The sequence below is a fragment of the Phascolarctos cinereus genome, unplaced genomic scaffold (genome assembly GCF_003287225.1).
Source record: "Phascolarctos cinereus isolate Bilbo 61053 unplaced genomic scaffold, phaCin_HiC Scaffold_2;HRSCAF=192, whole genome shotgun sequence".
NCBI classification, from domain to species: Eukaryota; Metazoa; Chordata; class Mammalia; order Diprotodontia; family Phascolarctidae; genus Phascolarctos; species Phascolarctos cinereus.
The window spans coordinates 393,395,504-393,467,592 of NW_027555625.1; the positions used below are offsets into that span (position 1 = coordinate 393,395,504).

At 39.9% G+C, this 72,089-nt stretch overlaps 1 long non-coding RNA gene across 1 annotated transcript; it reads right to left on the minus strand.

Annotated features, from left to right (window-relative positions):
- Positions 1–7,264: 7,264 nt before the first annotated feature.
- On the minus strand, positions 7,265–43,931 carry LOC110212404 (uncharacterized). Its single transcript, XR_002325656.2, has 3 exons — positions 43,667–43,931; positions 30,704–30,847; positions 7,265–8,591 (listed from the first exon to the last, which is right to left on the minus strand). It is a non-coding gene; the product is annotated as an uncharacterized LOC110212404 (long non-coding RNA).
- Positions 43,932–72,089: the final 28,158 nt, after the last annotated feature.

Below are 72,089 nucleotides of genomic sequence, written 5' to 3' on the forward strand. Positions count from 1 at the left end.
ACCCAACAACAGGTGAGCTATCGGAGCCCTGCAGCCTCCAATTGTGAAGAAATCCTGAAGCCCAGGTGGTAGAGCAGGCAAACACCAACACCTGGACCTCCCAGTGCCTCAGTGAGGGCAGGGGGAACTGGTGGAAACCAGCTCAGAAAACCACCAGGTGCTTCAGCACTTAACTGCAAAGGAATCTCCCAGTGCATTAGCAGAAACAAGGGAGACAACACTGCAGGGGACCCCAGGCAGATAAACACCCTGCAGCACCCATCTAAAAGGAGCTGAAGAAAGCTGAAGAAAGGAACAGCAGGCAACCTAGAACTGCCTCATTCCAGCCCAACACGAGGTAAGCTGCCAGAAACCTACAGCTTCCAATTGCCAACAGGAGAGGCCCCAGCACGCAAAGCCAGGGACCAATACCTAGGCTCCCAACACAAGAAGCTTGGGTCAGTACCCTCTGTTCCCGAGCAGGAGAGCTCAATCTCTTTAAAGGCCAGGGAACAAAGAAACAGCATAAGTAAAAAGAAACATACCATAGATTCATATTATGAAAAGAGTGAAGATCAAGACAGAAATTCTGAAGAGAACACATTGTCAACAAACCCACATCTGCAACAACAAAAGGGAATATGAACTGCTCTGAAGCCCAAAAAGCTTCTTAGAAGAGCTCAAGAAGGATTTTAATAGTCAAATGAGAGAGATCGAAGAGTCCTTCAGAAATACAATTGGCCAATGGAAAAAAAAATACACTGAAGAAAACAAGCCCCTAAAAAACACAATTGGCCAATTGGAGAAGGAAGGACAAAAACTAGCAGAAGAGCACACTGAAGAAAATATAAAACAATCAAGCCTGAATGTTGCAAAAGCATAAAGAACAAACTTGGTCCCAAAAAAGTGCTATGAGAAGACACCTCCCCCTACTCCTTTGCAAAGGAAGAGGAGGGGGTATAACATCATACTCTTCAATGTATGAGTAGAGTTTGCCTAATTATTTTTCTTCTTTCTTTAAAAATATTCTTTGTTTTAAGGGATGGCTTTATAGGAGGCATAAAAGAGAAATGGAAAAATCTAGGCAATGTAAAAATAAAATATATCAATAACAATCTATTCTTTTAAAAATAAATTAAAAAAAATAATTCAGCTTCCTGGAGTGAAAGAAGCTGTGGTCTTCAAGGTTACCTGAGAATGAGAAGACCTGGGGCAAAAAATGGTCTCCTTATGGACTTCTTTGAATCTTAAGATTTCTTACAACAGTTCTTACAAGCAGGAAAGTGAAAATGTAGAGGAGAGACCCTGGGCTTGGGGATGGCATGCAGGAACAAGCTGTCTTCAAGGTTAGTAGCCCCATGCTCTCCTCAAGCTGTGTTAGGCAAGAGTCACATTTATTCTAGTCTGGAGTCTCATAGCAAAGATCATGGACAACAGGTCCCAGTGGGTATTGGGCCCCTGATCTCTGACCAACAGCACTATTGGACCTTTCAAAAGAAAGCACAATTGGAAGGAAGGAATCATGGGGCAGAAGGTAAATGAGGGCAAGTGGGTAGGGTCATTCTTAGCTTCTGAATACCATTTGACTGCCACTGTTCAGTAGCAGCTTTTACCTTCAATAAACCAACAAGCATATGTTAAGTTCTAAAAGTCACAGCACTTATTGAACACTCACTAGGTCAACAAGAGAACCCAATGAGAAATCAAGCCTGGAGGCTGCATTTCCTCCCCTGTAGCAGGAGGTATTGGAAGAGGGTGGACATAAGAAGAGTTGAAGAGGAAGATGGCAGTGTCTTCTCCTCAACACATAACTGTACTGACCAGGGTCAACATCTGCAGTTCCTTTCCCCAAACCAAAGCCTCCAAACAAGACCACAAGATGAAAGCTAAAGCAAAAAGCAAGAAGTATAGGACTGTGCTTTGGTTTGTTTTAGTTTTAGAGTCATTGAGTGCCCAGTTAGGGAGCTGGAGTGCTGAGAGAAAAATAGACATAAAGAACTTGAGGTCCTTCTCCTAACTCCCAGCCTTACTTTAAACAATGGATACCAGCTTCTAATCATGTCCGTTTATTCTGTTACAACACACATCTGACTAATCAGTCTAATCTTATTTCTCATAAACACCTGTGGTTGACCCTGTCCTTATAGCCCTATGTGTCCCGCTGTTTGTAGCCCAAGGGTATAGGACAGCTCTGAGAGACACCTGGAAGAGAGAAATCTTTCCTATTGCAGGACTGAGATTCCAACTCCTCTAGCCCATAATCAGAAATATTTCTCTTTCTAACTGGCGTCATAATCACCAGCCATTCACATGTTTCATAACTATACTTCCAAGAGCAGAATTACTATAACTTTGGGGTCTTTTAAAATCTGTCTTGTCAGGCACAAACCTAATGTAGCAACCGGTAGAGTTGCCTACTATGCCTCAGATACTGTTCTAGGCACCAGTGACACAAAAACGAAAACAAAACAGTCACTGTCCTTAAGGAGCTTATATTTTATAGAGGGAGATAGTATGCGTGCACATAAACATCTGTACAGAGACAAAAATAAAGACAAAATAAAGGAGGCAATTAGTAGCAGGCACTACTATCTGGGGGAGTGGAAAGAACTTATATAAGAGGCATCACCTAAACCGTGGTTGGAAAAAAGTTAGGGATTCTAAGAGACAGAAAAGGGAGAACATTCTAGGCAGCCTAAGCAGGGTCACAGAGATGTTTCACTTAATGTCATATATGGGGAATAGTAAGTACCTCAGTTTGGCTGCAACATCGTGTCTAAAGGGAGACAGTGTCTGTTAAGCCTGGAATGATTCTAAATGCTAAACAGAGGAGTTTATATTCAATACTAGAAGTAAGAGAGAGCCACCGGAGAAGAGCAGTGATGTGGTTAGACTTGCGTTTTATGAATATAACTTTGGAAACTGAGGGGAGAATGGATTGGAAGATAGACAGTCTTGAGGTATCAAGACTGATTAAGTCTCGAAAGTCAGCTTGGGAGACTGACAACCAATATAGCTGCTTGAACAAAGGAGGTAGCTCAGCTCCCACACACCTACTCCAAAAATAAAAACCTAAAAAAAGCACCAGACCAAATGAAGATCAAGGAAAATATTGTAACTTACATTAAGTGACTTCATCCACTCCATAACTGTACCAAAAGTCAACTAAAAACCCAAGGCCAATAGGAAAGGAAAATCTCCAAAAAGTCTAGCCCCAATATAGGCAAATAAGAAAGAAGTCTTCTGGTGTGACCAGAGACCTATCAGAGACTCTGGTAGACTGAAAGACTGTACCTGGAGACAATAAGAGGTCAGGACTCCCGCAATAAGTCATTATGCTTGTCAGAAACCTGTATTCTGGACCATGGCCAAAAACAAACAAAAGGAGGCAGTGGCAACCAGCTCAGATGAGATAGGGCATGGACTAAGACACCCTAGTTCCAGAAGCTCTGAGGTTTTAGCATTCTATTCTGAGAAACCATAAAGAGCCCTGAAGCTCCTGTCCTCTGAACCTTGAGGATCAAGGTGGGTCCTATGTGACCCACTGTGCCCAGCCAAGCCTAGGGCAGTTTGCAAGAAGCTTTCCTAACTGGTGAAGAGAAGGCTACTTTCTTCACAAAGCTCTTGTCAAAGTCCCTCTCCTCACACACCCAACATTTTATCAGCATTCTCTCCACTAGTTAGGATACTCTCCCGTAAAATATCCCAGCCTTGGCTGAGAACAATAGTTATAACTAAAACTTACAAGCACTAGTAAGTATAGACACCCTAAAGGTGGACGTGAAAGTAGGAATCCCGATGATTCATGTCAAGACCAGACAGATCCAGCCACCTCAACCAAAAGCACAACAGGGAATGAGACCCGGCCCGAGCACAAAGCCCCAATTCATAAACTAAAGTTGAAGACATGAGTAAACAGAAGAAGATACCAACCGTATGAAGAATTATTATAGATCTAAAAATTCCCTAAAATATAAACTCTAACAGGAAACTAATGTCACAACAACTGCAAGCAGAAACTCACAGAAAAAAATGGATTTTCCACAAAGATTTGATACATGAATGTATAGAATTCATAGAAATTAATGAGTATATAGGAAAAAAGGGAGCAAGAAATTTTATGAAATACCTCTGGAGAAGGAAATTGGAAGGAGAATAAATTGTTTAGAATGAAAAGTAGTACATCTTACCATAAAACAGACTCTCTGAAAATCAGAATAGACCAACAAGAAATTAATTATTTCACAAGACAAAAAAAGAAATATTAGGAAAAGATTGGAAAAAAAAATAGAAATATGAGGTATCTGTTATCTAAAACGACTGACTTGGAAAATAGGTCAAGGAGAGATAATTTAAGAATATAAGACTTCCCATATGAAAAAGTGCTCTAGATCACTATTGATTAGAGAAATGCAAATTAAAACAACTCTGAGGTACCACCTCACACCTATCAGATTGGCTAATATGACAGAAAAGGAGAATGATAAATGTTGAAGATGTGGGAAAATTGGAACATTAATGCATTGTTAGTGGAGTTGTGAACTGATCCAACCATTCTGGAGTGCAATTTGGAACTATGAACAAAGGGTAATCAAATTATGCATACCCTTCGATCCAACAATGCCACTACTAGGTCTGTATCCCAAAGAAATCATAAAAGGGGGGAAAGGTACCAACCACAAAAATATTTATAACAGTTCTTTTTGTGGTGGCAAAGAATTGGAAATTGTGGGGACGCCCATCAACTGGGGAATAGCTGAACAAGTTGTCATATATGAATGTAATGGAATACAATCATTCTATAAGAAATGTTGAGCAGGCAGATTTTAGAAAAACCTGGAAAGACTTACATGAACTGATGCCGAGTGAAGTGAGCAGAACCAGGAGAATATCGTGCACAGTGCCAGCAACATTGTGAAGTGATCAGCTATGATATACTTAGCTCTCCTCAGTATAGTGATCTAAGACAATTCCAAAAGTCTCATGATGGAAAATGCTATCCACATTCAGAGAAAAAACCATGGAGTCTGAATGTGGATTGGAGCATAATATTCTCATTTTTTGTTTTTTTGTCTTTTTTCTTTCTCATGGTTTTCCCCTTTTGTTCTGATTCATCTTTTATAACATGACTAATGTGGAAATATGTTTAACATGACTGTACATGTATAACCTATATCAGATTACTTACTGTTTGGGGGAGTGGGGAAGGAAGGGAGGGAGGGAGAAAAATTTGGAATTCAAAATCTTACAAAAACGAATGTTGAAAACTATCTTTACATGTAATTGGGGAAAATAATAAAATACTATTAAGTATAAAAAAGAGAGAGAATATGACTTTCTGAAAACTATTATTTTTTAAATCCTGAATATAATATTCAAAGGAATCATAAATGGAAATGGCCCAGATCTATTAGAACTAGAGGGCAAAATGAATAAAGAAAGTGTTCGCAGTTCACCTCCTAAAAGAAAACCCAAAAGCAAATTCCCAGGGTTGTCATATTCAAAATTCAGAGCTTCCAGGGCCAAAAAAAAATTATTATAAGTAGCCCTAAAGAAAAAGTTCATGTACCAAGGAATCATGGCTGCCTGGATCACACAAGAGTTGGTAGCTTCTACAACAAACAAGAGAAGATCTTGGAATACAGTATTCCAAAAGTTAAAAGATATAGGCTTACAACCAAAAGTAACTTACCTTGCAAAACGGAGTGTATTCTACAGGAGAAAAAAAAATGATCCTTAATAGAATAGAGGACTTTCAAGCATTCAGGATAAAAAGATTAGAGCTTGAGGGTATTGAAGGAATTAGGACATGAGAATGAGTGCCTGCATTGAGTGGTATCAGGTTTTATGTTTATTATAATAATAGTTAGCATTTATATAGCACTTCAAGGTTAGCAAAGTGCTTCAAAAATATTATCTCATTTTATTCACACAACAACCCTGAGAGGTAGATGCCATTATGCTCCCCATTTTGTAGATAAGGAAACTGGGACAGAAAGAGGTGATGTGACTTGCCCAGGGTTACACAGCTGGTCTGCATCTGAAGCTAGATTTGAACTCAGATCTTCCTGTCTCCAGGTTTAGAACTTTATCTACTACACCACCTAGTTGCTACATTAATAAAACATCACTTTATCAAACTCCTTCTTTGAAACAAATATTGTCCTGATATGCAAAGTAGGAAAAGAAAAATCAGAGAAATGAAACTATAGAACAATACTGATTAAAAATTAAATAATATTTTATCAAAGTTTCTACAGAAATATATTCAGAAGTATTCACTATGATCAGGTTGGATTTATGCCAGGAATGCAAGAATGGTTTGGAATTTATCAATCAAAAAGCTTTTATTAAGCACTTACTATATGCAATGCAATGTGCTACATTTGAGATACAAAGAAAAGCAAAAACATTATTAAAACTCTAAGCATGATAAATTATATTAAAAACAAAATTATAAAGATCACACAAGTATATCAATAAATGCAGAAAATACTTTCAATGAAATATAATGCTCAATTCCAATTGAAAAAATTGTAATAGAAGGACTTCTCTTTAATATTGGCAAAAGCATATATCTGAAACTATTATTTGTAATGGAGAAAAACTCTAAAACATTTCCCGACAAAATCAGAGATAAGTCAAAAATGTCCATTGTCTCCATTATCATTCGCTATAATGCTAAAAAGTTTAGACACAGACAAGACAAAAAAATTGAGAGAATAGATATAGGCAAAGAGAAGGTAAAAATTAACATTAATTCAGATGATTGTTTTTCAACCAGACTTCAGATTTCATTGGAATTGGGAACTCTTGGAGAGAAAATTTCTACTAATGTAGATTGGCAACGGTTCTGCATTATACTGTTAAAGAGCTGGCTAGGGCATTGAGAAATTAAGTGATTTGCCGAGGGTCAAAAAGCCAGAGCTGGGACTTGACCCTAGATTTTCCTGTTTGTGAGGCCAGCCCTCTATCCTTTATACCCCACTGCCTCCCTTGCAGGTAACATGATGAATTATTTAAAGAATCCCAGAGATTCAATTAAACAATTAACTTAAACAACTTCAGAATATTAGTCACATTCAAAATAAAACCATAAAAATTATTAGCTTACCTTTGCATTACTAATAAAGCAGGAGATAGAAAAAGAAATTCTACTTATAATAGCTATGAAATTCATATAATATCTGGGATTTAAGCTATCAAGTTATGCTTGAAATCCATATAAATCTAACTACAAATATTTTTACGGAAATAAAGAAGACTTACTTTATTTTTCTTGAGTTTTTTTGTCTGTGTTTACTTTTACAACATGACTATTATGGATATGTTTTGCATGACTACACATGTATAACCTATATTGAATTGTTTGCCTTCTCAATGGGGAGGGGGTGGAGAGGGAGGAAGGGAGAGAATTTGGAACTCAAAGTTTTTAAAACAAATGTTAAAATTGTTTTTACATGCAACTGGGAAAAAATAAAATACTAAATGAATACAAAAAAATTAAATAAAAAGAAAAATAAAGAAGACAAATAATTGGAATATATTTGCTATTCAGAATTATGCAGAATTAATATAAAAAATGATAATATTACCTAAATTAATTTGCAGTTTTAGTATTATCCTAATCATACTATTAAGGAATTACTTAATAGAGTTAAGCAAAATAATCACATTCATCTGGAGGAACAAAAGGTCAAGAATTTTAAGGGAAATAATGTAAAAAAACAGGCAGAAAGGGTGTCTAATGTTAACAGATTTCAAATTATACTATAAAGCAAGAATTAATGAATGTATTTGGTACTAATTTTAAAAATTAAGTTGATTTTGAAGACAAATTAGGAACACAAAACCCAGAACTAATTTCACGTAGCAGCCCAGCATCTGGAAAACCTAGGAACATAAACTTCTTAGGGGAAGGAATTGTTATTTGATAAGAATTGCTGAGAAAACTGGAAAGAGTTTGACAGAGATTAGGATTAGACTAATATCACACACCACATGCCAAAATTAGCTCCAAGAGGATGAGCAAACAATATAAAAGGCCCTATCATTTATTTTTAAAGTAGAAGAGAACAGAAGGAGGTACGTTTCAAATCTAGGGTTTGAAAAGCCGTAACTAAACAAAAGACAGAGATAAGAAAAGACAATTTTGATTATATTAAATTTAAAAGCTTTTGTGCAGACAAAATCAATGTTAACAAAATGAGAAGAGAACATTCTCTTTGGGGGAGAAAACTTTGCACAAAATATCTCTCATAGAGGTATGATATCCAAGATAAAAATGAACTGATATAAATGTTTATGACCAAGAGTCATCAGTCAGTGGTCAAAGGATAGGAGCAAACAATTTTCAAGAGAAGAAATGCAAAGTATCAATACCTGTACAGGGAAAAAAAAACTTCTCTAAAACACTAATAAAAAAACTTCAAATGTCACACTGCTGAATGTAAAAGTCATCAGATGTTATTTCACAGGTCATCTCTTGACCACAATATCAAATAATCATGAAGACAATGGGTTTTTTTTTCTTCCCCAATCTGTGCTTGTTATGGAGAGGTCGGATGTCAGTTATTGATTGGACTGGATAGCTTCTGAGAGTCTGTGATTCTCTGAAATAAAAATTAAAACAATTCTGATGTTTTACCTCACACTCAGAAAATTGTTAGAGATGAAAGAAGATGAAAATAGCCCAAGTTAGACGGACCCTGAGAAGACAGGCATATTCGTGCACACTGCTGTAGCACTGTGAATTGGTCCAGCCATTCTGAACAACAATTTTGAACTATTCTAGAAAAATTACTAAGCTATTCTTATCCTTTGATGTAGCCATAAAACTACTGGGCAGATTGTTTTTCAATCATTTTTCAGTCTTGTCTGACTCTCCATGACCCCATTTGGGATTTTCGTGGCAAAGATACTAGAGTTTGCCATTTCCTTCTCCAGCTCATTTTACAAATGAGGAAACAAAGGCAGACAGGGGTTAAGTGACTCACCCAGGGTTACACAGTTAGTAAGTGTCTGAGGCCAGATTTGAAATCAGGAAGATGAATCTTCCTGGCTCCAGGCCTGCTACTCTATCCTCACTGGGCAGATAAACCAAAGAAATCATAACACTTAAAAGTAAAGGCCCCATATGTATCAAAAGATGTGTAGGAGCACGTTTATGGTAGCAAAGTATTAGAAACAAAGTGGGTGTTCATCAATGAAAGAATAGCCAGATAAATTATGGTATATGACTACAGTGGAATATTATTGTGTTGCAATAAAAGACAGGAGAAATTCAGAGAAACTTGGGAAAATTTGTATGAGCTTATGGGAAGCAAAATAAGCAGAACTAGGAGAACAATATACAAAGACCACAATAATATATATATATATATATATATATATATATACACACATATACATACATATATATTCATATACATATATATTTTAAACCACTAAAAGACACTAGAACTCTAGTTAGCACAATAACCAATTGACTCTAGAAGACTTATAATGAAATATACCACTTTCCTCTTCGTAAAATAACAGTGGACTACAAGTACAGAAAGATACATTGTTAAATACGGTCAGTGGGTCAATTTGTTTTTCATAACTATCTTTCTTTGTTACAAAGGAGGGTTTTATTTTAAGGTAGGGATTGTGAGGAAATCACAGTAATACAAAAGAAAATATTAATAAAACATTAAAAAAATAAGATGCATATGTACAAAAATATTTATAGCAGCTCTTTTCTGGTGGTGAAGAATTGGAAATTGAGTGGGGCAGCTGGAGTCAGGAGGACCTGAGTTCAAAGCCAGCCTCAGACACAATACTCACTAGCTGTGTGACCCTGGGCAAGTCACTTAACCCTGATTGCCTCGCCAAAAAAAAAAAAATTGAAAATTTAAGGTATGCCCATGAATCAAGATTATAATGATCCAAGACAACTCTGAAGGACTTATGATAAAAAATGCTATCTAACCCCACAGAAAAGAACTGGTGATGTCTGAATACAGATTGAAGCATACTTTTGAGGTATTTTTTTGGTTCATGTTTTCTTTCATAATATGACTAATATGGAAATGTCTTGCATGACTACACATGTATAACTGATATCGAATTGATTGCCTACTCAATGGGGGTGGGAAGAGATGGGGAGGGAAGGGGGAAGAGAATTTGGAACTCAAAGTTTTAAAAATGTTAAAAATTGTTTTTACATGTAACTGGGGAAAAATAAAACACTAAACTTTAAAAATAAAAGGCTGAGAAAACTGAAAAAATAACATGAGAAACATCATAAAATACTTTGATAACATCTAGGTAAAGCACATCTTCAGAAGTCCCCCGATCTACCAGTCTAGTAGTTCTGTCAAAAAAATGAAATGTTTCATCTGTCATGACCTGTTCTTGATGAGGCCATGATAGCTCTGTTCGGGATAGCGGGTTTCTTTCCTAGGTGTCCACAAACCATACTCAAATCGTGTCATTTTTTGTTATGAGATATTTCACAGCTTCTCCTATTTTCTGTCTTTTAACTTTTTGTTATTGTTGCTGTTGTTGTTGTTATTTCTTAATGTCTCATGGAAGCCTTAGCTTCCATTTGGCCCATTCTAATTTTCAAAAAGTTATTTTTTGAATAAAGTTTTATGTCTTTTTTATCAAGCTATTAATCCTTTTTCATATTCTTCTTCCATAGCTCTCATTTGATTTTTAAGATTGTTTTAAAACTTCTTTCTTTACTCTTCTAGGAATTCTTGTTGTTCTGGTGTCCAATCTGCATTTTTATTTAAGGCTTTGCTTGTAGATGTTTTCAAGTAATTGTCTTCTTCTGTTTGTTATGAGCTTCCCTGTCACCACAGTAGCTCTTTATGGTCAGGTTATTTTGTTTGTTTATTTGCTCCTTCTTCCAAACTATTTCTTGACTTTAGGCTTTATGTTATTGCCGGATTAAGTGACATTCTGGGAGGTAGGAGTGAGGGGGAATATCTCAATCTAGTTTCTGTCCTTTTATGTCCTTCTGCTGCTTCCCTGCTTTGATCTAGGGGGGCTTCAGTGCCCCCTGATTGGTGTGATCTGAGATGTCTGTTCACTGCCCTGCTGGTCTGAGTTTTGCAAGTTCTCAACCCAGGTTTGGGTCTATTAGCTTGTACGTAATTGAGTTTCAGTAGACTGTTGCTAGATTTAGTTACTGTTAGCCCACTGAGAGGCTCTGATGTTTCTGAATGAAACTGCTGGCTCCTTTGGCGTTGGTCTCCTTTCCTAGTTATTCCACTGAAGGCTTAGACGCTGGGCTAAAGATTAGAATTGAATCTCTCCTGCTCTGCTCCTGGCCTCAGAGCCTTTTAGCTATGTTTCCAGAACTTGTTTCTTACTCACTACTCAGATTGGACCTATGTTCCTGTTCTCTCAAAACTGCTCTTCTTCATCCTGGATCCATGCCATGAAACTAGATAGTGGGAGACAGAGCTGACAGATAGCACTAGTTCCTGCACCCAACACTACTTCAGGAATATTCTGGGATCTCTTTCTGCCCAGGCACTTCCTGTCTTGGTGTTCTGTCTCTGGACACCAGAACGCTCCCAGCTGCAAATGCCACCACTTCCTCATCCGTTCCTGGCCAGACCCCACCCCAATATCTGTATATTTCTCTTTCTTCCTAAGCTCCCCTGGACTGGAAAAATTATTCACATTTATTTTTCTGATCATTACTCAGTCTAGTACATTTTCAGGACTCATAAAGGAGGTATATTGGGTCAAGCAGGCAAAAATTTCTTCTTTCTCCACCATCTTGACTCTACCTTGATATTCTTCAATTCTGCTTTCTCTGTTATCATTTATCATTGTTTCATCTACCCCCAAACAGTGGTCCTATCCATTCATTGATTCTCATTTTCCCCTCCAATACAGTTTTTTTAAGCAACTTTTTAAACGCTAACAGATCTCTTCATCAGCCCTGACTCATTCTGAGCTTTATTTTTTCAGGACTTTTTGCCAGGCTTTATGTTTATCATTCATTTCTCTTCTTGTTCTGATCTTGCTTTTTTTTTAAGTCTAAGTTTGTTGATAAGTTTCCTCAAAATCCACACTTATGCCTCCACCCCTTTCCTCTTCATTGTCATTGTTTCTCTTTGTGTCTTCAAAATTTCTTTCTTGAGAACTTCCCATTCTTCTAAGGCTGACTTTTACTACAGAATTTTAGTTCATAGCATTCTACCAATACATTTTCTGAACTCTTTGAAATCTGCTCTCGGAGTGTATTTCTGTTTGTCAAAATCTTTCCTACAGTGTGACATCCAGAACTTAACACAATATTCCAGATGTGGTCTAACACAGAGTACAGTAGGACCATCACCTTCCTTACTCTGGGCATTATGTTCCTTACTTAATTGACTGAATTAACTTTCTAGACAGCCATGCCACATGGGAGTTCGTAGTCCTTTAAAACCTTTGGATCTTTTTCATAAGATCTGTTGACCAGCCATGCTTTCTTCATCTTGAATTTGTGCAGTAGATTTTTTTTAATATAGGCATAGGATTTTATATCAAACCTTATTAAACGAATTTGAGTTGGCCCATTACTTGATCTAGACATTGCCCTTCAATGGATTAGTTTCCCAGTTTCTTACCATCTGTAAATTTGGGAATCATGGCATCTTTGACTTCATCTGAGTCACTGATAAAAATGTTGAACAGTACAGGAATAAGGATAGATTCAGGGAATGCTACACATCTCTCTAGGTTAAAATTGACCTGACTCTTTGGGTCCAATAATTTATCCAGTTCTGAATACACATAAACATAGTCAGCTAACCTACGTTTCTCCATCTCACGTCCACAAAGAGAACATGAGAACTTTTTTTTTCTTTTTTGGTGAGACTGTTAAGTGACTTGCCCAGGGTCACACAGCTAGTGAGTATCATGTGGTCTGAGGCTAGATTTGAACTCAGGTCCTCCTGACTCTAGGGCCAGTGCTCCATCCACTGGGCTACCCAGCTGCCCTCTGAGAACTTTTGTTACATGCTTTGCTGAAATTTAGGCATACTGTGTCTATAGCATTCTTTTTATCCACCATTTTAGTAATTATAGTGCAAAAGGAGATGGGGTTCATTGGTCAATAAGCATTTATTAAGTTCTTATCATGTGTCAGGCACTGTACCAAGTGCTGAGGATGCAAAAAAAGGTAAAAACACAGTCTCTGCTTCAAGGATCATGGCTAATACTGTGTCCTTGATTCTGTAAGAAGTAGCCTATAATTTGTTGAACACAATATCTTCCTTTAAAAAAAAAAAGAATATGTAGCCTTCTCCAGTCCTATAGCGCCACTTCTCCCCACTCCCAAAGTCTTTCAAAAATCACTAACAGTAGTTCTAGTATATATGTTATGTCATTTAGCATCTTGGGATACAGTTCCGTAAAAGAAGACAAAATAATAACTATAAAAATGGGAGTCTCCCAGACATGGAATGAGCTGCCTTGTGAGGTGATAAGTTCTCAATGTATTTGAGCAAAAATTGGTCAATAATTTGGTGTGTTTGCTGTAGAGGAACTTAAGCCATTGACAGGGGTAAATTCCCTGCCAACTCTAGAATTCTATGATTCTATTCCTTTTTAAGGCTATTTTTGATGGTCATTTTAATTTGGTTTTATGTAGACACAAATGTTAAAAGAGTTGGTGGGGCAAAAAAGCCCAAACTCTCTGGTGATGAATATTGTTGTTAAGGTAGGTCAAATTCATCGATGGCAAGAAGCATAACAGAGTTTGGGGGTAGATGAAACTATGATAAACGATATCAGAGAAAGCAGAATTTAATAGTATCAAGGTAGAATCAAGATGGTAGAATAAGAAGAAATTTTTGCCTATCTGTCCCATATACCTCCTTTATGAGTTTTGAAAATGTACTAGACTGAGTAATGATCAGAAAAGTAAAGAAAAAGTAAAGTGAATAATTTTTTCCAGTCCAGGGAAGCTTAGGAAGCAAGAGAAATATAGAGAAATGCCAAAAGAATCAATCACAAAATGTCCATTTGTAAATAACTGAGCATTAACTATATGGTCTACGTAAACAGTCAAGTCATGGTAAAATGCCGATGGCTCCTACTAGATTGTAAGCTCCTTCAGGATAGGGTACAAGACTTATTTAGCTTTCTAATTCTCTCAGAGCTCAGTGCTAATAGACATTCAGTAAATGTTTATTCAATGAATAGATAGATGAATTAATTGATGAACAAACCTTCCATGTCCTAGATGTAGCTCTCAGAAAAAGCCCTTGAAATAAGCATTATATTTTAGTATTGTCTGTCCTTGACTAAGTAAAGATGCCAACATGCCTGTGAATATCCCATAAGGATCCAGACGTAGTCTCCCTGGCAAGGCTACACATTCCTAACTCTCTTGTCCAAAACCAGAGTAAAGATTGGAACTTCTGAAGCTTTTGCTCCTGCCACACTAACAAGATGTCCATAGTTCTCCAGGTAGAAGGAATGAAAGAGTCTGGAGATGGACAGTGGTCAAAAAAAAGTCACGTTTTTTTGGATGTTAATTGCTACCACTGTGCAACTAAATGATATGTGAATGATTGAATTCAGCCAACTGGCTTTCTACAGAGGGAAATAAATGTGCCTTTTGACTCTAATCATAAGCCCACAAAGCCTATTTCTTGAGCCAAACACCTCACATGTCAAACATTATTACTCTTCAGGAATTTCTGCATGAGGTCTCAGTGGTGGGTTGTTTGGTGGGGAAGGGAAGGAGAAGGAAAAAACTGATGGCGAGAAGACTGCTGGGATGAGGATGTCTGGATAAAAGATGAAGAAAGGTAGGAAAATAGAATTTTTTTTTGGTAATTTGCAAAATCTTGGAGATTTGCTTAAACAGAGAGCAATACAATCAGGCACAGCTCCATTCTGAAAGCATTCTGATGCTTGAGGTAGGGAAAGGAACATAGATGGACGTGAAGGAAAGATATTTTGTACCCTTGTTAGAAGATTTGCAAAGTATTTCAGTGTGCTAGGAATAGGATGGTGATTACCTCCAGAAAATATCAGCTTGAAATTGGTGTTACCCTTTAGAGCATCTAGATGGTGCAGCGGCTAGAAAGCCTACAGTCAAGAAGTCCTGAGTTCCAATCTATCTCCAGGCACTTACTACCTGTGTGACCCTGGACAAGTCACTTAACCTCTTTCTACCTCATAGCACCTATCTCTGAAAGTTGTTGTGAAGATCAAATGAGATAATATTTGTAAAGAGCTTTGTACATAGTAGGTGTTTAATAAATGCTTATTCCTTTCTCCCTTCTTTGAAAGTTAGAAGGAAAGTAGGTGTGGGGTTAGGGACTTAAAAGGTTCAAATCAGTCCTTTAATACTTACTAACTATACAACCATGAGTTAAGTTTTTAACCTCCCTGAGTCTTAGGCAACTCTCTAAGACAACCTACTAAATTGTAGAAGAGTTGTGATCTGCCTCTGTAGAAGCAGTTCCAGTCAGTACAGATGAAATTACAAATCCCTCCTCTAAGTACTATCTCAGGGGCTTCAGGGTGCCAGCAATTCTGGGTCTAAACTGCTTCTTCTCTGGTTATTTAGGATAAGCTTGGCGTTTACAAAGGAGTTTTTCCACCTCTGGATTCTGATGACTCCACAAACTGCTCTTCCTTTTCATATCATTTTTAAGATCACTAGATTATCCTGGTGCAATTACAGGCCAGTAAATCATAGTTGCCTCTCAACCAAGCCCCAATCCAGGACATAATTATACGGGGAAGTTCTGGTAAAAACAACAAAATAAAAAATTACCAATGGAGAACTCACAATAGCTTGGCCACTCCCAAGGACTCTGGCACCAGACCATAGGCTGTTCTTTCAAGTCGTTATTTTCCACCTCTAATTGGAAAGAAAGTGGATCTAGAGGAAGCTTTTAAAAATGTGTCAACTCTGGGAGGTGCAGGGGTATTGTAGTATGTTTCATGACATTCACCTTTCTCTGAAGCGGATAGCTCAAGCTCTGATTTTTCCAACTTTCTTTCATAATTAGAATCTCAAACACAGAGAGGCACTCCAGCTTTGTCTGGACATTTCCAATCAAACCAACAAGTAAACAAGCATTTATTAAACACCTATGATGTGGCTGATACTGTACTAAGCTCTGGAGAGTCAATAATTTTGAAGGAAGTTTAATTGGTAAAAATCACTGGGAAGACCAAAAACTCCTAGAAACCATCTCAGTCATTAAAGCACTTGATTTCTTTGCCAAGTAGAGTTATGGAGCAGTTGTAAGCAATACTAATTTAGAATATTGACTTATTTGTAATATTTCAAGGAGGAATACAATCTGGAGGAGATAGAGTGGGTGATCAAACCAGCTCCAACCTGACCGATTTTAAACAAGACAAAAATTGGGAATCATATGAAAGAACACTTAACAGAGACTATCACCACTTTCAGAGGAAATTTAATTGATGAAAATCACTGGGAAGAGATTTTAGTTTAGAATATAGACTTACTTATAGCATCTTAAGGGGGAATGTAGTGGACGACTGTAAGCAGTATCACCACATAAAAGAGTGAGAAACAGTAGAAGGAAAACAAGTTTACAGAAACCTTAGTAGAGATCTAAGTCAGATCAGCCCAGAAATGTTTAATATCAAAAACACAGGCAGGACAATGAACAGATGAGCATTAGACAAAATCTATAAAGATGCTTATTACAAATTCCCTTCTCCTCAAATGACAGGCGAGTCACTACATATAGATTGCAACATCATAGTCCTGGATATAATATATGAAGAAGTAGAAATAGCTCTAAATAAGACAAAGATGTGGAATGCTGCTAGAATTAAATTAAATAGACATAGATAAGGACCATGCTGATGGTAACACAATTCTGAGAGTGTTGAAGGGGTTGAGTCTCAAGACAACTGAAAGAGGGAATGAAAAATCATGTACCTTAGTATTATTATTAAAACAATTAAATTAAAATAAAGGTTACTTAGAAATTATGAGTACGTACCTCTATAGGAATAATCTAGCTCAGGGCTGGGGAACCTGAGGCCACAGCCCTTTGACTGAATCCAAACTTCCCAGAACAAATCCCCTTAATAAAAGGATTTGTTCTGTAAAACTTGGCCTCAGTCAAAGAGCCAAACTTGAGGACCTAGAGGGCCACATGTGTCCTCGAGGTCACAGGTTCCCCACCCCTGATCTATACCATTGTCTAAGGCATTCTTGATAAAGACATAAGAAGCGAATAGCAAGACTTTTAGAAATTACATTCTCTAGCAAGTCATATCTTCCCAACAACACAAAATGATTGAAACATGTAAAGAATACAAGATCCTATGGCACTTACTGTTTATTGACTATTTCTAAAAGGCATTAGGTTTAATGAAAAAAATGGCATTTTACCCTCTCCAATAAAGTGTCTCCTTTGTAAATCTTAAAAATCATGAGTCCTTAAAAGATATAACAGAGATAAACTTCTTCAGTGACTTATATTATTACTACAAAATGAAGAATAAAACAGAGATATATGCTCACCAAAGATATTTGTCACTGCCACGGAAGATGTTCCAGAGGACTCATGATGAAACATGCTACCCACCTCCGAATGGAGAGGTGACGGACTCAGAGTGCAGATCGTTACACATGGCCAGGGTGGGGGAGGGGAGGGATAATGGGAGAATTTGCCTTGCTTGACGATACGACTTTCTAACAGGTTTTGTTTTTTCTTACTTTCTCAATGGCTGTGAAAAGGGGAATCAGGAGGAAGAGGATTCGGAACTGAAAATAAAATTTAAAAAAAAAAAGATATCCTGGATAGATTCTCTCTAGATAATGCTCCGATTGATATCGTGCTAACTGCATCAAGCACCATAACACTGCAAAGCCTCCTCAAAGAGATTCAAAATCACTCAAAAGAGTTCAGCCACAATGCCCAGCCAGGGGAGCACACGCTCAAGTTGATAAAGAATACTTCTCTCCAAATGATTCTGGGCAGCTGTATGGAAAACCCATAGAAGCACTTCATCAGAACACCTATTTTGAACACACAAGGCAGACGGACACTGATTCAGGCCCAGAACGGAAGAGGAGGAGAACAAGCTGGATTGCTTTGGGGAAAGTGCGTGATGCTGAACCCTGGTCACAGCTTCCGTTTCCACATTCTCACAAACCATCTGTTTAATAACCCATTCTAGAATGCTGCCATTGGTCAACACCAACAAGAACGCTGGCAAGGTAACAATAAGGGAATACTGGCTGGGAAAATCATTTTATCATCCTTTTTCAAAACTTTCTGAAGCTTCATCTAATAATCTTTTAAAAGCTAGGTTTTGGAATAAATATAGGTTTGCTCAATAAGAAAAGGAAAGACCACAACATTTTAGCCCTGGACAGAGACTTAAGAGATGTACATCTCTTTATTCCTTATCCCCCCACCCCCATCTCCATTTTAAGGGTCAGGAAATTTAGGCTTAGAAAGATTACTTGTTGAAGTTGCCCTCAGAAGTGACTTGCCCAAGGTCATACAGCAAGTTAGTGGCAGAGCCAGGGAGGGATAGAACCCAGGTCTCCTGACTCTCAGTCTCCTAATTTTCTCCCTATCCCATACCCATAGTGGCAACTTGGTTTTAAAAAGTGAGATAAAGAACTTGGGATCAATAAGGGAATTATTACAGGTGTGATTATTATTGTCATTATAATCTCATTAACATGATGATTTGAATCAACACCGTAACAGATTATAATAGCTGTACATACACACACACACACACACACACACACACACACACAATTTTAGGACTCAAATCTTTGGGCTAGTTCAGACAAAATTTTGAAATAGAATATACCCTTCTCATCCTCTTATTAATTTTTTAAAACATGCTTTTCCATTTCTTTTGGATACTTTCCCTGTAACATCTCTCCCCCTGCCCTTTCTATTGAGTAGTAAGTATAAATGAGAAAATGAAAGCTAACAGGTTAATGTCCCTAATTCTGCAGTGTCTAAATGGAACCCCAGAGCCCAATTCACTTCCATAATGTAACTTTAAAAATCAAATATGAAATATATACAGCAATAGCTAGCATTTATATAGTGCTATAAGGTTTGCAAAAGTACTACTTTGCCAATAGTATCTCATTTTATCCTCACAACAACCCTGGGATGTAGGTACTATTATTATGTCCATTTTATATATGACGAAACTGAGGTAAACAGAGGTTAAGTGAATCATCCAGGGTCACACAGGTGGTAAGTATCTGAGGCAGTATTTGAACTCACTTCCTCCTGATTCCAGGTCTAGAGCTCTATCCACTGAGCCACTTAGCTGTCTCCAGTATACAAAGTAATATACATTATAAATTTAGCAATATACACATATCTACACTATAAATATAAAAAGTAATTTCTGGAGAGAGGGCCCTAGAAACTGAAATCAGGAGGGGCCTCATTTAGAAAGTGAGACTTGCGCTGAACTTTATAGGAAATGCATGATTCTAAGAGACAGAAATGTGGAAGAAGGACTTTCCTGGTGAAGGGAACAGATTGTGCAGAGGCCCAGGGATGGAATGTCAAGTACAGGAAACAGCCAGTAAGGCAGTTTGATTGGAATATAGTGTGGAAAAAAGAGCAATGTGCAATGAGTCCAGAAAAGTAATCGGGGGTCAGATTGTAAAGGACATTAAAAGACAGAAGAATTTTTACTTGATCTCAGAGGCAGGAGGGAGCCACTGGAGTTTCTAGACCATGGGAGTGACAGTCAGACTGTTTTAGGAATATCAGTTTGGCAGTTGTGAGGAGGATGTGTTAGAGAGGGTGGAAAGACCTGAGGCAGAATGTCCAATTGGGAAGTTATTGCAATAGCCCAGGTAGGAATTGGTGAGTATCTGACCTGGGTAGACACCATGTTAATGGAGAGAACAGGTTGGATTTAACATACGGTGTGGAGGTTGAATCAACAAGACTTGGCAACTTATTGAACATGAGAAGTGAAAAAGAAAAGGGAAAAGTCAAAGATGAGTCTAATTTGTGAACTTTGATGCCTCGAAGCAGGACGAATTCCTCAAAAGACATTAAGAAAGAGAGGGTTAGTGAGGCAAAGATAACCAGTTCTGTTTTAGATGCATAGCATTTCAGGTACTTATTAGGCATATGTTTGGAGATGTCCAATAGGCAGTTTATGAGACAGATTGGGGCTAGACGTATAACTCTGGAAGTTATCTGCATAAAGGAGAGAGATGAACCTATGAGAGTTGATGAGATCACCACAAAAGAGAGTATAGAAAGAGAAAAGGACCCAAGACAGAACCCTGGAGGGTATCCATACATAGGGCATGGGACAAGTGTGGTAATACTGCAGAAGAGAATGAAGAATGGTTGTACAAGTAGGAAGAGAAAGCAATGTAAGGAGGAGGAGGAGGAGAACTTAGGGAGGAAAAAATGTCTAAGAGAAGGGTCAACAGTATCAAATGTTGCAGAAAGATCAAGAAGCATTAGGACTAAGGAAAGGCCATTATATTTTGCAATTAGTAGGTCACTGGTGACCTTGGAAAATATGGTTTCATTTGAGTGATGAGGTCAGAATTCAGATTGCAAGGGGTTAAGAAGTGAGTGTGAGATGAGAAAATGGAGACAACTAGTCTAGACAGCTTTTTCTAGACATTTGACTGTGAAATGGATGAGTGCTATAGGATGATGTGATCAAATGAAGAAGTTTTTTGTTTTAAGATAAAGGGGAATGTGTGTAAGCAGTTAGGAAGGAACCAGGAGATAAGGAGGCACTGATCAAAGGGACAAGCTCACCGAGCATGTAGAAGGAGGTCTAGGGCACAAGTAGAGGAGTTGGTGTTAACAAACAGAAGGGCCTCCTCTTCCTCGGAGACCAGAACAAAGGAGGAGAGCGTGAACTATCAGGTTGAGATGATTTGTAGTGTAGAGTTGGGGAAAAGAGAGAGTCCATCATGGATGGACTCAGTAAAGCATTTGTGAAGGTGCCTGGCAAAAAGTGAGTGGTAGGAGGATGGCACGGTTGGCTTAAGGAGAGAGGGGAAGAAATGTGAGAGCTGGGAAACACTTTAGAGAGCTGATCCAATCTTATTATTTTATTGATGTCAAAACTAAGACCCGGAGGGGAAAGTGACTTCCCCAAAGTTCCATAAATAGCTAGTGGCAGAGCTGAGTGATTCTCCACTTCAAGAGATGCTGTGATACATGTAATGCTTTTAGAATCATGGCTTCTCGGACGTTGTTGAGTGGGGTGGGAGGAATTCCTTGAGGACTGTGTTTATTCTAGGCCTTATATTCTTTCCAACTATATCGAATGCAATCTTTCTTTTATGCACGTGTTGGTGTGCAAGCAGACACACCCTTCACACTCTTCCCTTGCTCCATGAAATCATGATAATTTCCATTTACTCAAAGCCCATTTTGGTTTTGACTAATTGAATCCTATGCAGCTAGGTGCTGCAGTGAATAGAACACTGGGCTCGGAATCAGGTCAAATCTGGTCTCAGACACTTTTTTAAAAAATTTTAACATTTCTATTTAAAGTTTTGAGTTCCAAATTCTATCTTGAGATGCTAAGCAATCAGATATAGATTACACACATGTAATTATGTAAAACATTTCCATACTAGTCATTTTGTACGAGAAGACTCTAATAGGGGCAGCTAGGTGGTGCAGTGTATAGAGCACCGGCCCTGAAGTCATAACCCTAGGCAAGTCACTTAGCCTCAATTGCCTAAAAAAAAAAATAGACTCTAATAAAAGAAAAAATGAAAGAAAGTGAAAAATGGCATGTTTCAGTCTGTATTCAATCAATATCAGTTCTTTCTCTGGAGGCAGACAGAATGCTTCATCATTAGTGTTTGGGGATTGTCTTGAATCTATGCATCAGTTCATGTAAGACTTTCTAGGTTTTTCAGAAATCATCCTGTTTGTCATTTTTTATACCACAGTTATATTCCATTACAATTATAAACTACAGCTTGTTTAGCCATTCCCCAATTGATGGGCATCCCTTTGATTTACAATTCTTAGCCACCACAAAAAGATCTGCTACAAATATTTTTGTACAGATAGGTCTTTTTCCCTTTTTTTGGATGTCTTTGAGAGATAGACCAACAGCAGCATTGCTGGATCAAAGGGTATACACAGTTTACAACCCTTCGGGCATAGTTCCAAATTGCTCTCCAGAATGATTGAATCAGTTCACAATTCCACCAACAGTGCATCGGTGCCCCAGTGTTCCCATATCCCCTCCAACATGCAACATTTTCACTTTTTGTCATATTAGCCAATCTGATAGGTGTGCGGTCGTACCTCAGAGTTGTTTTAATTTGTATTCTTCTAGTCAATAATAATTTAGCACATTTTTCATATGACTAGAGATAGCTTTGACTTCTTTGTCTGAAAACTGACTGTTCATATCTTTGACCATTTATCAATTAGGGAATGATTTGTATTTTTATAAATTTGACTCAATTCTCTGTATATCTGAGAAATGATGGCCTCAGACACTTATCAGCTGTGTGACCCTGGGCAAGTTACTTAACCCTGTTTGCCTCAGTTCCTCATCTGTAAAATGAGCTGTAAGGAAATGGCAAACCATTCCAGTCTCTGCCAAAAAAATGCCAAAATGGGGTCATGGAGAGTTGGACATAACTGAAACAACTGAACAATTTGAATCCCATAATCCCAACACATACTCATACACATACACATACACATACACATACACATACACATACTCATACACATACACGTACACACACTCATACATATACACATATCCTTCCATGTTTTGCACATAGGGAAAAGTTCCCCGACAGAGGAAAAAACTACCTGTCAAGAAACCAAATGGTTAAAGACAGTGCTGCTTTATGAGTAGACCTTGAGGCCATGTTTGGTTGTTTTTATATCTCTCTGTGACCAAAGTACCAAGAGTTCCCTGATTGTCATATCTGGATCGAGCTTCCTCTGGAATTGGGCCTAAAGAGCACAGTATGGTTCTTTTTACAAGAACTCTCAATCTCTCATATAAACAAAAGGTGTTTCTCTGTTCTGGGTTGTCATCTCACAATCCTCTGCTTTCTCGACCCTTAAGAATCCTCAAAGCACACACAGGAAAAAATGTATCACATGAATATGCCCAGACCAATAAAAAAAAGGAAAATACAGAAACAAACCCTGTCTTTATTCATGTCCTAAGAAGCTTGTACCTGGAGCCCAACCCTTATCTCTGGCAATTTCTGCAAACCTTGGGCCTCCCTGGAAAGCTTTTCCAAGCTACTAATTTGGCGCCAGCCTCTGGAGACGATGATGCTTTATACACCTTAACTGATCTGCACTAAAGAACACGTTGCTTCTCTAAGGACAGCAATTCCTCCTCTTCCTAGATCAGTTCTCAGTCATCACCTCTCAAGGCAGAAAAAAATTGCCTTGCAGGGAGCCCAATTAATCCAATAGCTTCCGGGGTAAGGAGGGGACAGAGTTATAGAGAGGAATAGTAATATTTTAAAGTTGGAAGCATATCTTAGAAGAACTTAGTACAGCTCCTTTATTTCAGAGAGGACACAATTTGGACCCAGAACAAGACACTCTTCGTTGGTCACCATTCCCTTATATGTGTTATCTACCCTTAATAGAATGTGACTTCTTTTTTTTTGGGGGGGGACTCTCTTAATTTTTTTAAAATTTATTTATTTTTAGTTTTCAACATTTACTTCCACAAGATTTTGAGTTTGAAATTTTCATCTCGCCCCTCCCTCCACCACAAGATGGCATGCATTCTGAATATCCCTTCCCCTAGTCTGCCCTCCCTTCTTTTTATTTCAATCATTATTTTATTAATTTATTTTGATTTATCACCAATCACTTCCATATACTTTTTAGTTTAAAATTTTTCTCCCCCTCCCTCCCCACCACCCTCCCCAAGACGGCACACAATCTGATATAGACTATACATTTACATTCCTATTAAACATATTTTCACATTAGTGAAGTTGTAAGTAAAAAATAAAACCAATAGGAGGAACCATCAGAAAGATGATACAAAACTCAACAGAAGGTAAAAATAAGTGATAGTGATTCAACTTCCATAGTTCTTTCTTTGGATGTGGACAGCATTTTCTATCACGAGGCCTCTGGAGATGTCTTATATCCTTGTATTGCTGAGAAAGGTTAAGTTTATCAATATTAATCATCACATAGTGTGGTTGTTATCGTGTGCAATGTTCTCTTCGTTCTGCTCACTTCACTCAGCATCAGACCATACAAGTCTTTCCAGGTTTTTCTGAAGTCAGCCTATTCATTATTTCTTATAGCACAATAGTATTCCATTACATTCATATACCACAACTTGCTCAGCCATTCCCCAACTGATGTCTGCCCTCTCTTCTATCCCTGCCCGCCTTCTATTGTCCCCTTCCCCTTCTACTTTCCTGTAGGGTAAGGTAGATTTCTGTACCTCATTTCCTGTATTTCTTATTTCCCACTTGCATGTGAAAACATTTTTTTAAAATATGTGCTTCTAAAACTTTGTGTTCCAAATTTTTTCCCTTCCTCCCTCCCCAGCCACCCTCATTGAAAAAGCAAGCAATTCAATATAGGTTATACATGTGAAGTTATGCAAAACACTTCCATAGTTGTTATGTTGTGAAAAACTAACTCTATTTCCCTTAATTCCATCCCACCCCCACCCCATTTATTCTATTCTTTCTTTTGACCCTACCCCTCCTCAGAACTGTTTGCTTCTGATTACCCCCTTTCCCAATCTGCCCTCCTCTCTATCATTCCCTTGCTCTCTTGTCCCCTCCTCCCCCTATTTTCCAGTAGGGTAAGACAGATTTCCATACCCAATCGAGTGTGTATGTTATTCCTTCCTTAAGCCAAATCCTATGAGAATAAAATTGACTCATTCCCTCTCACATTCCCCTGTTTCCCCTCCACTGTAAGAGCCTTTTCTTTTCTGTTTTTTGTGAGATAATTTACCCCATTCTACCTCTCCCTCCTTCTCCCAGTAAAATCCTCTCTCACCCCTTAATTTTATTCTCCAGACATGACCTTTTCATCTTCAACTCACCCTGTGCCCTCTATCTATCTATCTATCTATCTATCTATCTATCTATCTATATCTATATACAAATATATATATACACATATATATAATTTTTTTCCTCCAACTACCCTAATACTGACAAATGTCTCATGAGTTATAAATATCATCTTTCCATGCAGAAATATAAACAGTTCAACCTTAATAAGTCTCTTATGATTTCTCTTTCTGTTTACCTCTTCATGTTCACTTGAGTCTTGTATTTGAAAGTCAAATTTTCTATTCAGCTCTGGTCTTTTCATCAAGAATGCTTGAAAGTCCTCTATTTCACTGAATGACCATTTTTTCCCCTGAAGGATTATACTCAGTTTTGCTGGGTAGGTGATTCTTGGTTGTAATCCTATCTCCTTTGCCCTCCAGAATATCATATTCCATGCCCTGTGGTCCTTTAATGTAGAAGCTGCTAAATCTTGTGTTATCCTGATTGTGTTTCCACAATACTTGAATTGTTTCTTTCTGGCAGCTTGTAATATTTTCTCCTTGACCTGGGAACTCTGGAATTTGGCTACAATATTCCTAGGAGTTTTCCTTTGGGGATCTCTTTCAGGAGGAGATCTGTGGATTCTTTCAATTTCTATTTTGCCCTCTGGTTCTAAAATATCAGGGCAGTTTTCCTTGATAATTTCTTGAAAGATGATGTCTAGGCTCTTTTTTTGATCATGGCTTTCAGATAGTCCAATAATTTTTAAATTCTCTCTCCTGGATCTATTTTCCAGGTCAGTTGTTTTTCCAATGAGATATTTCACATTGTTTTCTAATTTTTCATTCTTTTGGATTTGTTTTTACAGTGTCTTGATTTCTCATAAAGTCACTATCTTCCAATTGCTGTATTCTAATTTTTAAGGAAGTATTTTCTTCAGTAATCTTTTGACTTCCTTTTCCATTTGGCCAATTTTTCTTTTTAGGGCATTCTTCTCCTCATTGGCTTTTTGGACCTCTTTTGCCATTTGGGTTAGGCTATTTTTTAAGGTGTTATTTTCTTCAGTATTTTTTTGGGTCTCCTTTAGCAAGCTGTTGACTTGTTTTTCGTGATTTTCTTGCATCACTCTCATTTCTCCTCCCAGTTTTTCCTCTATTTCTCTTACTTGCTTCTCAAATCCCTTTTGAGCTCTTCCAAGGCCTGGGACTGATTCATATTTTTCTTGGAGGCTTTGGATGTAGGAGTTTTGACTTTGTTGTCTTCTTCTGGTTGTAGGTTTTGATCTTCTTGTTACCAGAAAAAGATTCTATGGTCTGACACTTCTTGTGAGATTTGCTCATGATCCCAGCCAATTAGTTGAGTTATAAACTCTTTATTAAGAATAGAGGTCTGCTTCCAATGTGGAGGCTTTGTACAGCTGTTTTCAGAAATACTTTTAGGGACCTGTAAATTTTCAGTTCTTCCAAGGTGGTATGATAAGGGGCGAGGTGTTTACTCCTTTGCTGACCTGGGCTCTGGACTATGAGTGACCACCAGCACTCTTTTCTGTCTTGGAACTGTGAGGAAGATTTTCTCTCCACAGCCACTACAAGCTCCACCACACCAGTGCTCCTCCTAACCCCAGGACTGCCCCTCAGAACTGTGACCCAGATCCAAGCATGGGCAAAACAAGACAATCCCCCTCTGATCAGCCACCACATTCCCCCTGAGTCTGTGGGCTGGAAGCTCAGGAGGCAGCCGCCACCTCGGGGCCGCACTTGCTAGGGAACTGAGGCTGAGATCTAGCTTCTCTCTCACTGCAGAAACAGACTTTTCCCACTGATCTTCTGAGTTGTCTTTGGCGTTCCTGGGTTGAGAAGTCTAAAACCGCCACAGCTGCCTGTGATTCAGGTTTGCTGTGGCCTGCGCACCCATGCCAAACTGCGCTCCTCTCACAGCCCAGTGTGATATACCTTTCTGATCAACCATCCAAGTTGTCTCGGGCTGGAAATTTGCTTCACTCTGTCTTTTTGTGGATTCTGCTGCTTTAGAATTTGTTTAGAGCCATTTTTAATAGGTATTTGGAGGGGTTTGGGGGAGAGCTCAAGCGAGTCACTGCTTTCACTCTGCCATCTTGGCTCCGCCCCCCTAGAATGTGACTTCTTAAAGGCAGGGACTGTCTAGCTTTTCGTTTTGTATTGCCCCACTTAGTATCGTGCCTGGGGCGTAGCTAACACTTAATAAGTGGATTTTTTTGTTTATCCTTTCAAGTGACTTGTCTAAAGTCTACCTACTCTAAATTCAGTGCTCTTTTAACTATACTGTGATAGGAGGCAGAATCAGCCTCCTTACACTGCCCTGCATGGGTTTGTTCCTGGCCTGTATGTAACTCCACTGACTATAGCCCACAGACAGCATCGCTGACCATCAGGTCAGATGGTACTATAAATTACATTGTAGAGTGAATACCAATATCACTTTCTAGGAGGACTTTCTTGACTGAAATTCTTCACAAGACAAATTGGGTGATAAGTAAGCCTGCAAGAAGCAAGGCACTTAGCAGTGCCTAGAACTAAGACAGGGACCTCAGGCCACAGAAATGTGAAGGGGGGCAGATGGGTTGAAATATTCCCAGCCATTTCATAGAACTGGTATGGACCTCAGACCATTACATCCAACTCTATCATTTGATAGATAAAAAAAACCTGAGGCTGAAAGAGATGAAGCGATTTCTCCAAGGTCAGTGATCAATAATAGACCCCAGATCCTCTAAAGCCTTGGCCAGTGCTCTTCCTGTCATACTACAATGCCTTGGCCACCTCATTTCCCTGCTTAGGGCTTATAAAGGATTCACCACGATCCATCATTCCTGTGCATAGTCCCAGGAACCTGCAGCATTCTAATGCTTCATGCTTATCTGGAAAAACAGAGGTAACCAATCCCCACAATTCCTCAGCCTCTTGATGGGTATATTTCAGATGCTTCTAGAAACTGTCCACTTTTTCTTATTGTCAGCCAACAGCACTCATAAGCATCCGCTCTTGGGGGATAAATATTTCAGGAGTATGACTAATAGCAGGAAGGAATTGTGACATGGTCTCTCATGATTCCTTATTAAGAAGATAGAACAGACACCCATGGAAATGAAAAGCAAAAATAAAGCACATTTAACTTTTGTAAGTGTTTTCATATCATAAGCATCAAACACTTGTCGAGAGCCTTTAAATCAATCAACAAGCATTCATTTTGTTCACTTTTTTAAAAACATTTTTATTGATATCTCACTTTTACAGCGTATTTGTTTTCCCCTGTATCCTTCCTTACCTCCCCTCCCCCCCAGAGAGCTATCCTTTATAACAGGAATTTTTTAAAAGGAAGAGAGGGGGTGAAGTCAGAAAAAACAGTCATCACATTGCAAAAGCATGACATTTATATGCAATGTTCTATCCCTCTAGACCCCAACTTCACAGCATTGTGTTCAACTCCATCATTTTTCAGTTGAAAAAACTGAAGCTGAAGGGGAGATGAAGTGATTTGTCCCAGGTCAGTGGCAAAATCAAGGATATATTCCTCCAGATCCCCTAATCTCTTGACCCGTGCTCTTTCCATGACACTACATAGCTATTTAGTGTTTGAGGCCAGACATGAACTCAGGTCTTCCTGAATCCTAAGTTCCAATCTGGTCTCAGACACTTACCAGCTGTGTGACCCTAGGCAAGTCACTTAACCCTGTTTGCTTCAGTTGCCCCAAATGAGCTGGAGAAGGAAATGACAAACCTCCCCAATATCTCTGCCCCCCAAAAAAATGGGGCCACAAAGAGTTGGACACAACTGAAAAACTATGCAACAACAGCAACAGCTTCCTGACTCCAGGCCCAGCATTCTATCCCCGTGCCGCCTAGCTGCCCTGGAAGAGTGGTAGTGCTTTCAAGAGGAATAGAAGCTTGGAAGAAGGAGGCGGGGCAGGAGTTAGGGAAAATACAATGAGTTCAATCTTGAACATGTTGAGTTTCAGGTTCCTATGGGACATGCAGTTAAAAATGTCCTCTAGGCAATTGGTGATGTAGAACTGAAGCTTAGGGGGGACCATGAGGCTAGATATATAGACCTGTGAGTCTTCTGCATAGAGATTATAATTAGGCAGTAGATGAGGTCACCAAGAGAAAGAATGTAGAGGAAGAAGAGAAGACCTAGGAAAAGTAATGTGGGGACAGATTACATGTAAGGAACAAATAAAAGAGAAGAATCAAAGATAATTCCAAAGATTCAGCAAACATTTGTCATGGTAGGGGTGGGGGTGGGGTAGTGTCTACTGGGTACCAGGCATTGTGCTAAATGCTTAACAGTTATGATTTCCTTTGAGTCTCACAACAATCCGGTCAGGTAGGTACTATTGCTATCCCCATTTTGCAGTTGAGGAAACTAAGGCAGACAAAGGGAAGTGACTTGCCCCACATCTCACAGCTATTAAGTATTTGAGGATGGATTAGAACTCATATCTTCCTGATTCCTGGTCCAGTGTTCTATCCACCTTACCACTGACCTGCCTCATAGATTAAGGTTAGAAATGGAAGGAACCTTAAAGGTCACCTAATCTAACTCTTTCATTGGCCAGAAATGCAAGCATATGTATTGAAAGCTCCTTTAGTGAGTAGAGAAAGTTTCTTTTTTTCCCATTTTAAAAGCTCTGGTGGGGTACTCAGGTAAAACGGTCTCATTGCATGATAAGATGTCATCTTAGGCATCAAAGAGAAATGGTAGAACCCCGGAGAAGTGAGGGATTGGGTAGCTGCCAGCCACGCAGTCATTTCCACTCATTTAAAGCATCAGAACCTCTAAGTCCAATCCCTGGACAAAGGGAGTTATATTGTGTGGCATTGTACAATGTGACCTCTAAACTACATAGCAGGCAGGTTGCCTCTCATATGATTTCTTGAATATAAGTAAGACTGAAACAGGCAGTTAAGGGTGGAAGAGAAGGGCTCTGCCCTCCTGTTAGCATTTGCTCTCCCATCATTAGGTTCTTGCAAAAGTTATTGGGAGTGACAGGGACTTGTGTTACATGAATCAATTGTAGGTCTGAAAGTAAGTACTTCATTGGTGCACCTGACTGCTTGCCATGTTTGAAACTGCTTCCCTCTGAAGACTATGAACTGTCACGTTTATGGGGTGTCCTTTATTCCCTGTCAAGAGAAGGCTTTACACAAGTGTCTGGATGTACTTCTCATAACTCTGACCTGAAGCCTGCAGTGAATCAGCCTCAGAGCTCTCTTGCTTTGCTCTCTCTCTCTCTGTCTCTGTCTCTCTCTCTGTCTCTCATCTCACCTCTCTGCACTCCCCCCTGCTTTGCACTATCTTCCTAGGTCCCTCATTCCCAGCCAAATACCACCTACTGTTATCAGCTACCCAGAGGCAGAAGGAAAGAAAGAAACACTGACAAACGTGAATGACAATTACCAACAAGCTCCACCGGCCTGCTAGGATTTACTAATGGCTTTTAAAAGATACTCCAAGTCATTATTGCAACATTATGAGAGTTGGGAAGATTGCTGCTAATCTCAGACTGCCTTTGTGTTCTTAATGGAGAAGAGCAAACTTCATGGCCAGAATCCAATTTTATACCTTTGTTCTCAAATCTACTCTAAAGGGGGGGAAAAAAACTAGCTATAAAGTACAGCTGTTCAAGAATGAGTAAGATAACATCTAAGTGTGGAATGAATGGCTCACCTTCATTCAGGGCATTTAATTTTCAATGTCTTAAGGTACAAAACAAAACTGGTCAGGTTAGTGGGTTGCCTCCAAGTGAGCAGGTGAACCATGGGGAGTATGTCGACTTTTTTGAAAGACCTCCTGGGTAATGATCCACTCCGCCTAGAATAAGTAAAAAAGATTATTTCAGGGTTTTCAAAGAATTTTGGAAGTTTGGAGAAGCAACTCACAACAAAGGACAATATTTTCTTTGGAGCGTGTGCAAGATCTGTCTGCCTTTGGGTATACTTTTTTTTTTCCATGAAAGCATGTTCAGGCTAAAAGTACATAACACTGTAATGATAAAAAAAAAAAAAAGAAGTTAAGAGGGTGTTTGTCTCCTTAGAAAACAAAGAATGAATTTATTTAGTCCTTTGCAACAGCAGCAGAATAAGACAACACTGTGGGGGAAAAATCAGTCCAATGGCAAACAGAGAGTAAAAAACAAATTGCTCTCCAGCCATAGTCTGAGTGGTTATTGGCACGAAAATCAAAATGCTGAATTCCTGACCTGCTTCATCCTTTTTTTCATTTAATAATCTGGGGTGAAAGGCCTTTGGATTTCCAACTTTTTAAAAAGCATCTATTGCTCACAAAGCCCATGAGAGGCAGCAGATAGAGTGCTGGGTTTAGGGTCAGAAGACTTGTGCTTTACTCATACCTCTACTATTTACTACTTCTATGACCTTGGGCCTCAGTTTCCTCATTTGTCAAATAAAGGGGTTAGAAAAATAATAAAATAAAGGAGTTGGACTAGATGACTTCTGGGGTCCTTTCCAGCTGTAAATTTCAGTAGGATTGAATAGACCACCCCATAGAGAGCAGCTTACCCCTTTTCAGTGTGCTAGTATTCATTTTCCATTGGAAATTCCACGAAATCCACTGGAATGCCTAACTTTGTGTGTATCACGAAGCCCCTTGAAAATCTAGTGAAGCCTATGGACCCTTACAGAGAATGCTTTTTTAAAAAGATTCAAAATTAGGGGAAGTGTTAAATTTCAGTTAGAGGTTATTGAAAACTAAGATATATTTGTTGTTACTGTTGTTGTTTGTCCCCCATCCAAGTTCATGGAGTTTCTGAAATCTGTCCACAGACCCAGTTGTGTGCTGGTTAGCAACTGACTTAACGTCCCCCACAAAAATGATATATACACAGCACACTTTTAAATTTAATCTGCAGTATTAACATTTCCACCATCATCACTTTCTTAAGTTTAAACTGTCAAAAAAAAAACTTCAACAACACTAAATCAAGGTCTGATTTTCAGCATTTACCAATTTCCAAGGTATACATACTCAAAATGAAAATTTAGCAATTGGTTCTCCCCAGAGGCGGCACACTGGATAGAATATCAAGCCTAGAGTCAGGAAGACCTGAATTCAAATCTAGCCGCAGACACTTACTAACTACATGATCTGAGCAAGTCATTTCACCCTCTTTGCCTCAGTTTTCTCATCCGTCAAAAGAGCTGGAGAAAGAAATGGCGAACCACTCCAGTATCTTTGCCAAGAAAACCCCAAATGAGGTCACAAAGAGTTGGACTTGACTGAAAATGATTGAACAACAACAAAGAGGCTTGAGATGTTTGAGTGCACCCCTGATCGGACCCAAGGTGAAAAACCTGGCAGAGGCATATGTATATACATACACTATGTAGATAAAGCTATAGGTTTACATATAGATATAGATATAGTATACGTATATATAACCATATATATAAATACCATATATTATATATTACACCATATGTTTTGTGTGTGTGCGCGTGTGTGTGTGTATCTTGTACCATCTTGGCATGAGATGAAGAGTCAGGAAACTGACTCTGACGTAGCTTAACTTACTACTTGTGTTGATTTGGGAAAATCATTTTGCCACTCTAGGCTTCTGTTTCATCTTCACTAGAATGAAAGGATTAGACTAAATGACCTCTAAGATCTTTTCCAACTTTATGATCTCTAGGGTACTGTTGATCCTGAGGTAGAAAACAGAATCAGAGTTCAAAGATGACTCTTAAGTCTTTGTGAAGGGGAGAGGGAAGATGAGTTTTAAAATGTACCACTGCAGAATTAAGTTCGGAAGCCAAATCATGGGGTCATTCACAAGGAAATAAGAATGCAAAGATCAGGATGTAAATAAAGCCAAAGGTCAAACTGGGGAGGATCAGGACAGGAAGTAATCTCAAGTCAAAAATGTTAATGCCCCAGTTTATGAAAATGGGAGTGCAAAGCTTGAATTTTTGGTTGAAAAAAGAAGAGGGTGTCCAGCCAAGCAAGACATAGAAGGAATCAGAATGCTGGGAAAATATAGACATTGTGGGAACTAACCATAATTCTCAGTTCTCATGCCTCTTGAATATGTTATAGTGTCAGTGACTTTGTCTCCTGGATAGAATGAATTTAATGAGCAGGTGCCCATCAACTAAAAGTTTGCACTTGGCAAAGGAGCAAGACAGAGCCCTTTAACTCAGACAATGATGGGAAATAATTATGGCTGCAGCCCCCAAAACAACCTTCTTAGCCAACGAATCATTTGCAAAATGAATCTGTTTGACCTCAAACACTTCCTCTAATTGTGACTTGAATTCTTCATCTATCAGTTGAATTAAATAAATGGATGGTCTCACATTCTACGAGTATCTGACTCTGCGAATCTGCGGACCTTCCAAGACTATAAATATACAAGTTTCTCATTTGGCCCTCCCAGGGACCATGGAGCATATACAACAACCTCATATGTTTATAAATCAAACTATTCATAATGACATTATGCCCAAGTTCACGTAGCTGTTGTTTGTCATTCAGCATTTCAGTCATGATCCCATCTGGGGTTTTCTTGGCAAAGATGCTGGAGTGGTTTGCCAATTCTTTCTCATTTTACAAATGAGGAAACTGAGGCAAACAGGGTTAAGTGACTTACCCTGTCATTTAAGAAGACATTGGAACTCAAGAAGACTCATCTTCCTGACTCCAGGTGCAGCCCTCTAACCATTGTACCACCTGGCTGCCTCATGTAAGTTCATACAAAATTGCTAACAATGGAATCATGTTTAAATAGGGATGTAGCACAGTGTCCTGGAGAGGGGACTGGACTTAGAATCTGAAGTCCCAATTTCAAGTCTCATTACTTTAGGTCATTCAATTAATCTCTCTGAGGCTCATTTTTCTCATCTGCCAAATGGGGATAGTAATACCCATCTCCCAAGATTGTCGTGAAGAAGGGGTAGGACCTAGACTTGTGATTTCACTGGTTTGTGAAACTCTCAGATAAGACTTCTACTAAATCAGCTTTTCTGCAGCTTAGATTCTAAGAGAGCTACTTAAAGGTCAATTGACCTTCCCAGGAGCACAGATAGGAGCTCCAGAATATAAAGCTAGCTCTCTATCCTTTATGCCAAGCTGACTCTCCATGTTTGAGGAAAGCACTCAGCAAACCCTACAGCAATATTGTTTTAAGAACAACATTGAGCAACTAAGTAATTTTGACTATTATAAATACCCAAATTAACTACAAATGATATGTGAAGGAAGATGCTATCTGCATCCAGAGAAAGAGATGATAAAAGAAGTATATATAGAATGATTTTACATATATATACACATTTGTATCTAATGGTAGCCATCTCTAGGGTAAGGGGGAGAAGAAAAAAAGGGACAAAAAAGAAATTTACACAATAACTTTATCATGTATTTAAAAGGAATAGCAACTTGTACACAATAGATTTGAAGTATCATGTGCAATCATCTTTTTTTATTCTAATGTGTTATGGAAATGCTTATTTTATTTCATAAGTTAAAAATAAAATTAATGCAATTTTAAAGAAAAAATTATATTGAAAGATGAATTGTTATCAATGATTTGGAATCAGATATTGTCAAAGTTGAAGCCCTAAAGTTAAGGAAAACCCATTAACTTCCAGGATACCTCATTTCCCTTTTGGATAGTGCTAATTATTTGGAACTTTTTCTGTGAATTAAGCCAAGATCTGCCTCTCTGCAACTTCCACCATTTTTCCTAATTCTGACCTCTAGAGTAAAGCAGAAAAATCTAATCCTTCTTCCACAAAACAACTCTCCATACAATTCAAGACAACTCTCCTGTTCCTCTAAGTTGTCTCTTTTCCAGGCTCAAAATCCTCAGTTCTCTTGACTCAACTTCACAAAATGTGATTTTTGAGGCCCCTGACCATTCTGGTTGCTTTCCTCTGGACACTCTCTAGCTTATAAATGTCCTTCTGAAAAGATGGTGCCCAGAACAGAACACAATAAATACTCCAAATACGGTCCCACCAAGGCGAAGTGCAACAGGATTAGTATTACCCCACTAGTCTGGTAACTTATGTCTCTCAAACGCAGTCTAAGATTTTGCATTTTTGGTGGGTATACTGCATCTATAGTCAGACAAACTATCTTGCCATGTCTTTTCTATTTTGTAATGAGGGGGATTTTCTGAAGCCATGTATAAAAATTTATATTTATCCCAATAAAATTTAATCTTACTAGATTTAGCCTAATGGTCTAGCTTGTCAAGATCTTTTTGGATTCTTACTCAGCCATCCAATGTAGTAACTACTTCTCCTAGCCTTTTGTCATCTACACATTTGATCAACATATTATTCGTGCATTTGTCATTGATAAAAAATATTGAACAGCATAATATTGCATCTTTATTATACCTTAGTAGAAACTTCCTTCCAAGTTAACATCAAATTATTAATGTTGTTTTATTATTGTTGTTATACTTTGCAAAGGCAGCCTGACATAGTAGAGTGCTAGGTTTTGAGTCTGGAAGGCCTGAGTTAAAATACTGCCTTCTGCATTTATTGGCTATGGGACTCCAGGCAAGTTACTTAAAGTCATTTTGCCTCAGGCAATTTCTTAAGGCTTACCTGCTAAGTAACGTGGATGGTCACAGGATTCTGATAGAGGGAGTTAGTTCCTTGGACTACAGATATACCACAAATCTTTCTGGTATTTTTTTTTAATATTAGCTATTACTCTTTGGATCCTGACACTCATCTGCTTCCAAATCCACTTAACTATACTATTATTTGTCTTTACTTTTCCATCTTGTCCAGAAGAATAGAATGAAAAACTTTGTCGTTTCCTTTACTAAAATCTATATGACTCCCCTGATCTACCACTCTAGTAACCCTTGCCAAAAAAGAAAAATAGGTTAGACTGGCATAATCTGTTTATGATGAAATTATGCTGAATCTTGGTGATCTCACTTCTTTTTCTATATAATACCTAACTAATCCTTCAATAATATTTTAAATTTTATTTTAAAATAATATTTCATTAGTATTTAATAACATATCCCAAATATTTAATACTATTTTAATTTAAAATTTTTAATTTGCTACATAATAATAATTTTAATAATATTTTCAAAAATCTTACCAAGAATTAAGTTGAAATCAAGTTCACTGGCCCATAGTTTGTAGACTACACTATTTTCTCTTTTTGGAAAATCCAGACAACATTTGCCCTTGGCCAATCCAATTGTACTCCTATTCTCCATGAGCTTTTACAGATCTTTAATTGGCTTAGTAATCCTACCCCCCAGCTTTTTCAAGACCGGAGTATTTTATACATCTGAGCCTAGTAACAAGTTCAGTACAGGCAGCTTGTAATCTATTTCCTTGCCTTGGGTTTTGACTCCCTATTAACCTTCTTCTATTCTTCCATTCCAAGGCCCGAAAAGTTCTTGTTGAGAAAAAGAAAGAGAAGAGAGAGGGAGAGAGAGGAGAGAGAGAGAGAGAGGAGAGAGAGAGAGAGAGAGAGAGAGAGAGAGAGAGAGAGAGAGAGAGACAGACAGAGACAGAGACAGAGACAGAGACAGAGAGAGAGAGAGAGAGAGAGAGAGAGAGAGAGAGAGAATGAAAGTTGCCTCTCAGAGAATCACATAATCTCAGAACTGGAAATGACCTTAGTGTCCATTTAGTCCAGTCAAGAGTATCCTCTACAATATAATCCACAAGTGGTCATCTAACATTTGCTTGAAGACCTCCACAGAGAAGATACTCACTATCTCTCAAGTACCCACTTTATGATAGCTCTAATTGTTCAACAAAGCTTTTCTTGGCATCAAGTCTAAATTTGTTCATTGCCTGCTCTCCTCACCCCTTCCACAACAAGCATCTGTCCTTTCCTTTTTTATATACTCTTCTTTTCCCCAGCATAGTGGGGAGAAGCCTGACTTTATATGTTTAGCTCTCAGCACCAACCTCAGGTCTTCAGACCTAACACTCCTGACACTGTTCTTATAGGATCCTGCCACTCTTACATTTATAATCCATTATCTGCTATTGCATCCATCTTTAATATGGTTTTTAAACAACTTATTTCAAACAAGTAGAAGGATACAAACTAAACCTACAAAACCATCAGGAATCCTATATATTACTAACAAAACCCAGGAGGAAGAGATACGAAGAAACAACAACAAAATAAATAAAATATCTGAAAGTTAACTTACCAAGACCCATTCAGGATTTAAAGAAATACAACTCAACTATAAAACACTCTTTACAGGAGTAAAAGATGATTTATCTAAAGCATAGGTCTGACCATATCAATCTCCCTGCTCTACGAGTTCCAGCAGCTCCCTGTTATCTCCAATACCAAATGTAAACTCCTCTGGTTGCCATTTAGGCCTTTCCTACCGCTCCAGCCTTCTTACACCTTACTCCTCCTCTCCATGAACTTTATAATCCAGCTACACTGTCCTCTGCCCAGTTTCCATCTATGTGCCTTCGGACGGACCATACCCAATGCCTGGAATGTTCTGCTCCCCCACCTCCTATTTTTAGTTCCTCTGCTTCCTTCAGGACTCAGCTCAAATGCCACTTTCTCTCCTGGTCCCCTTAGCTGCTAATGCCTTCTTTCCCTTCCAGATTGCCTTCATTCACTCTGTATACATTCTCTATGTACCTCATTATTTACATGTTGTCTCCCACATTAGAATGTTTGCTCCTTGAGGTCAGAAACTGGTTTTTGCCTTTCTTTATATCCCAAATGCTTAGCACAGTGCTGGCACATAGTAAGCACTGACTGACATTGTCTGACTAGTGGAAGTGCCTCTAACCTTTTACCTAAATATAAATATTAGGTGACTCTTCTCCCTTTCCTTCCATTTGTCTTTTTCTTCCACCCTCCTATTGTAGACAAAATCCCTTTCTCTCTCTTTAGATCCTTTTCCTTCTTTACTCTCTCTCACCTTGAAGCCTTTCTTCCATTTTTCCCCCAGGAAAAACTCCATTCTCCCAGTAAACTAGACAGTTAGAATAGCGCTCCTGGACTCTGCTTTACCTTCCATTCTAAGAAGGAGATCAGCCTTTCCTTTGTGCAATTACTAGGCTATAGCAGAAAAACCAGGGTCAGGTAGCTTGTGCAAGAAACTTTCAAATTCCCCTTGCCCTCCATGCCTGCTGGAGATTGTCAGCCCTCTTTCATTCTTGCAGATTTCTCTTGTAACCAACTTTCTCAGGGATTTTTCTTGCTCTTCCCTTCTGTCCTGATGATTGGGTTTCAGATGGCTCCTGCCACCTTTCTATTTCTCTGGGGTCTTCACCTGATCCTGCTGGCCCCCATCAGTAAACAGCAGTCCGCATATTTTTACAGGCTATAAAGCTAGTCTGTTCACTTTTTTAATTGGCAATTAGCAATATCCTGCCAAGGGCCCAGTTTAGTCCCCAAGCTTCTCCATTCTTGATGGATACCCTTGGCATGGCTAGCAGATTCCTACCTCCTGTTCCCCTTAATCCCTGTGATTCAGAGTCACTGTTTTTCCCAAGTGAGAACTACTTTCCCTTATTACTATCACTACACTCTTACCCTTCTCTAATTCAGCCCAGCCTAACCTTTTCTGACCCTCCTTTAGCTTATTCAGCAGGGATGAGGGCAGAGGAAGACTGGACCTATGATTCCACTAGTGAGGAGTTCCCACCAAGGAAGCCCCCTCTATCAATGTATGTTGGGAACCCTTACACAATTTATAGTCCTAGAAAGTAGGCTGGGTACTAAGAGCCTAAATGACTTGCCCAGGGCCATGCAGCCAATATTCATCAGGGGCAGGATCTGAATGCAGGCTTTCCTCATTCCTTGTCACCATTTCTGGTTTTGGCTGCTCCTCTCATGCCTTGTAATAGATGGGGCCAGAAGGAGGACTTGGCTTATTCCATGCTCCTCAGCACTACTTATAGACCTCCCTTTTACCACTATGACTCAGCAACTTCCTTTGAAGTTCTCCTTCGATCTGAATTAAAGTCATCTCATCCACCAATCTCCAAGACATTCTTCTTCCTTTCTTAAGGAGTTCATAGTCTTCTTATCCACCCAATTCCATGTCTCAAACTTGGGGAGCCTCTCGTGTTAAAGTACCCTCAAACATTACGGTCCCCCAATTATGGGAGTTGGGATGGTTGAGGTTAATGGTCAAACTGAACTTCAATAATCTGCTTCCTAATTCCATCTCACTCAAGCACAGAGATGGTCATGGCCTAGAGGTCATGTATAACTATGCTACATACATGATCCTCAATGTTGAGCTTCCTTTTGCTGTTCAGAGCCACCTAGCCTTCCAATTCTTCCTCTGCCTCACCCTTCTTAAATATATTCTTCATCCTCATTATTACTTCCAGTCCCTCTATACTTCCCTGTTTTCCCAATCCATCAGCCTTACTCTGTCATTGCTTTTTTTCCTTTCATAAACTTGACCCCATGATGAACCAGTACAGCTATAACCCGTCTTCTACCACTGAATCCCTTGCTCTCTTGAACTCATCATCTTTCTCCCAACTCCTCTCTTCCTAAATTCCCCATTTCTTTTGAGGACACCCCTATCCTTTGAGTCATCCAGATTCATAATCTTGGAGTGATCCTTAATACCTTCCTCTCCCTCATCCCTTAAGTCGCTAAGTCTTGCCAATTTGCTCCACAAAATCTTTCACATCTGTCCTATTTTCTCTACTCACATAGCCACCACCCTATTTCAGGCATTTATCACTTCCCATCTCAATTATTATAATGGCCTCCTCATTAGTCTATGTGCTTCAAGTCTCTCCCCTCCCCAACCCATCCTCCACACAGTTGCCACAATTATATTCCTAAAGCGCTGGTCCTTGACCATGGCACCCTGGCCTACAAGAAGCTCCAGTGACTCCCCTGCCTCTAGGATGGAATCCAACTCTTCTTATTGTCTTTTAAAGCTCTTTACAATCTATATCCAGCTTGTACACTAGCCTCCTTCCTAGTCTGAATTACAGTTAAGCTGGCATACATGCTGTGTTCCTTATATATAATGTAAGCTCCTTGAGGGGAGATAATACTTCATTCTTGTCTTTGTAGACTTGGGTGTGCTGCACTTACATAGCCTTAATAAATTTTTGCTGAATTGAGTTAAATATCACTCCAGGGTGGAATCGAATCTCCCGGCCACAGGATCAGTAACTCCTTCTTCAAAACAGGAACCAAGAAATATATTCCAACTTGCTCATAACCAGGGTGAGAGGACTCCTACCTAAGCCTACTCAGGGAGCGACCAACTAATCAAACAGATGAACTACTGAGCATATACCCCAATAAGGTCAAATATGGAGACAAACGTCTAATATAAACAAAATAGACATGCAGGTCACTTTGGTTTTGTTACAAGAGAGGTGCTTAGTGGAGTCACAAGCATATTGAGAACTGACTGTGATGGAAAAATTCATAACTTGAAGTCATCAAATTTTTAAAAAGGAAAAACAAATAAATTAAATGAATGAGGGAGGAACACGTAGGCAGAGCCTCTGTGTGTGTGTGTGTGTGTGTGTGTGTGTGTGTGTGTGTGTGTGTAGCGTGTGACTTGTTTGCTGTTTAGTCATCCAGTTGTATTGACTCTCCATGACCCCATGTGTGGTTTTCTTGGCAAAGACACTGGAGCGTTTTGCCATTTCCTTTTTCAGCTCATTTTACAGATGAGAAAACTGAGTTAAATGATTTGCCCAGTAACCTAGCTAATAAGTGTCTGAGGCTAGAGCTGAAGTCAGGAAGAGGAGTCTTCCTAACTCCAGGCCCAGCACTCTATCCACTGCACTATACCTAGCTGCCTAGGTACAGTGACTTATCCACTAGAGAAAGTTACCTGATGGTGATGAGGCCTTACAAAAATCACCCCAAACTGGAAGTTGGGGAGGGTGGGGGGGAATGTGAGTTTTAGTTTCAACTCTACCTCAGAACTATGACCTGCAATGACCTTCAATGAATCACATGCCCCCTCTGAGTCTTGAATTAGAGGACCAAAAAGATTTGCAATGGCCTCCTCATTGGTCTCCCTGACTCAAGCCTCTCTTGTCGGTCCGTAAAAAGATAAGTGGTATATTCAGTGATCTCTGAGGCCTCTCCCAGCTTTCTGTGATTCTGATAGTCACGGTGAGATCCTTGGTATTTTAGACCCAAAGGCAGGGTAGTCTAGTGGATAGGGAGCTGCTGGAGAACCCCAAAAAACCTGGGTTCAAGAGCCTCCTCTGACACAAACTGACTTCGTGACCCCAGAAAAGTCACTTGATTTCTCAAAAACTATAAGTTGCAGGACAGATGCTGACTGGCATCATAGGGCTTCTTCACTGAAAGCTTTCATCTACAACAAAAATCAGAAATCCAGTCAAAAAAGTACTCTGCTTCTTATACGTGGCTCTGCCTTTTTAAACAGAATTATTCAGGAAGCAGTTCAAACCAACGTAAATTCTAGAATTGCCTATTCATCGAGGAGATGATATTCTTCAGAAGGCAGACTTCCTACCACCTCGCCCCTTCCAAACAAACCATGTTGCTTGGAGATGGGGTCAATCTCATCTGGCGTCTGTGGAGAAGTAAACGCGCAGAGCAGGCGTACCCTGGGAGCCCTGTGCTGCTCATTACTGGATTGGGGCTCGGCTTTGCATTTGAGGGAGCCAGAGGGAAAATAATTCACTACCCGATGAAATGAATGACCTGATGAAAGATGAAAAGGAAGGAGCAAGAGAGGGAAAGAGATCAATTCTAGTCAACAGGGGAAGCTGAGTTTTCTCATAAAATGAACTCTGCAAAATAATGGGGAATGTTACAAAGAAGGGGAATCTAGATTCACAGCCTTCAGAGGAAGCACCATTCAGTGCACTCCTGTCAAACTCCAGTCGAAACATATAAGGATCCCTGTGGGCCACATATTAACTTAGGAAATCGTGTATCTATGTTATCTATGTTCTATTGTATTTTTATTTATTCTACTAAATACTTCCCAATTACCTTTTAATCTAGAAGTGTTGTGGGCATTGTGGCCTAGCTTTGATGGAGAGGATAAATTCCTGGACTTGAAGTTAGACATGGGTTTGAATCCTGCCTGACATTTTACTAGCTCTGAAACCACAGCTAAGTCACTTAACTTCTCAGTCTCAGCTTCCCCACCTGTAAAATGGAGATAATGATACCCATAGAATCTATCTCAAGAAGTAGGATATCCTACGATTGGGATATCCTCCCAATTGATCTCCCTGCCTCAAGTCTCTCTCCAGGATATTTATGACATCCTAGTATATTTAGACTACAGTAAGCCTTAGAATCAGGAAGTTCTAGGTTCAAGTTCTGCCCTTCACACATCCTAGTAATCTGACCATTGACAAGTCACTTAGTGTCTCAGTGCCCCAAGTAAATTCCCTGCGAATACAAGGCACAGACGAGTTGCTGATCTATATCAATGGAAGGAATTTCCACAGAAGAAATTCCCTAATGAGTGAGATCACAGGTCCAGACTAAAAAAAATTTTTCAAATATATCTCATAAGGCTCATTGGAGATCTGTAAGGTGCTTTGAAAACTTTAAAGCATTATATAAATGTCAAATGTTATATTCCTCATATGAGTATATACACATGGCATAGTAACCAATCGAAAAAATGAAGAATTCAGTCAACCAGCTGGTTGTTTTGTCTACATGATGGCAAGCTCTCCAAGTGATTGATTTTTTTTAAAAGAATTGACTCATTTTCTTTGAATGAATCAGCCTCTTCTGCAAGTGTCATGTCAACATGTTTTCATTGCTTCAAAACAACTTAACAAAGTTTATCATATTACAACCCCACAGGCCCCCAAGAACTAATGTAACAACTGATTAAATTATCCAGGACAGTGATCTATATAATCACAAGAGAGAAAAAAGGAAAAGGGTGTTAAAGAAAACTCAAGAAAGTGAGGCACTGAGTAGAATTCGATTTAAGGTACTCTTGGACCCAGACTGAACTGGGCTGGTTTTATTAAAGAACCAAAAAGACCCATGATGGCCTCCTACTCAGTCTCCCTGACTCAAGTCTCTCTTGACTACCTCCGTGACTACCTCACAGGATTGTTGGGAACATAAAAGGAGACAGTATTTCTAAAGCATTCTGAAAACCTTAAAACACTATCTAAATACTATTATTATTGTCACCATTGTTGTTATTGTTTTTATCATTATCCTTCAGGAATACCTCAGACCTCTCAATTACTTCCTCTTTGCCCAGTCTACACTACTATATTGGCTCCAGTTTGCTCCCTTTAAGGTCTTGAACCTATGGTAGGATATCTCAACAATGAGCTCACAGACTCTCCTCAGCCCTTTGTGTTGTGAAGCAGCCTTATTTGCTGCAGCTTAATTTAGTTTCAGTTTGGTTTGGTTTAGAAATGACACAGTCTCAGGTTTGAGATATATGGATAGATAGATAGGCAGATATATATGTGTGTGTGTGTGTGTGTGTGTGTATAGATATAGATAGATAGATATAGATAGTCTAAGTATGTATTATTAAATAGTAAAATAGGGTTAGGATTAGTAAGTAAAATAGGGTAAGTCCTAATAGTAACATAAGTCTCAGTCAGTAAGTCCCAATAGTTACAACATAAGTTTCAATTAGTAATAATTTAAGTCATGATCAGCATCAAATCTTACCATAATTGATCGTCACCATCAGGGGAATCATCTACATCTGGATCTTGTGGCTGGGGAGTCCCGAGATCAGCCACCAGAGTCCCAACAGGACGGTCCTGGGCTATGCACCCATACCACAGGGGAGACTCCAAAGATGGCTCAGGACTACCAGGCTTTTTAGTAATTCCTTTTAACTAAGAGGGTAATTTGCCAAATAAATGGGTGATTGGTGGGAAAGGAGCTATTCTCAAAACATCCTTGAAAGCATTCCTGTTTATGAATATTTGGTTCCTGGAAGGGTGGCCAGCCCTTCCTGGGAGCAAATGCCATAAACAGTCCTTCAAAGTCTGGCTAGGAATAAGATTAACAGGAAAAAGAGTCAGGGTCAAATTGCAGGCATACTGAGCGAGGTCAGAATGTCTTTTTGAATGCATACATTTCACCCCTGAATCCCTTTTACCCTTTGCCCTCTTGTGGTTCCCTAGATACTAATCCTTAGTCCTTGGTGACCTCTACTCCTCAGCTCCTCCCTTCTAACTCCGGAGATACTAAACACTGTTGGAGAAAGACTGGGTCCATGACAAATTCATGCCATCAAATCTTCACTAGGCTTGCCTACACTACCCAGTCTCCCTATCTGATTCCTCACTTGATATTAATAATCAGAAGTTTGCCAGATAGAGTGATTTCTGTTCTTACACCTTTCACTTGACATCTTGTCTATTTCAACATGCACATGGGAGACACTTGAATGTTGGAAAGCAGCATTTAAGATGGCATCTTGTTCCACCAAATCAATTGGATTTTTATGGCCAATAAACAATAACCAGAGGGAGATGTGTCATTCTCTATACCCTTCAGTTAATTAAATGTACTCTTTATAAACTATCATTCACAAAAGTCCCTTTTCATAAAGCCATAAAAGATGTTCTCGATGAGTGTGTAGAAGAATGCACAGAGCAGAACCTAGATACTTGCTAAAAAGACAAAGTGAGTCTTGTTTCTACCATCATCAATTCTTCAAGGGGTACAAGAGAGTGGGCAGCTAAGTGACACAGTGGATAGAGCACCAGGCCTAGAGTCAGGAAGACCTGAGTTCAAATCTGGCCTCAGACACTTACTAGCTGTGTGTCACTTAACTCTATTTGCCTCAGTTTCCTCATCTGTAAAATGAGCTGTAAAGGAGAATGACAAATTACTCTAGTCTCTTTGCCAAGAAAACCCCAAATGGGGTCAGGAAGACCACAATTAAACCACAATGACAAGAAAGTTATGGAGGAAACTACTGGGGGAGTCTGCAATGTATGCACATCAGTCAATCAATTAACAAACATACATTTATTAAGCACCTACTGCACCAGGCATTGTGCTAAGCACTGGTTTGCCATGGAAGAGCTTGCGTGCCTTACACCTAGCTGTTGACAGCATACTATCATGGAATAATACTAGATTTGAAGTTGGGAGATCTGGATTAAAACCCTAACTTTCCTACTTACTGCTTTTATGACCTGGGAAAAGTGACTTCACCACTCTGGGACTCAATTTCCTCATCTGTAAAATGAAGGGATTGGACTAGATGATCTTTGGGGAGCCCCTCCAGTTGTAAATCCTATGACAGCACTCTAACCTGGGTCTTCTCCTAACTCTCCGGGCTTTGACACCCAGCTACCTTCTCACACTGGAGATAGCTCTACTCTTTGGATGCTGGGTTCCTATCCAGAACCTCCACTTGAAGTGCCAAGTCAGCCATGCTTACTTCTGACAAATTTCTGTTCCTGACTCTTGGATATTTACACCTTTACCCCTTCCTCCCTTCCTTCATCTTCCTTTTGGGTGTTGTTTCCCCCATAAACTCCTTGAGGATAAAGATGGTCTTCCCTTTCGCCTATATTCCCAATGCTTAGCATGTTACCTGGCATAATAAATGCATTATCCAATCTAATTTAATCTAATCTAATATACAATTCATGTGATGATGGAAGGAAGAGGAGACTTCTAGTAGTATAGTCTCAAAAGCCCTTTCCCCAAACCCCATAAATGGAACAGTGACTCCTTAAGACAAACTAAAATTGCTAGTACTCCAGTCTCCATTTGGTGATTTAACCTTTCTCCATCATTTCCAATCTAAGCCTCTAGCAGCCAAAGGGGAGAGATGTCAGCACCTTTTTGTAGAAATCTGAACTCAGTTGCTATCACTAAACACACAGCCAATGGCTGCCAGTGAGACCTTAATCTCAGACTATAAGAACAAATGCCCCTGAAACTGAAATATGTTCCTCCAACTGTGTGTGTGTGGGGGGGTGTCATCCAAATTCATGGACACTGAAGGGCAAAGGGGATAAACAAGTACTTGGAAACACAAGTTTCTGTTGGAAAGCCAAGTCCAGGACAGCAAAACTGGGATGAACTCTCACTTTGGATAGCGAGACCAGGATTTCATCTGGCCCCAAAGAAGAAGAAAAAAGGCAAAAGGAGTAGAAACACAGCTGAAGAAACTTCAATAGTGGCTTTGGTTCTTTTGGTCCAGCGACACAGTGACGCTCCAGGTTGAATTTCTCATGGCAAGATTAGATCAAATTTGATCCACGCTCCACTCTATCTGGGGTTCTTTCACAGTAAACAAAGTGAGCTTGGGAAGAATACCCAGCTGTGTTCCTTTTCCTTCTGACATCAACTAGAGAAGTTCTCCGGTGAGCCAAATCTTACTGATCGCTGTGTTGATATCAAAGAAAACTCTACCTGATCCCTTCTGCAGCTACCTGAGTACTTACCCTGCTGGAGAGAAGAAGAAACTAAACAAAACTAAACAATGAAAGATGGTTGGCTTGGGCCAGATTTGAAGTCAATTAATGATATTCATCCATTCTCTAAACTAGAGAAGGGCACATCCCAAAGGAAATAATTTTCTTCATCTTTTGAAGTCTCTGGGAAAAGCCTAGGGCAGAATACATACATACATACCTGTATATATTTTGAAAATATATATATAGTATGTATATACTGAATATATATAGAATATATGTGTGTAAATATATATAATAAAATATCATATATATGTATATGTGTGTATATATATATATGTGTGTGTGTGTGTGTGTGTGTGTGTGTGTGTGTGTGTGTGTGTGTATAAAGAGATAATCTAAACAGATCCAAGATGAAGCACATTAGGGAGACTGTATTCCAAAAAGCAGACTATTTGAGCCTGTTCCACAGTGATAAATTGAGGGATCAGAGGGAAAAAGAAGTGGTTTATATGTCACTTTCTTTCATGGTGGTTGAGAAAACTGCTATAGCAATATCTCTTGCAGAAGGCTGTTTTGTGCCTTTGAGAAGTTGAATGCAAAAGCAAACTCTGTCCTTGGGGCCCTTCCCTCCCTCTTCTTGGAGAATAGAGAACCCTCCCAGAACCTCCAAGAAGGCTAGTTATTTCTTCATTTCCCACCAGAGTACCCTCCTCTGAACTTCTCCAACATACCCCTGGGCTGGTACCTTCCCCTATCCCAACCATTCCTCCCCTTTTCAGCTTCTTTTTATGAGTTTTATTCACCTATTAGAATATAAGTTTCTTGAGGGCAAGGACTCTTTTTTTTTTTTTGCTTGTATTTGTATTCTCAGTTTTTAACACAGTGCCTGACCCCATAGTAAGTTCTTAATGAATATTTGTTGCAAATGATGAGCGGGTGGACTTCAGAAAAACCTGGAAAGACTTGTATGGAGTGATGCTGAGTGAAGTGAGCAGAACCAGGAGAACGTTGTGCACAGTAACAGTCAACGTTGTGTGATAACTAACTTTGATAGACTTAGCCCTTCTCACCAATGCAAGGATCTAAGACATCTCCAAAAGTCTCATGATGGAAAATGCTATCCACATCCGAAGAAAGAATATGGAGCTTGAATGCGTATCGAATCACGCTATTTGCTTTTTTTTTCTTCTGTGTTATTTTGTTTCTTCTTTCTTGTGGTTCCTTCTATTAGTTCTAATTCTTTCTTACAACATGACTAGTGTGAAAATATATTTAATAGGAACGTATATGTATAGCCCATATCAGATTGCACACAGTCTTGGGGAGGGACGTGGGGAGGGAGGGAGAGAAAAATTTAAAACTCAAAAGCTTATGGAAATGATTGTTGATAAATCTAAATAAATAAATGTTTGTTGACTGTCTGACTCACACACATACACACTTTTAACTTGGCATGCTTGTTACAGGCAGCATTATTGACAACATAAGGAGTCATTCAACAATGTACTAAATTATACCACCTGCAACTGATTCCATGATGTTAGAAGTCGATGGACTTAACGTCTGTAAATCTTTGCTGGAACCTAAAGCTATTTCTACACACTCAAAATAGTTCGTTAACTTGCTAGACCTGTACAGCTTTTCATTATTATCATTATTATTTAATGATGTGGTCAAAGCTATCAAGCTGGTTTCTGCATGAAGACATAGCCTAATAGAAGAAGTGAACTCCCCTTAGGTGGTAATCTACTGCTCCGGGCTCATATTGCCTTTACTACTGCCTTCTTACCTTTGCTGCACGCAAGGCCATCCCTCGTATCTGAAATGACCTTCCTGCTTACTTCTGCCCCTTAGAATTCCTAGCTTCTAATTCTATGTAACAAAAAACTATAGAATATTAGAGCTTTGGGGGGGGAGGGGAGACTCAGAAAGCTTTTGAGTGACTTCCTCTCCTTCCCACATCACCTTGTCTTGTGGGAACTAGGATAAATTGTGTGTGCATGTGTGGTACTAATAGCATCCTGCAGTAGATGCTGATGCAACAACGGCATTAAGAATGCCTTGCCTCAAATGTCTCTTCCACACAAGGCCTCTCCTGATCCCCAAAGCTGTTAGTACTCTCCTCCATATTACTCCCTCCCTCTCTCCTCTTTCCTCTCTCATTCTCCCTTTCCCCTCTCTTTTCTCTCTACCTCTCTGTTTTTCTTTTTCCTCTCCTCTTCTCTCTCTCCCTTTCCTTTGCTTTTCTTCTTTGTCTCCCTCTTTTTTCTTTCCTCTCTTCTTCCTGTCTTCCTTCCCCCTCATTTCTCTCCCTTTTTTCCTCCTCCTCCTCCTCATCTCTCTCCTCTCCCTGTCTCTTTCTTCTCTCCCCTTCTGTCTCCTGTCTCATTCTCTTTCCCCTCTCCTTACTCCCTCCCTCCCTACTTCTCTTTTCTCTCTCCTCTTCTCTATCTCTCTCCCAGCTTGCTCTTCTTTCTCTCTCTTCCCCTCCCTCTTCTTCTCCCCCTCCTCCTCTCTCTCCTTTCCTTTCTTTCTTGTCCCTCTCTCTCCCTCTCCCTCCCTCCACTCTTCCTCCCTCCTATTTCTCATTTCTCCTTCCTCTCCCCCTCCACTTTCTTTGTATCCTTAGTGCTTAGCATAGTGCAGGGTGTGGGGAACCTGGAGCCTCTAGATCCTTGAGTGTGGCCTTTTGACTGAGTCCAAGTTTTACAGAACAAATCCTTTTATTAAAGTTTGGATTCAAGCAAAGGGCCGCACTTGAGGACCTAGAGGGTCACATGTGGCCTCGAAGCCCGCCGATTCCCCACCCCTGGCATAGTACCTGACACATAAGTGCTTAATAAATGCTTGTTAACTGACTGACTGACTAACGTTAACACAAATATTGACCAAACCTTCAAATCCATCAGTATGGAGAAATTCCAGCCTTGAACCTTCTGCTATCAACAGAGCAGCAGCTCAACTGTAACTTAGTCTTAGACAGCAGTCTGGGGGCCCTGAGAGACAGTCACACAACTACTCTTCAGAGGCCAGGTTTTCTATCCACCTTCATATTTCCCGTATGAATATTTTGTATTGACTTGCCCATGTACATGTTGTTTTCACCCCAGTAGACTATAAACTCCTGGAGTCCAAGGACTATTATTTTTTGTCTTTGTATCTTCAAGGCCTCCAATTGGCCCTGAAAAACAAAGTAGGTCCTTAACAAATGATTGCCAAATGTTGACTAGTACTTTAAAGTCAAATAGAATCATTGACATTTTGCTAGTGGGGGAGGGGCAAAAGTCATTCATTCAAATCCATCAATAAACAAGCATTTATTCATTTAAGCATTTCAGCCCAACTATGAGACAGGTTCTGTACTGAGGTGCTTACAGAAGGTAACTGTGAGTCAAGGGAGACAGCGGGTGTGTTATTGTTCAGTCGTTTCAGTGGTGTCCAACTCTCTGTGACCATATTTGGGGTTTTCTTGGCAAAGATACTGGTGTGGTTGGCCATTTCCTTCTCCAGCTCATTTTACAGATGAGAAAACTCAGGTAAAAAGGGTTGAGTGACTTACCCAGGGTCACACAGCAAGGAATTGTCTGAGGCTGGACTTGAACTCAGGAAGATGAGCCTTCCTAACTCCAGGCCCAGCACTCTATTGACTTTGCCACCTAGCTGCCCTAATATGCAAACATACAAATATACAAAACAGATACAGAATAATTGAGGGTGAGGGGTAGGGGAAGTAGTAACAGCTGCAAGGATTAGGAAAGGCTTCATATGGAAGATGGTGCTAAAGCTGAGCCTTGAAGGAAACTATCTTGACAATACTTTTAGAATCTGAAATTCTCCTGGTCTGGAGACACTGGCAAAATTAAGTCCAATCTTTATTGATTATGCCCTGATTATTAGCTCTCTGCTAAACAAAATAATGAGATTTCATTCTGGTGTATGCGTGGACTATGTCCTCCCCACGTGTCACAGTTCTGAGCTTATGTTCTGCTACGTATGACCATCTTAAAAAGAAAAAATTAAAAACAAGGGGAGAGACTCTTCCCATCAGTATCATCCTGTCCAATCGTTAACCAAACTGATGAAGCTATGTCAGTAATTCAACTGCAAAGTTTAGTTTCAGAAAGAAGGGAGGACTGAAGATCGGGATGGCATTCGGAGAAACTTCGGGAGTCCAGGTCCAATGTGAATGAATGCATGAATCACAGAGAAATTTAAAAGACTGTAGGGAGGTCGTGCAATGCTGCCCAGAATTAGAGCCTGCATTCTGTGAGTACAAAACCATCTCACTGATGGGAGCAAAAATGAAATCCACTCTCTGAAAAGGTTTGGTTGTTTAAAGTTGGCCCAGCCTCATTTGTTTTTCTCTGGCCCTTATGCAATCTTGTGGGATGCAGAGTCAGAAAGTCATAAATCATTCATGGCTGTGAAAAAATCACCAGGTGAGGCAGATGCAGCTTCCAGTGAAATGGGAGACATTTTGCATGAAACGCAAAAGACAACGTCACTCTTCTGATTTATAATTCACACCGGTTATTAATTCCTAACCACAGCACCACTTCTCCAACATTTGTTTGGGGCCTAGGCTTTGTTTGGTTTCAAATGGAGCCTGAGTAGAAGGAATGGCACATCATAATCAATCTGCATTAGTAGTATCTCTCAGTGGCTTTGGGGGAGGATGCCCTAGCTTGTGACATTTAATGGGACTACTGAGGCAGTAAGCCCTCTTTACCACCTAGGTTCTAATTTTGTAAGTAAACACAGGGAGAGGTCACCTGTAGTATAAGAGACACTTTACTACCCTTCCCTCCAAAATCTTCCTTCCAAAAATCTCCCCCCTACTAGCCTATCTCTATTATCAGCCAGTCAGCCAATATTTATTAAGAGTTAACTATATATTATGCTAAGTTCTGGGGACACAAAGAAAGGTTAAAAAGAGTCCCTCAGCCTCAAGAAGCTCACATTCTAATGGGAAAGACAAGATGTAAATAATCATATGTATGTATAGATGGGTATATGGATGGATGTGTGCTATGTGTATATACATGTATGTATGTGTGTGTGTGTGTATATACATGCATGTCCATGTATAGGCCATATGTAACTGTATTTATAAGATATATCCAGAGCAGACAAATGGGATCTGAAAGGGGAAGGCATTTGTCCGGAATTCTCCTATTGGCGATGCATTCATTTGGGTTGAAGGTTTGTTTCATTCGTGTAAATGAAAATGCTTGTGATAGGGCTACCACTTCATTCTCCTTTATCAGTCATTAATGCCATTAGGGTGAAATTTTTTTTCCATTTTTTCCCCATGCAGCTACAATATGAAAATAGCTCCCTCCAGAATTAACTACGTAAGAGATGTATTTTGATTGATGTGGAAGAAGGAAAGAGATGGGGGAGGGGTGAGTAGTGACCAAGAAGGACAAAGGAGTTGGGGGAGCATTGCAGTGGGGGATTCTGGGCAGCTGGAACAGCATCAAGAAACTCGGAAAAGGAGACAGTGGGGGTGGAAACAAAGGCAGGAAGGCAAGCGGCCTACCTCAGTTTTGCTCTGCCCCAATAACATCAATTTAACTAAAATGAATTGTATTACTTGTAACAAATATTACTTAGAAAGAACAGGGTCCTGGGAGTAAGGAGACCGGGTTTCTCTTGCCAGTTCTGCCATTAATAGCTACGAGACCTTGGATAACTAATTTCAGCTCTCTGGGCCTCAGTTTCCTCCTTGATAAAATAAGCAGGTCAGATCAGAATATCTCAAAAGGCCTTAAATTTTATGTCCAACTTACTCGCAGGGAAGCGTTAAATTCAGAGATCAGCTTTTTGTTGCTCTTTAGTCTCAAAGCTTAGTGAACACACACACACACACACACACACACACACGCACACATGCACACACGCACACATGCACATGCATGCGTGCATACACACACACACACACACACACACACACACACACACAAATCCAGCCCTATCTTGGTTTATAATAAAACTCTCCTTTTCTCATCCTCATTTAGCTTTCATTTTCCTGAATTTTATCAGCATAGGTGTTGATGAGTTTTCTCCAAAAATGTTCCTCACTACTTGTTCTTTTCTCTAATCTTGAATCTGATTAGAGAGACCAGATTTGCCAGTTTTCTATTAATCCAACAGATTCTGGTACAGTCTTTTGGGGAGTTAATTTCTTCCCAACTAATTGCAAACTTTTTAAAAAATGTTATTCAACAGCTTATGTTATAAAGCATAGGAAATTAAACTATAGTTTAAAATCAAAGGTATATGGTATGAAGAAAAGGAAAGCATGCAATATGTTCTTAAATAATATTATTAACATATTCCTGTTTTTTCTTACATTCTACTGAAATGTGTACCATAGAAAAGCACAGAAGGTAGAGAAAATCACTGATTATTTAAAAAAACTTACTGCTGGTCCTGGAAATCCCCCTACTGAGCAATTATTCCTCTGTTTTAAGCACTGGCCTCTTCCTGCAGTGTCCTTAAAATGTGGATGCTACTTGGAGGGGAAAGCCCTTCACACAAAGTCCTAGATTCAGAGTAAGAAGGGACTTTGGATGTCTTTTAAGACAGCTTTTACATAACACATAAGTACCCTCTAACATCTACCCTGAAAAGTGCTTGTAGGATCATAATCTAAAGCCTGAAGCCACATCTGGACTCATATAGTCCATTCCACCCCAACCCACCCATTTTATAAGTGAAGAAACTAAATCCTATGAAGGTGCAATGACTTGCTCTAGGTCAATATTAAACTCAAAGAGAAATGGGAGCCATTGAACCTTATACACTGATCCCTGCAGGCCATATATTGACTTAGAAAACCACACATGAACATTGCCTATGTTCTATCGCGTTTTTATTTATTTTGTTTACAATTTCCCAATCACATTTCAGTCTGGTTCAGATCACACTCGGGAATGCTGCTGGTAGCTCTAGGTCACACAGGTAGCAATTGTCAGAGGTCAAATTTAATCTAGGTTCTCTGGCTCCTGAATCAATGTTCTTTCCATCGTACCACACTGTTGCTGAGCCTCTGTTTGGACACCTTCGGGTGACTGAGCTTTGTATGCTTGCCCTATAAACTCTGAAAGTGAAGACCAACTTAGCTAACTAAGTCTGAAGTTCTATTAGAGACCAGCCTCAGTTGTTTTGGGGTTTTAGAAGCTGCTTTTGCTTGCTGTATTTAAAGGACAGTAGAACAATGTAGTCATTGTGGAATCATAGAATGTTAGACCTGGAAGTAATCTTAGAGGTCATTTAGTTCAACCTCCTCATTTTACAGCTGGGGATACAGAGGCCCTGAATGGGGAAGTGACTTTTGGCAAGATAACGGTAGGATTTGAATCCAGGTCTCCTGACTCTCAGTCCAGGGATCTCAGATCTGTGGTCCTAAGCCTATCTGCATTGTTGCTTCATAGCAAGTTTTCAAATGTGTCAAATGCATGATATGGCTAGACACCACCTGTTTCTAACTGCTAGGTCTAGCTTTGTAGTTGGGCCTTGTCATTATTAGCACTTATAGCAATATTCATATAGCACAATCGAATGTTGGGGTAGGAAAGAACAAAAACACAGAATCACAGAATTCCCAAATTGGGCGGGACCTCACAGAACACGTAGTCCAACCTATAGTGAATGAGAATTGCCTCTCCAACCTCCTCCCAAAAATGCTATCTAGCCTCTACTTAAAGACTACCATGGAGAAGCAACCCACCACTTCCAAAGGCAGCCCATTTTGGAAAGCCTTAATTGTAATCTTGTGGTAAGATGCTTTCTTTTTAGGGTCAAAATAAAAGCCATTTTCCCCAGATCATTCTAAAGAGAAGGGTAACAGCTTTCTCTTGTCAATTGAGCTCCCTCCCAACAAATGGTTGGTGCACACACACACACACACACACACACACACACACACACACACACACAAATCTTAGTCAGCAAGTAAACCTATTTATCCAAGCAAACAGTAGGCAAACATCAGAGAAGTGGTACAAATCAAAGTAGACAATAGAAAATATAAGAGTAAATAAGCTCTTTAACTCAGGAACAAGACAAAACCTCAGCTCTACCGAGGAAGAGAATAAACTCACCAACCTCACTATCTCACCAGGAAGTCTGCTCCCTGTAGCCTCTAGGATTGGAGGCTTGAGAATCAAGGGGCATTGGGAGTTCAGGGTTCCCATTTAGCTATTTGGGGAATCTCCTACTTACCATTCACAAGTTTGTACCTGGCTGCTCTCACCCTTGTCTCTCAAACTCCATTCCTGGCTCTCCTAGCTTGAAGTTTCTCCACTTCACATAGCATCTGGTACTCAGAACTTTTCCAGCCAGTCAGAAGCTATCTCCCTTCTGGTATACAGCAAACAAAGTTGCAGGGCTGTCCTTCAAAGAACTAGCCCCAAGCCACCTTTGGGAGGGGATATCAGAGAAAGCAGCTTGGCCAAGTACACATAGCAAATAGCCAAACTGGACCCTGATTGTCTGTTCAGAACCATTAACACTGGTCATTTGGTTTTCTAAGAATAAAACTTAATGAGAACTGATAACCAGCACAGAAGAAACAATAATCATTTATTCTGGCTTTCATAATGTATTCATAGGAAGATAGAGACTGCATTCATTTTAACTGAGCAGCTTCTAGCATATGTCACATTTGGTCTTCTATGCAAGTGGAGACAATTTAGCTTGGTAAATTTATTTTTGCACAATACCAGACACGTAACATGATGGTAGAGTTTAGATTCAGCCCCATGTGCTTTCAGGGTTCAGAAACTTTTCCTCTGAAATCTAGGTCATTACTTATAAGTCATCAGCAAATACCTGTGACCTCTGCCTAGGGGAAAAGTCAAGGAAGGATTATGAAACTGGCAGAGTTAATCTTCTGCACCTTTCAAACCCTTCCACTCATGGCCCAGCCTCCTCCCTGATGCTTTCATCCTATCCCTTGGACCTCAAGGACACTGGAGGCTCATTCTTTCTGTAGTCTTTTCCCTACCCCTTACATATGCTCTTTCCCATCCCCCAAAGGTGCTACTCACTGAGAAGCAAACAGTGTTTTAATTAGACAAAATAATTCTTGTTAATGTGCTAAGTAGTTACCATCTCTCAGGCAAATTTAATCCTGTAATAATGATTTAATCCAGTAATGATGCATATGTCCTCTGTCCTAGGTACTGTGCTAGGCTGGCTGCTTAAGAGAGATATTTTAGGGTGGAGGAGATTTCAGATCATCCCAGAACACTACAACTGGATTAAAGTTTGACTCTGCGTGCGTGTTTTGAGGGGGAAGGAGTTATTTTCCCTGTTGTAGGATTTTGTTGTTGTTTGGTTATAAATGTGTCTTCTTGATCCCAATAACCTTTTGATTCATATTAAACGATGATGATAGAGATGGTGGTAGTGATAATTTCTCTGTTGCTTCCTTTTAGCTTATTCTACAGGCAGGACTAGCTTGACCATTTTAGTGTTAATTTGGACTGCCAGATGAGCAATGGAACGATCAGATTCCATAGCAACATCTAATAAGTTTGTTGGCAATTAGCAATTCTTTTGTACTTCAATAGGTCTGTCATCTCCCTGATGTGGCTATTCCCTCCTTTGCTGTAGAGGTACCCAATCAATACCTTCCCAACCATGTGTAACTCTGTGCCCCCTCAATCAGCCAAACACCTTCCTGCAGGTCTTTTTTTTAATATTTTGTTGGTACTAGTGGAGCTGGCCTCCCATCTTATATTTTTCCCTCTTTGCATGGCTGACATATCTGTTCCTGGATGACATTCTTTTGTTTTACATTCAGTGAGGTCATCACTGGAACTAGAATACAACCCATTTATGCCCACCATGCATCTCCTCTGAAGACTGCGCCAGCTGCATCTCAGAAATTTTGGTATGTTATCTCATCATTAACATTCGCTTTCAAGTAATTGCTAATTGTTTCAAAGATTTCATTCCTTGACCCTCTCATTATTCAGGATGTCATTATAAAGTTTCCGTTTAGGTCCAGGCCTTTTCCTCATGTTAATTACAATTTTACTGTGTTATGGACCATAAAGGATGTACTTAGTATATTTTTTACATTTATTCATAATTTTCTGAGCTCTAGCACGTGGCTTGTCAATAAACATTCATTAAGCACATACTACATACCAAACACTGGGCTAAGTGCTGGGCATATAAAAATATAGAACCTGGCCTCAAGCAGCTTATACTCTAATAGGCACAAACAAGCTGTACGCAGGAAAAATAGGAAATAATTAAAAGAGGGAAAACATTAGAATTAAGAGGGGCTGGGAAATGCTTCCTGGAGAAGATGACCTTTTAGTTGAAAATTGAAGGAAGTAAAGGAAACCAGGAAGCAGACATGAGGAGGAGGAGTCCAGAGATGCCTGGACTCTATTATTCTAGGCACAGAAATGGCCAGAGCTGAAAGATGAAGTGTCTTATTCATGGAACAGCAAGGAGGCCAGTGTCACAGGATTGAAGAGCATAGGCCAGAGAATAAGGTGTAAGAAGAGAGGGAAGGTAAGTTATGAAGGGCTTTAAATGCCAAACAGGATTCAGAATTTGATCCTGGAGGCAACTGGGAGCACTACAGTTTATTGAGTAGGGGAGTAACATAGTCATTGTTGTTATTGTTGTTATTGTTATGCTTTAGGAAAATCACTTCAGCAGCTGAATGGAGGATACCTTGGAGTGGGGAGATACTTGAGGCAGACAGACCTACCAGCAGACGATTGCAGTTGTCCAGGCCTGAGGTGATAAGGACCCACTTCAGAGTGGTGGCAGTGTCAGAAGAGAGAAGGGGGCACATTGGAAAGATGTTGCAAAGGTGAGATTGATAGGCCTTGGCAACAGATTGGATATGAGAGATAAGAGACAGTGAGACACTTTTGACTCAAAAGTGACACCTACATTGTCTAACCTGAGGGACTAGGAGGGTGGTTTTGCCCTCAACAGTAATAGGGAAGTTAGGAGCAAGAGGGGATTGTAGCGGGGGGAAATATTAAGCTCTGTTTTAGACAGTCAATTCAAGATGTGTGAAAAGCGGTTGGAGATGTGAGATTGGACGTCAGCAGATAGATTAGGGCAGGATAGGTAGATTTGAGAATCATCCATGTAAAGATAGTAATTAAATCCATAAGAGCTGATGCGATCACCAAGTGAAGAGGTGTAGAAGGAAAAAAGAAGAGGGCCCAGGACAAAACACTGTGGGACATGTATGGGTAGAGGACCTGATCCGGATGAAGATCCAGTGAAGGAGACTGAGAAGCAATGGTCTGATAGATAGGTCAGCTTTTGTAAAGGTACTATATGATGCTATGAAAAATGTATATTCTTAAACGCTCCCATTCAGAAGATACTATAAATGTTTCAGCTCTAAATTCTCTACAATTTGTTCAGTTCTGTAGTTTTCTTTATATTTGTGTTTTATTTTTCCATCTCTCAAAAGAAAAAGTAAAATTTCCTACAACCATTGTTTTACTCTTTATATTTTTTTGCATTTTTATTAACCTTTTTTCTTTATGAATTTAGATGCTATGCAAATTGTTTCTTATATATTTAGTATTTGATAATGGTTCATTGTCTATGGCTTCCTTAAGCATGATATACTATTTATTTATTTTTCTTGGTGCTGTGAGTTTTTATTTTTGCTTTGATAGCATGATTATTATTTTTGCCTTTTGAGATATACCTGATATGTAGTAAATTTGTTTCAGTCCCTCATTTTTAATTCTCTATTTGTCTTTACTTTTAGTTGCATTTCTTGTATACAACAGATTGTTGGGTTTTATTTTCTCACCCATCTGTTGCTCTCATTTTGTTAAATTCTTAAATTATTGATATCAAATGTGAATTATGATTGTTAGCTTATGTTTTCCTCCATTTACTTCTGTTGCATTACCTTTTTTTGGAGGACTGTTAGGTGTAAGGGGAATTTGACTTATTCTGTTTCCTTCCAGAGAAAAGAACTAGGAGTAACGTGTAGAAGTTTTGGGGAGGCAAATTTAGGTTCTAAATAAGGAAGAATATCTTAATTAATGTCGACTTAGTATTCCTCAAGTATTACTAGGCTCATTGGAGTCTCCCTTATGGGGAGACTAAGGAAGGGTCCTAGGAACTATCTGTATTCTAGCCTTATAACTTGGGTTGGCCAACATATTTCTGTAGAAAATTTCTGACTGAATGGGACTGAGCACTCTATCAACAGTTAAAGTCCCTTTGTTTCTGTGTCAGTCTCTATGATAGTGATGGAGATCTGGAAGGATAGTATCTCCTGAAACCATTATGCCTATTCCATCATCTATTTGATCTTTAAAGGAAAGAAGAGGAAATGTGCCACAGTGGAAACAAAACTAGTTCTGGAGGAGCAGGGTACAAATTCTACTATGATGCTTACTATATGACCTTAAGCAAGTAACTTAAGCTCTGCATGCCTATTTCTTCACCTTTAAAAGGAGGAAATTGCGCTAGAGGACCTCTAAAATCCATCCCAATTCTACATCTAGGATCTGATAAAATCCGTAGTTACATTTCCTCATCTTCCAAACAAATTTCTACCATCATCCTCTCCCCCACCCAACACACACACACACACACACACACACATACACACACACACCCCACTCCAAGTAGTTCTTTCAGCACTGGCTTCCCCTCCCTCACAAAAGTCCTTCATCATCAGCTAATTCTTATCCTTGACCTTCTTAGATGTCAGCCTGGCACCTATTATTCATGATTTCATTGACATTTCTTCTAAATCCCAGAAGGCAATTGTGACTCAAATGATCTGTCACTGCAGGACTAGTCACTATACAACACAGTATGTGGAGTTCATATTAGTTTTTCTCTAGCACTTTCTAACTGAGAATTTCAGATAACTTTTAGTTAAATTACCTGCACGCAAACACTCTGGTTTACTTTGACTGCCTCAGGAATAGGGTTAAGCAACTTCTGTGGGGTCAGTCAAGGACCCAGATTCCTTTACTCTCAACCCAGCTTGGAGTCTGCAAGTTCACGAAAAGTTATCTTAGCAAAGGCCCATGACGGCAATGACTGGTCAGTGTCCCCAGTGCAAAGATCATCATGTACTGACTGACCCATAAAACTTGTTGGCAGTTAGAATTAAATGGCTTTTCTGTGCTGGCCAAGTTTTTTCTGTATAGGGCCTCTCCCTTGGGTCTTTCATGGGGTATTTTTTCTTTGGTCGACTCCAGAGAGTAATAGGGCATCTAACTTAAGAATCCAGAGAGTCTGCCTCCAAGTTCCACCTCCAGCTCAGCTTTTCATGAAATCACAAGGAAAGTCACCAATACCCAGAATTCCTTATGTCCAATGAATGGACTTAGCTTGCTTAAGAAAGGTTTCCTACTTTGGCCCAATAGCTTTATTTGGTTTCCAGGTTCTCTTCTTCTCCTGCACACTACAACAGATGTGGAAGGAGTAGGTCTCTGGGATTCAGCCTTGCATTTTGAAAAGCAGCCCATCTGGACAAGGCCCCTTCCTAAAAGGGACACATGATAGGGTTTCTGGGGAGGAAGCCTAGGGTCATAAATCAGGCCTTATTGTTTGGCTCCTCAACAGTTCCTTCTCCGATGACTCACCCTTGCCAGCAGCTGAGCTACATCTATCAGAAGGGTTTGTTCACAGGAAAACACTAAACAAAACAAGGCTTGAAGCCCCTACTTCTGCAGCAGAGGGTGGGTGCTAGAACTACAGGGTCTTACTGTTTCTGAGTGCTAAGGTCAACTGAAGGCAGGGCGGATAGCTCTGGGTAACCTTGAGTCCCCAGCTGACATCAACAGGTCAACTGCAAACCTGCCCCAAAGACCTCCAGACACTAACTCTGAGTGTCCTACCAAAAGCCAGAGCTGGAGCCTGGAATCCTACACTTTGTCTGGCTGCTGTTTCTAATTCTTGTGTGATATGGGATCAGTTAACTATTTCACGGTTACTCTGCAGAAACTGAAAAGAAAATACCTTATACTTATGTAATGTGTGGGCCAGAGCTAACACCCTGTGATGACAAAGAGGGTTCAATTTGGGGGGATTGGGGAGCCTTCTTTTCAAAAAAAAGAGAAGACTATAATGTCCACACCATCTGACCCAAGGATTCTACCCCTAGGCCCAATCCCCCCCAAAAAAACTTTAAGAATCTCTTTTTGGTTTGTGTCCCCAACCAGATCTTGACACATATCTAAGTCTCTAAACAAAAAGGTAAAGGGAGCTTACCTTTGGGCTCGGAACATGGAACACACTTTCTTAACATAATGATTATTGTGAGGTCCAAACAAGATCACATATGCAAAGTGCTTTGCAACCCTTAAAGAACTATATAAATACTAGCGATTATTTAAAAAAAAAAGATGCATATTCACACTCAGTTAAAAGACCTGTCCTTCCTTTTCCCCCTCCCCCAGGGACACATGTCATCCCCTAGAATTATAATATTATCCTGAGGTCAAGGACCTTATTCTGCAGTAAAGCTCCCAAGGGCATTAGAAAGCATCATGTTTTTCGTGTGTGTTTTTCCTCTCTAGCAGGTCCATTTTGTTTCAGGACCTTCACAGTACCCATAACTCACTACTCTAGTGTAAGGGAAGGCTCAGGTTGCTTGCCCACGTAATAGCTCTGTCCCTTGCTATTACTGGGCTCCAAATCCTGCCTGGTCCAGGACTGGTCCTCCACTTGTTTTAACTTCTTCAAGGCATTTTCACATCTATTATCTTCTCTAATCGTCATGACAACCCTATGAGGTAGGCACATTGTTCTCTTTTTTATCCTAGCCTTAATCAACCATTCTTTCAAAAAACATTTATCAAATACCTACTGTGTTCTAGGTGCTGTACTAGTCTGTAGGGATGCAAAGACGAAAATAAAAACAGTCCCTGCCTTCAAGGAGTTTATATTCCATTGAGGAAAACAACAGGTACACTATAGGGGAAAGGAAAGACTATACCTGTGATTTTGTCATCATCAGTGTAGGTAACTGCTGGTGAGAAGCTTCATCCACCAAAGCAGGATCTTCTCTGCAATTTATGGTCGCAATTTCTCTGCAGCTACATGGCACAGTGAACAGAGCAATGGGTCTGGAATCACAAAAACCTGCATTCCAAATTAGCTTCAGACACATCCTAACTGTGTGACCCTGGGCAAATCACTTTAACTCTTGTTTGGCTAAGTTTCCTCAACTGTAAAATGGGGATAATAACAGCACCTACCTCCATATTTGTTGTGAGAATCAAATAAGATAATATTTGTAAACTGCTTATTAGCACATTGAGGCTTAGCCCCTTTTCTTTCCTCCTTAGAGAATTGCTTGGGACACTGAGAGGTTAATTCACTTGCCTACAGACTTAACTGCTGATATGTGGGATAGATGGGACTTGGACCCAAATCTTCCTTACTCTGGTCAGCTCTTTATTATGACATGCTGCTTCTCAGTTACCTCGTCTATAAATAAGTTATACACATGTATACATATATTTGATATAATACGATGAGGCTGATCAGAAGCATGTATTCTGTTGGGAAAAACAAATGGCTAGGATTCATAAACCTGAGCTCTAGTCTCTTTTCTGCTTCTAACTCTGTCTGACCTTAAGAGTCAAGTCATTTTACTTCATCTAAAAGATGACGACAAGATTTGGAAAAGTTAATGTTCAATGAACTCATTCATTTGATAAAATGTTATGCATCTAGGGTATACAAAGTTCTGTAGCAAAGAAGTGCTTGTCTAATGAAAATGAGTAATCTTAGGCTTCAGTGGATAAGATGACTTACCCAAGGTCACACTGGAAATTTGTGACAAAGCCAAAACTAGGAGTCAGGTTTCTCAACCACCATTCTCCTGCCAGGCTAGGGATTATTTATTTAAAAAGTACTGTGGGTGGAGTTCAGCTACAAGTTCAGTTAACAAGGATGGAAGAATCAAGTGAAGATTTTTTTCAGAATGCGGGAGACACATACATGTCTGCATGCAGTACGGAACAAGCTGGTAGCCAAGAAGAGATTGAAAATAAGAGGAAAAGCAGGGATGACAGAGAGAGTGATCTGTTGGAGGAGACGGGATGGAATGGGATCGCTTCAACAAATAGAGGGTAAGGAGTAGACTAGTTCATCATGTGAGAAGGGGGTGAAGGAGGAGACAGTGACAGAAGGCATCTGAGTGACAAGAGATGAGGAGGAAAGGAGAGGAGAGAGGGCACAGAAAAAGACTTCAATTTTTTCTGTAAAATATGAGGCAAGGTTTTCAGCTGAGGAAATGAGGGGAGAGGGAGCCATGAGAGGTGTGAGGATGGATGAAAAGGTTTGGAAGAGACAATGCAGAGAGAGTAGGGAAGTGAATTGACAAGAGGCATAGCAGAATGGTCTAGCAGCAGCAAGGGCACAATGGAGGCTGGTAACATAAATTCGCAGTGTTCCGGATCAGGACAGTTGAGTGATTTTTCTCCATCTTCATTGAGTAGCACAGGCGACTAATGGTGGGAGGGAGCCAAGGCTGAGGCTTGCCTGGGCTTAATCGATGATATGACAAGGAGGCTAGAAATTCAAGCGAGGAGGACAGTGTAGAATCGATTGGTTCACCAATGGGTCAAGACGGGGGAAAGAGGAGAGAATGTTTACTACAGGGGCAATGCCCTGGGAGAGAATTGAAGGGTTGAGGGACTTGAGGTCACGGTAAGGTTGAAGAGTAGGGTTTTATAAGGGAAGACAGAGAGAGAAGTAAAAAGCCAATAGATTATGGTCTATATAAGATCAAGGAATTTCAGAATATTTAAACATAAAGGCAGTACATTTGTGAGTAATGACAAGATCAAGGGCACGTACTAAAAAATTCATTGCAACATTCTTTGTAGTAAGAGGTGGAAACAAATTAGGTGTTCATCAATCGGGGAAAAGCTAAACAAATTGCGGTACATGAATGTAATGGAATGCTACTGCATAATAAGAAACAGCCACTATGAAGTACCCAGACAGAGAACCATGAAAAGGTTTCTATGAAATGGTACAGACTGAAGCAAACAGAGCTAGAAAAGAAATATGCACAGTGACTTCAAGGTAAATAGAAAGACCCAGAAAGAAGCCAGATAACTAATTGGGAATTTCTAAAGAAAAGACTCTAGGGTCACTGAAGCAATTTTTTACTTTGATGGGAGCCTCCCATCTCCTCTCTTCTTCCAAATCTTTCCTTCCTTTCTCTGTCTGCTTCTCCTTTACATGTCAGGCTTGCCTGTGGACCTTGAGCTAAAGAGGTGTCTTTAAATGTTACTATCACTGTATACATTGTTCTCGTGTTCCTGCTCACTTCATTTTGCATCCGTTCATACAGGTCTTCCCAGGAGTTTCTGAAACTATCCCTTTCATCATTTCTTGCACCACAACAGTACTCCCTTACATTCATGCACCACAACTTGTTAATGACAACATATTTAAAGGTTTTGCAAACCTTAAAGCTGGGCCTAGAGCCAGGAAGAACTGAGTTCAAATTTGACTTCACACACCTACTAGCTGTGTGACCCCAGGCAAGTCATATAACCCTTGCTCACTTCAGTTTTCTCATCTTTAAAATGGGGATAATAATAGCACCTACCTCCCAGGGTTGCTGTGAGGATCAAATGAGTTAATTGTGAAGTGTTTAGCACAGTGCCTGGCTATGTAAATATTAGCTGTCATCATCATCATCATTACTGTTAATATTATCATTATCCTCACACCTGAAACCCAACCCACTATTGTGCCATTCTTAAAATGCAAATTGTGGTATTATCAGCCATTCACACCTTAGCATGAATGAGGTCTGTCAAATCCATTACAATTGCCTAGAAAAACAAAACTATCTGGAAATGGCACCCAGGGCAAGTCAATTTTGATTGAGGATTGGGGTACCTGTTTGGGATAACTAGGAAGGAAAGATCTAGAACATGAAGCAACAGCCTCCTCAAGGAAGGCAGTCCCAGGCGGGGCACTGTAGTGGGAATGGAGGATTTATGCAAGGAGGGGGCACTAAGCAGCTAAGAGGAGCCAATAAAGGAAGTATCATAACTGGACAAGGAGCCAAGGACCTGGGTTCAAATCTCGGCTCTGAGACTCATGCGACCTTGGGTTTTAATTACCTCATCTGCAAAATCAGAGCGTTATGCCAAAGGATGTCTAAGGTCCCTTCTAATTCTAAATCCTAGACTCTAATGGGGTCGGGGGGAGGAGGGGGGAGGAAAAGAGTGGAGGAAATGGGGAGAAAGAACTTTTCCCAGTATCCTTCAAACCACACCGCAGAGATCCCGTGCTTCTTACAGGTGAAGTCGTTCCTAGAATTTGGATCATTTAATGTAATCTATCCTGCCTCTTACAGAAACCACACTGTTTACAGAGGCAGAGTTGTAGGGTTGCAGGAGTAGATAGTGTATCGTTTTGAACTTGACCATATCAACGGCCTGCCTTCAATGGCCTCAGCCCTGCCACTGCATTTTTTTGTTGTTGTTTGTTTTGGGTAGCCTCTGTGTTTGCACAGATTAACAGAGAGTTCATGTGTATTCAGCGCAGAGAAAGCTCCTTCCGGCCCACGAAGTAAAAGGAATGCAGTAAATGTGGTTCTGCCCCTGTAGACCGCAGGGTCTGCACGCTTAAGAATGACAAGGTGGTTTTGGAGGTCTTGTGGCCACAATAGGCTCCTAAGAAAAGTGCCTTATGGTGGGAATAAAATATTTTGGTTATCTTATCGCTATCCATCACTGAAGCTCCTCGGGAATGATTTCACTCGCCTCCCTGGCTATCCATCACATTGGCTTGGGCTATAAATAAAGATTCCCCAGGGATACTGGATCCTGCCCTTCAGCTCAACGCCTCTGTGACTCATCCCGCAAACGGATTTCTGCTCCATCGTCTCTATCTGCAAGGGGGAGTGAAAGTGCATATGTAGCCCCCCTCTTTTCCTGCCGTGTGTGTGTGTGTGTGTGTACGTGCATCTGAAATACGTGTGTTTAGTCTGAAAGGGCCGAATCTGCGGCTCTTTTTTCAGCAGTGAGGAGGCAGATGGGTGTAGCGGAAGAAACATCGGAGCAGCAGTCAAGAGTCCGGGCTCCCTGGGCAACCATGGGCAAATCACTTTACTGCTAAGGACTTTGTTTTCCTCAGCTGTAAAATGGCGGGGCTGGACAAAATCATTGGAATTATAGATTTAGAGCAGAAACAAGTATTAAGAGTCATCAAGTCCGGCTCCATCATTTGACAGATGAGGACACGGCAGTTCTTAAAAAATGAAAAATAGAGAGAAATTAAGTGACCTTTTCAGTGTCATATAGCTAGAAAGTATCAGAAGTAGGATTTGAACACTGTTCTTCCTGAGTCTGCTCTATCCAATAAATCACACCACCTCTATTGAGTTAAATTAGGACCAACTCCCTCACTTGTTCAAAGGAGAGCATATGTGTAAAGGTCAATGCAAACCTTTGCTGGTGTTATTCAGTTGTTTTTTTCAGTTGTGTCTGATACTCCATGACCCCATTTGGGGTTTTCTTGGCAAAGATACTGGAGTGGCTTGCCATTTTCTACTCCAGTTCATTTGACCAATGAGGGAACTGAGGCAAATGGGGTTAAGTGACTTGCCCAGGGTCACATGGCTAGTAAGTGTCTGAGGCTGGATTAGAACTCAGGTCTTCCTGACTCCAGCCCTGGAGCACCATCCAACTAGCTGCCAACTACCTGCAGTAGAAATCTTAAAGTATTATTATTATTATTATTATTATTATTATTATTATTATTATTATCATTATTATTATCATTATTATTTTTATTATTTTTACAGAAATAGAAACCAAAGATGAACAAGGTTCTGTAATTTGCCCAAGATAGTACAGGTGGTTAAGTAGCAAAGCTGAAACTTGAATCCACATCCTCCTCTGACTCTAAATTCAGAGCTTTTCCCACTGTAGGAGGATTTCTGTGATCTCTTTTAGCTTGAAAAAGCATACAATTCTAGGTTAGAAGCTGGCTTAGTCTGAAAAGACTGGTAGCTAAAGCTATTTCAAATTAAATATTTATTAAATACCTACTACATGCAAGGCACTGTGTAATGGGAGCACCCATCTACTGGGTCATGGCTGCTTATAAAAGCTATAATACCCACAGTGGCTATCAGAACTTAATGAAGAAGATCTAAGACGTCTCCAAAGGCCTCGTGATGGAAAAATGCTATCCATATCCAAAGAAAGAACTATGGAATTTGAATTGCTATTTTTTTCTCTCTTCTGTTGAGTTTTGTTTCCTCTTTCTGGTGGTTCCTCCTATTGGTTCTAATGTTTACTTACAACATCACTAATGTGAAAATATGTTTCATAGGAATGTATATGTATAGCCTATATTAGATTGTGCGCCATCTTGGGGAGGGTGGTAGGGAGGAAGGGGGAGAAAAATGTTAAACTCAAAAGCATATAGAGGTGATTGTTGATAAATCAAAATAAATTAATAAAAAAAATTAAAAAGAACTTAATGAACAGCATCTTGCCAACACAATGTGTTGTTACCCTCAGAAATTGGTTAAAATTGCTCTCACTCCAACTCAAGGTTCTTGAGATCCTTTCAGAGTGGGAGCCCATTTCTTATGCTGTCAATGAAGACAGAGGCAAGAAATGAGAGGCGGAATCAGTGTTTCTGATAGAAGGAAATTCTTCTCAGTGTGCTAGAATTCCAGGGATAAACCCAAGTTATTTAGGGGCATGCATCCCACCCAATCCTCAACATCTTCTCTGGGCCATGTGAGGATATTGATCTAGATAATATCTCAGCTTTCTTTCCACTCAAGAATCTGTGATCGCAAAAAAAAAAAATGCTATTGCTGAGCAAATAAAGGTATTTCTACATGGTTGGTTAGATTGAATGGTTGAGACAGTTAGAAAAAGCAGACTATGACATTTATTTAAAGATCAATCATTACTGTAGACAAAAAGCAAGAATTCAAAAATTCAGTGTTTGGTATGGAACCCTTCTGAAGAGACAGAAGTAAAATGGGTTGCCTTTAGTACCTAAGGATATTCTTCTGATCGATCACTAATAATTCGTGTGCTTCGAATGGGGGGAGGGGAAGATCAGTATCAATCAACTGACCAGCATTTATTAAATTAGCTACATGCCAGACATTGTGCCAGGTGCTTGGAATGGAAAGACTAAAATGAAACAATACCACTCCCTCCACAAAACTCAGATTTTAATATTTCTTGTTCTATGAGAAAACTGAGGGCCTAGCAGTGGAGATGGATTTGTATTCATCTATCCATTCTCTCTCTTGTGATGACAACTGTAAAAGGATAGTTGGGATTAGCAGCACCATATATGACCATAAGATAGAGTAGTTCATAGGCCCATATAAAAATTGATAGTAATATTCCATTTTCAAGATAAGGAAACTGAAGCCCCCTATTTGGCACAGGGGTCCAGCAGGACTTAGATCTCCTTTCATCGCAGAGCACTAACTGTTAAATGACAGCCATTTCTGGAATTGTTGTTGAATTGTTTCAGCGATGTCCAACTCTCTGTGACCACATTTGGGGCTTTCTTGGCAAAAATGCTGGAGTGGCTTGCCATTTCCTTCTCCAGCTTATTTCACAGATGAGGAAATGAGGTAAACAGTTAATAAGCAACTTGTCCAGGGTCACACAGCTAATAACTGTCTGAGGTCAGATTTGAACTCAGAAAATGAGTGTCCCTGACTCCATGTCCAGTACTCTATCCACTGCGCCACTTAGCTGCCATTCCTGGAATTATCTAGAGTTTATTTAATGATCAATGATCCTACTGGAGGTTTTCTGGAAATGTAATTGTATTGAAAGAGTGCCATTGCGACATCAGTACAGTTTTGCTCAGCCGTTTATGTCTCATTAACAGAGGGTGTCAGAATTCCAAAAATAATTTTCTGTGGCCAACCAGAATTTCCTAAAGGGAATAGCTTTGGGAATAGAGACTAGAAATACATTTCACATGATACTTTTTGATTCTCTCATCAAAAAGAGCATGGGTCAACAGTTCAACCCATTATGAGGATGCTCGTGATCATTGAATTATAGAATTTTAGAGGTGGAAAGGGCCTTGCATTTCATTTAGTCAAACCCCTCACTTTTTAGAAACTGAGAAGAGGATGGTGACACGATCCTCCCTAGGCCGCAGGGTGAGTTAATGGCAGGGCTAAAACCCGCATCTTTTGACATCTAGTCCAATGCTCTTTCTACTAATCACATCATGAGCTGAAATTTTGTTCTTTGATGTTATTGATTAAATCCCGTGATCTTTACCAGGATTCCTGCCAACATCCTGTAATCTCTTGGGGACATGCCTTCTGATTAAGCCCTTCTGACTTCAATGTCTGGGCCCTTCTTGTCTCATTTTCCTTCTTCTCTGTTCTCATCCCTCATCCTCACTCGCATATCAGTCTCTGTTGCACATTAATTGACTTTTGCAGCCACTGAAAGGAGACATGTGCCTTTCCTGGAAATTCCCCTTTTGGAGGGGCAAAATCATTGCCAGAGAAGAGTTGTTACCAGCATGGAAATTAATCTCTCCACCTGGGATGCGGCCGAGTTGGCATGGCTCCCATGCTAATTGGCTTTGTTCTTGATTTAACAGGCCTCTGGAGCAAGGGCGATAGCCTCACTATGTCCAGCTGCTCCCCAGCAATGTGTAGCTTCGGAACGAAAATGAGGCAGGCATTTGCAGTTTCACACAGAGTATGAGTCACACAGGGGTTTAGTTGGCTCTAAATGAGGGGGTGAAACTGGCACTGACAATGACGTTAAGATAGTGAGCTACACAGAAATGAGAGCAGCCCATCCAGGCATTGTGGGGCTCAGAAATGAAGTAGGGTTCAAGGAAGTTGAAAAGGATGAAGAAAACAATCCTAATTCTCCTGTCAGAATTCTCAGATGATATAGGCCAACTCCAGGCTAGGCCCAAACCTCTCAACAGTTAGATCGTGCCCCATTTTTCTTCCTCCTACCCACAGGTCGGCACATTCCAATGCATTTGAACTGTGTAGTTGGGATGGTATGATGGCCTTCTAGGGGGAAGGCGTTTGCCTTGTTAGTCCCAAGTTTCAGATATTCTTATTGGCTTGTGGCTCCCACACCATTCAAAATTCCCTACTTCCTCCTAAAAGATTCTTGAACGTCCAGCTAAGTTCAGAAATTGTATCAGTAATAAAGAACAAGAACGATTTTCATAAAATAGCAAGCATGGTGATGCCTGGGAAATAAAACAGCCGTGGTCTTCTTAATACCTGTGGCCCAAGCAAGCTACCTCACCTTACCCCAATTCCCCAGATGGGAAGTCTGATTTCTCCCACACTCAATTCTCTCATAAATTCCATGCACAAAGGGGAAACTAGGTAGTAAGCGGCTTCTCAGAAGCCCATCAGTCCTTCAACAGGGAGGCAGTTAGTTACTTTTGGAGGGTGGGATGAACTTAACTTGGGAACTAGACAGTCTCTGGAACTTTCTGCCACAACTTAGCTAGCTCAGATACTGCCATCTCTCTCCTCTTGGTCTGACAGTGTTACTGATATGTAGGAAAGGATGGGTGGAAGGACACTTAATGTCCACAGGCCAAAGGAACATAGCCAGCTAAGAGTCTTCCAGCTCCATACAGTCGTTCACCTCATCACCTTTGCTCCCCTGTTAATCTTCACCACCCAATGCCATTGTTACCACATGCCTTGGCATCTTATATTAGCCATACCCCAAAAATCAGTCCCTCCAATCACAGTTCACACTAAAGGTTGCACCACCATTATTTGCAATTCATTGTGTCTGAGAGCTTGTCCCTTCAATCATTCCCCTCTCATTTTATAATCTTAATATCTTATTATTCACTAACTCCTTCCCTACTATCTACAAATATGCCCAGATCTTCTTCCCAATCTTTAAAAAAAATCCATCATTTGACCCCATAATCCCTTCAAGGTACTACTTTATGTCTCTCCTCTCACTGCCAAACTCCTAGAAAAAACTGTCTACACTTAGTTGTCTCCACTTTTTCACCTTCTGTTTATTCACTTCTCAAACCCTTCCAATTTATCTTTAAATTCCAATCAAACGAGTTTTTTCTCTTCAAGGTTACCAATGATCCCTTAATTGCTAAATCCATTGATCTTTTCTCAGTCCTTACCCCTCCTCATTATCCTGGCAGGTTTTGACATTGTTGACCATTGTCTGTCTCTTCCCTAGAACTTTATGACACTCCTGGTTCTCTACTTACCTGTCTGGCCATGCCCTCTCAGCATCCTTTGTAGGACCATCATTCATGTCCTGCCCCATTTGTATAGGTGCATCCCAGTGATCTGATTGGGCCCTCTTCTCTTCTTTCTCTATATCTTCTCTTGGCAATCTCATCATCTACCATGGTTTCAAGCTACCTCTTTTCACATGCAGATAAGTCAGTCAGTCAATAAACATTTATGAAATGTTATTAAATGAGGCCAGGCAGCCTCAGCTAAGTGCTGAGAATACAAGTAAAGGTAAAAGAAGATACAAGTAAAGGTAAAAAAACAGTCTCTGCCCCCAAGGAGCTCATAATCTAGTGGCTGTGAAGAACATCAAGGGGGGGGGGAATAAACAAGCAAATATATACAAACAAGCTAGATACAGGATCAGTAGGAAATGATTAAAAAGAGGGAAGATAACTCCCAAATCTATATACTCAACTTAATCTTTCCTCAGCTCTAATCTCTCATTACCACCTTACTGCTAGACGTCTACTCTGGGTTGGCCCATAGAAATCTAAAACTCAATATGTCTGATACAGAATTTCTCATCTCCCCCCACCTCCCCACTGCCACCAAAAAAAAAAAAACAACAACAACAACAATTTTCTCCTAATTTCTCTGTAGGCAGCTAGGTGGTACAGTGCACAGAATTCTGGGCCTGGAGCCAGGAAGACCTAAGTTCAAATCCAACCTCAGACACTCACTAGTAGTGTGACCCTGGGCAAGTTATTTAATGTTTGCCTCAGTTTCCTCAACTATGAAATGGGGATAACATCAGCACATGACTTGCAGGGTTGTTGTAAGGATAAAATGAAATCATGTTTGTAAAGCCCACAGTACAATGTCTGGCACATAGTATGTATAAATGCATGTTCCCCTCCCCCCTTTCCTTCTTTCTGTCCAAGGTGCTGTCATCCTTACAGTCTGTTGTTGTCTTTGTTGCTGGTGGTGGTGGTCAGTCATTTTCAGTCACATCCAATTCTCCATGACCCCATTTGGAGTTTTCTTGGCAAAGATACCAAAGTGGTTTGCCATTACCTTCTTCAGTTCATGTTACAGATGGGGAAACTGAGGCAAACAGGGATAAGTGACTTGCCCGAGGTCACACAGCTAGTAAGTGTCTGAGGCCAGATTTGGACTTAGGAAGAGGAGTCTTTCTTACCCAAGGCTTGGCACTCTATCCACTATGTCACCTAGTTGCCCCACCTAGGCCCAAAAACTCAGTCATCCTCACCCCCACGTCCAATGAGCTGCGTCCTGCCAGTTCTGTCTCCACAGCTTCTTTGACATCTGTCCCCTTCTCTTCACTCACACAGTTATCCCCACCCTGAGTTGTCCCTTATCACCTCCTGCCTAGACTCTTGCATTATCAGAATTGTCCTCCATGCCTCCAGTCTCACCCCTTGCCATTCCATCCTCCACACCACTGCTAAATTGA